Source organism: Ipomoea nil, unplaced genomic scaffold (genome assembly GCF_001879475.1).
Source record: "Ipomoea nil cultivar Tokyo-kokei standard unplaced genomic scaffold, Asagao_1.1 scaffold0322, whole genome shotgun sequence".
Lineage (NCBI taxonomy): Eukaryota > Viridiplantae > Streptophyta > Magnoliopsida > Solanales > Convolvulaceae > Ipomoea > Ipomoea nil.
In genome coordinates this window covers 263,033-334,551 of record NW_017616750.1, presented here as the reverse complement: position 1 = coordinate 334,551, position 71,519 = coordinate 263,033, and the positions used below count along the sequence as shown (strand labels likewise).

At 43.4% G+C, this 71,519-nt stretch overlaps 4 protein-coding genes across 8 annotated transcripts; 1 reads left to right on the top strand and 3 right to left on the bottom strand.

Moving 5' to 3' along the window:
• Positions 1-26,259: 26,259 nt before the first annotated feature.
• On the bottom strand, positions 26,260-28,204 carry LOC109171572. Its single transcript, XM_019320625.1, has 2 exons — positions 27,023-28,204; positions 26,260-26,922 (listed from the first exon to the last, which is right to left on the bottom strand). The coding sequence occupies exons 1-2, from the start codon at positions 28,202-28,204 to the stop codon at positions 26,260-26,262; spliced, it is 1,845 nt and encodes a 614-aa protein (XP_019176170.1).
• A 4,750-nt stretch (positions 28,205-32,954) lies between these two features.
• LOC109171571 lies at positions 32,955-33,983 on the bottom strand. The gene has a single exon (XM_019320624.1). It carries the CDS (start codon positions 33,981-33,983, stop codon positions 32,955-32,957), a length of 1,029 nt encoding a protein of 342 aa, XP_019176169.1.
• A 4,931-nt stretch (positions 33,984-38,914) lies between these two features.
• On the top strand, positions 38,915-49,951 carry LOC109171612 (RAB6A-GEF complex partner protein 1-like). The gene is made up of 23 exons (XM_019320661.1): positions 38,915-39,275; positions 39,372-39,479; positions 40,005-40,153; positions 41,240-41,321; positions 41,522-41,937; positions 42,410-42,842; positions 42,962-43,185; positions 43,462-43,657; positions 43,809-43,951; positions 44,032-44,206; positions 44,304-44,357; positions 45,373-45,552; positions 46,165-46,277; positions 46,670-46,852; positions 47,162-47,219; positions 47,508-47,567; positions 47,791-47,832; positions 47,915-48,045; positions 48,126-48,258; positions 48,345-48,422; positions 48,619-48,735; positions 49,208-49,270; positions 49,343-49,951. Exons 1-23 carry the CDS (start codon positions 39,129-39,131, stop codon positions 49,427-49,429), a joined length of 3,372 nt encoding a protein of 1,123 aa, XP_019176206.1. The 5' UTR covers positions 38,915-39,128; the 3' UTR covers positions 49,430-49,951.
• Positions 49,952-52,560: 2,609 nt separating this feature from the next.
• LOC109171633 (DNA-binding protein RHL1-like) lies at positions 52,561-65,471 on the bottom strand. Of its 5 annotated transcripts, none has more exons than XM_019320691.1 (11): positions 65,044-65,471; positions 63,925-64,035; positions 63,460-63,546; positions 63,124-63,329; positions 62,288-62,400; positions 61,753-61,937; positions 60,601-60,642; positions 60,395-60,443; positions 55,952-55,989; positions 53,958-53,999; positions 52,561-52,847 (listed from the first exon to the last, which is right to left on the bottom strand). In XM_019320691.1, the coding sequence occupies exons 1-11, from the start codon at positions 65,374-65,376 to the stop codon at positions 52,806-52,808; spliced, it is 1,248 nt and encodes a 415-aa protein (XP_019176236.1). In that variant the 5' UTR covers positions 65,377-65,471; the 3' UTR covers positions 52,561-52,805. The 5 variants fall into 5 exon arrangements, with proteins under 5 accessions (XP_019176236.1, XP_019176237.1, XP_019176235.1 ...); XM_019320692.1 differs by having other exon boundaries at positions 52,563-52,847; positions 61,753-61,935; positions 62,328-62,400; positions 63,124-63,335; XM_019320690.1 differs by having other exon boundaries at positions 52,564-52,847; positions 63,124-63,335.
• Positions 65,472-71,519: the final 6,048 nt, after the last annotated feature.

The window sequence follows — 71,519 nt, the reverse complement described above, 5'->3', positions numbered from 1 at the left end:
ACGTGTTCTCGTCGGTTGTCTGTTCTCCCGCTTCAAGTGGGAGTTGAACTGTAAAGTCGTCATCCTCCACATCCGCTAACGTCAATCCCACACACATGTCCTCCACATTCCTCTCAACCATAAGTCGACACTGCTATCGGAAACTGCCAGATGATCGCCGGCACAATCGAGCCAAACTCGCAAACCCTAGAAACCTCGCGAAAGTAGCGAGAGAGAAACGCACAAATAAACACTTCTTTTAAATCTGCATTATGTTCAATTTATTTACCTGACATTCCAACAAAGCTTTCCTGAGACAAGTTTGTCCTTCTTCCACTTCCTCTCCCTCTTCCTCTTCATCTACATGAATTATTTAAATCTGCATTATGTTCAATTTATTTACCGGACATTCCAACAAAGCTTTCCTAAGACAAGTTTGTCCCTCTTCCACTTCCTCTCCCTCTTCCTCTTCCTCTCCCTCTAACAGCAGTCGATGGTCTTCCTCTTCCTCTAACAGTAGAAGAACTGGCAGATTCTACTTGTTGGCTTGTTATGTCCCTTTCCCTTGCATAATTGACATGTCATAATTCTTCCTTTTCTAGACAACTTTCTAACCTCTTCACTCATTTTTTGTTTGTTTTTTTTTTCATTTTCTTCGAGCTTTCTTTTCTTCTTTGGCCTACCAGTCATCTTCCTTGGAACAGGGGCAAGAATTTCATCACCTTCAGTCCTTGGCCAAAAGATTTCCCCATTCAATGGCAGGATTACATGCTCATATGTCTTCAAGTATAGCTCCTTACTATAGCATTCATGTATGTACTCTTCAGGCTGATGTCCTTTGTGAAATATTGCACAAATACCATGAAGACATGGGATACCAGTCAACTGCCAAATCCTACAAGAACAGGCCATCAATTGTAAATTTACATTGCATTGAAATCTGCCTTTTTTAATCTCATACCCCTCAACTCCATTGAATGCCACTTCCCTACCTGCACTCCCAAGTATGCTTTCATTCAGTTTCTTCATGACTAATGACCCATAATTCCCTCTCCAATTTTGAGCCCATGTTTTTTTCTTTGCAACCCTCTTCATTGTTGCTACCTGTATATCCTCAAGCATTGGAATTATGAATTTTGACCTTGCATTCAACAAAGTTTTGTTGAATGCCTTACTCAAGTTGTTATCTACCATGTCACACTTCACATCTTCCTTGAAGTAAGCCTTGCACCAAAATTGCATAGGATATTTGTCCAGAGCAACACGAGCAGCAACATCTATCTTCTCTAAAGCCTTCAAATTTTCAGCAAGTTGTGCTTCATTTGGGGTCTTTGCAATATGCCAGAAATGAGTCTTTAGTACCTTCCCTCGGTGGCTCTTACTCCAATTGGCATGCACATGCCTAGCACAGTTTCTATGTTGAATTCCCGGGAATAGATCTTGAATGACATTGGATAATCCCTACAAAAGATATGCCACAAAACAAAGCAAACTAAATTTAAATACATACAAACAAATTCAGAAAGTACAAAGAAATAGATTGAGAAAATGAAATTAGATTATTTACCTTTTGTTGATCACTCATTAGAGTCCATTCACTAATGTCCGTAATGTCCAAGTCTGTCTTCAGAAGCCCCAAAAACCATCCCCATGAAGAGTTATTTTCAAGGTTGAAAAAATCGCTAGGCGTCCTCTAGGCGCCTGGGGACCGACTAGGGCGCCTAGAGCAATTAATCGGCGCCTAAGCCTGATTTTTGCAACACTGGTTATTTTCAATCTCAACTACAGCCCAAGCAATTAGGTACATTTGATCATTCTCATCCCTACCAACAGCTGTGAGGATTTCACCCTTCAATTTGCCCTTCAAGAAGCATCCATCAAGTCCAATAAACTTCCTACATCCAGCTAAGAATCCCTTCTTCATGGCATTAAAGCATACATAAATCCTCTCAAACACAAAGGGTGAAGTAGGAGTAGTTGTTGTAGTTGTTATCTTCACAGTAGAACCTGGATTTGAATTTAGACACTCTTGAGCATAGTCTCTAAGCCTCTTGAACTGACTCTCATACCCTATATCCAACTTCTTTAGAATCCTCATCATTGCCCTTCTACACATACTCACTGTAATATTGATGTTCAACTCAGCTTTAATGACCTTACTCAACTCTGCATAACCAATAGTAGGATTTTGCCTTACCTTTTCTTCATATTTCCATTCTAACCACTTCTGATTAACAATCCCTAAGGTGAATTGAGAGTTGCATCTATGCTCTAACATAATTGATTTCACTTGAAAACACCTAGTTCTTTCTTCCCAACCCGCACTAACATGAAATGCACATCCCTTTCCAAGACATTCTACCCTAACATACTTTAATCCATTTTTTTTTCCAGAATAAATCCCTCTTTGTGTGTACAGCATAACTTATCATAGCAAGCTTGAATTGCACATTATCATCAAAATACATACCTAATTCAACAATGGGTGGATCACATTTAGCATCATACTTAGGGTACTTATCATTGTACTTAGACTGCACTTCATTCCCTTCATCATTCTGCGCTTCTTCTTCAACTATAGGTGGATCTTCTGAATCATAATACTCAGAATTTTGGGCATCCTCTAAAGGAATATCTGATGCTGACACATATTGAGGTACAGTTTCATCATCTACTCTTGCTGTTCTTTTTCTCTTATCCCTACCTTGATTTGGAGTAGTGTTTTGATCCCTCTCTTGGTCACTATCACTCTTAGTACCCTGCTTACTGTTATGATCACTTTCAGTTTCACTCTCGTCTTCACTCCCAGTTTCAGCATCTACCTCAACTTCACTACCCTCATGCTCACCCCCTAAATCTGACTCAACCACATCCTCAGCTTCAACTTCATCCCCTTCAGGCCCCGGTAAACGTAAACCCACCACTTCAGGCTCATATACTCCATGTTCAACATAAATCTCACACTTTTTATTTTGACGAGCAATCTGAGCTAAGTGTAGACTACTAGTATCATTGTGTAATACTTTTAAAACTTGAAAGGGTTCAAAGGCCAACTTGTAGGTAAGTGAGGTTATTTTCCCATATATTTGGTCTGATATATATTTCAGTAAATGGGGATAACATATAAGGTCTGGGTCCATACGTACTACCTTAGTCTCCCCATCCACATATTGTAGCCTGGGGTTATGCCCAAAATTACCCCCATGGTGAATTATTAATTCCACAGATTCATTCATCCTGATAAAAAGACACATATTCAATGCAAATTTAAAAAATACAAAGCAAGGACCACACTTTCAAAGAATACTAGTAAAACTTAGAAGAAAACATTATATTCGAGTTTTGTATTCATTCTAGACCCTTCCTAATTTTGTATTCATTTTTAATTATTTAAGAAGCGGGAAACCCATATTAAGTCATGTATATATCTCTTTCTTTAGGAGTTTATATCTGGTGCTTATAGCTTTAGTGAATTTACTGCAGATTATTCAACAGTGGTTGGATATTTCACCTTCAGATATCCTTGTAAGTTCCATATTGTGTTCTAAACATAAGTTTTGTATTCTTTTCCACTTTTCTAGCACTATATTCTTATCTTTTCAAATTAAAGAAGCTTAATAGGATCCATTGTATCAAAAGCATACATATATATGAATGCATAACAGTGCATTCCACTTTTCTAGCACTATATTCTTATCTTTTCAAATTAAAGAAGCGTAGTAGGATCCATTATATCAAAAGCATACATATATATGAATGCAGAACAGTGCATCAACGACATGTTATATATATATATATATATATATATATATATATATATATATATATATATATATATATATATATATATATATTATGACACCAAGTCAAAAATTTATACACAAATTCCAATAAAAATATGTAATTTTTTCAAATATAAAATCAATTTATACACATATAGCATGCCCCCACTAAATCCTCTTAATAGTATACAAATATGATACAACATAAGAATATAGAAACTTACATGTTAACAGCATTCATCACCTTCAACCCTCCATCGCCTTCAGCGTAGAAAATACCCACTAAATCCGCTTAGCAAAGAATTCCGTCACGAGTCATCATGGTTTCAATGCTGCGTCTTTGGATGGAGTGTGGTTTCAATTACGACTTGGGGGAATTAGGGTTGGTTCGAAATAAAGAATTTTGGTCTTCGATTATTATTTTTTATTTAAATATGTAAATGCTTACATGGACAACATAAAGTGATAAAGTTAAAAGAAATGCCACATCAGTGGGAAACGGTGTCATGTCAGCAGGAAGACAGGGAAACCTGTTAAAAGTTCTAGGTGATTTTTTTTTTTTTTTGATTTGTGGCTTGATATATACGATATGAAAGTTCAGGGTGCGAGATGAATAATTGAATATAGTTCATGGTGCTAGATGAATAATTGAATATTTTTATTTTTTTTGAAGGGTATCATTTTATTAATTTAATACTTCACATTTGTAAAATTTTAATTTTGCATCAGCTGTTATAACAAAAATATAAGAGAAAATATTTGATACACCGTCGTTGTATAGGTGCTATACAACGGAGGTGAACCAGAACGCGCCACCTTATTAAATTATAAAATTAACTTTGACTGAACCCTTCTATGTAAATTATAATAATCTTAATATAGTATAATTATAATTATTTCCTTTTATGAAAATAATTATTATAATCAATCAATTAAAACTAAATAATAGTAAATTATTTTCATCGACCTTCGATCTAATTGACGGCGACGAATTTTTTGTCGGAGTAGTAGTTGCATGAGATGTCGATATCTCCATGTATGGAAAGTCCTTCTGGAGAAAGTCCAATACATTCTGGACGCCTTTAGAGACCATGTTCATCCCCATTGCATCTCCGGTGGTGCACAAGAATCTCATGTACCGATTCTTGCCGGCAATGGCGCATTTGATGCTCTAGAGCCTGGCGACGTGGCTAGATTTGTTAAAAGCAGCATATAGAGTTCCAAAACTTTTCGGGTCCTGAAAGTAAAGCATCAGTTCCACTGCCCGTTTTGCGGTGCCAAATCTAACAACGGAAACTCTAGTCATGGCGTCTCTAAAAACCACGATAGTGGCTCCGCCGGAGGCGTGGATGACTTTGCAGCCTCTGTTGGTGCTGGTGACCAAGCAACCCTCGGTGGTGGCCATATGCACAGAGTATTCTTTCTTGTCAAGTAAGAAAGGACCCTCAATACCCAAGTGGATTTGAATGTAACCCACTGGCTTCTCGCAACCTTGAAAAGCCACGCTGCTTCTATCTCCTCTTGATGATGATGTTGTTGAGCTCCAAACCTAGCAACTAGAAAGCCTCAAACGACGATGCATAATGGCACCGTTTGGTCAACTAGTCAAAGCCTATTCCTTTTTCATTTTAAATGCAAGTGTTTTCAAGAATGAAGCTATGCATATTATCCAAAAACTTGCGGCTATCAGAACTTAATGTAAGGATGTCCATAATGCTCTGGATGGTACTTTCAGTCCTAGTCTGCAACGAAGGAACTCTGCTCGCTCCCTCCTTTGCTGGTCCAAACCAAAAGAGGGATGGGTCTCCTTAAATGTGGATGGTTGCTGGAATAAACAGAATAGGTTGGTTGGGTGTGGTGGCGTCCTCAGAGACCATAATGGTAACTGGCTCTTTGGATTCCAAGGTAGAATTGGCGACTGCAGCCCGGACATGGTGGAAGCTTGGGCTGTCTTTTACGGCCTCAGCTTTGCTTGGCAAGATGGCTTTCGCCGTGTTTCTTTACAAAGTGACTCCATGAATATTATTAATTGGCTCAATGATTGTTGTTCGAGTTGTGATAGAGGTGGGAATCTCTACAATATTATCAACGAATGCAAGCTTGGGTTAAAGTGCGACTGGGTTGTGGATTGTTGTCATGTGCACCGAGAACAAAATTATGTTGCTGATTGGCTTGCTCATTGTGGCTTCTCGTCTACTGGTGTGGTTTCTCTGTTGCGTTTTCCCCCTTAGGAACTGGAAATGACTCTTCAAAAGGATCTGTTCGGAGGGCCTTGTGTCAGGGGAGAATAAAACCTTGTTTGTTCTATGTGTTTTCTACATGGGGTTTGTTGGAAAAAGTGCTTGTATTCTGTAATACAATTGAGATACAACAAAAATATAGAATATAACAGGGAACAAAAACTAGATCATTTGATATCTTCAGCGTGTAATCATTTTCCTATAAGCTTTAAATCTCCCTCTATAAAAACAACAAGGTTCAAGATTTAATCTTATGGGATACAAGAAGATGAATGAAATTCTCAAGTTGCTTTGTTTGAGAATTTCCTGAAGAACTGTAAGACTATGAAAATCTCAGTTTAATGCAAGTTTTGCATCTGCCTTTCAGATGTTTCTCTAAAGTATTTGTAGATGCAAAATATATCTGTTTGGAGAAGTTACATGGAAGTTGCTGTGATTTAAAACTCAACTTCCATAAGATAAGATATATCCATCACTGGAGAAATTATTAAATTTATTTTGAGAGTAACTGTATGCAAAATTATATATATATATATATATATATATATATATATATATATATATATATATTCCTTATGCATGAAACCATGCAAAGGATAAATATAAATAATATACATATATGTAGTTCAATAATCTCAAGCATGCAGCTACATATACCAAGCATGTTAAGTGTAACTTTGAAGCATATAGCTTCAAAATGCATAAAACCTTACGCATGAAAATATCCAATGCATTAATACTCTCAGGCATATAGTTATATATCTCAAGCATATAGCTATATATCACAAGCATATAGCTATATATCTCAAGCATATAGCTATATAAAATTCAAGCATATAGCTATATATTCCAAGCATATAGCTATATATCACAAGCATTTAGCTATATAAATTTTTCCCAGTATTTTAATTAACTTTCTACCAAACTAAAATAATATTTACAACTCCACAACTCCAAATATTATTTAAGCTTTCATGGTAGTTCATCTGAAACATTAATCTCCATTACTATATAAATTTCCAACATTCCTCCTCCATTTATATAGTAAAATTAATACTTTACCAAGATAAATCCAAAACTCATGCATAAATGAAAGTGTCTTAGAGATTGAACTTTCACATAGTATTATATGCGTTACATTAATTCGGATTGCAGCGATAGACGAACCTTGAATAACGCAGTCTCTTTGAAGAAACGTAGATATAACACACACAAGTTTTACAGTCATTACAACTCATTGTAACTTGACACTATTATGGCCATGTGTCCGTGTCCATTAATGAGCACGTACCAAGTAAAGCCCAAACTTGTTTGAAGCGGCCACACTTCATGCTCACAGAGGCTAATCTTTTATATCATGCACTGCATCTTGCATTTTTTCAAAAGATCAGTTAAGAGTAAAAACTCATCCCTACAACAATGCAGAACCAAGCATCACCTTTTCTTTGGATACAATTTTAATTAAACTTTTGATGCTTGCAATCACAGAATGAAGTACTCATCTACATTGAACTCAAGGTCTAACGTAATAACTTAGACGTGAGTTGAGCTTTCCTTCACTTGCAATTAAATAATTTAGGCTTTCCATATCCCTTCCGATGTCTTTAAAACCATGTCCCCTGCAAAGACTTTTGCAAACGGATCCGTTAAAATAAACCGGGACCGTACAAAGTCCAATGCTACAACACCATAACTTAGGAGCTCCCGCACATAACTATATCTCATGCCTATGTGTCTTAACTTGCCATTATAACTTATTGTTATATGCTTTGGCCAGTGTAGTAGCGCTGTCACAATGTACTAAAACTGGTGACATCGGTTTTGGCCAAACCGGAATATAAATAATCAAATTCCTTAGCCAATCAACTTCTTGCATGTCAAAGTCAATGTAAGAAATTCAGATGCCGTAGTTGAAAAGGCAACTTTGCCTTTAGAAATCCATAAAACAACACCTCCTCCAAGCAGAAATATCCGTCTAATAACTCAATCTGCTGTCCCGGCAACAGAACCGTTTGATAATCCGACACAGTATCGGCGTCTCGCTGGGGCGCTGCAATACTTAACCATCACCCGGCTGGATCTATCCTACGCTGTCAACCGGCTCTGCCAGTTTATGCATGCTCCAACTACTGAACACTGGGGCCTTCTGAAGCGTGTCCTACGCTATGTAAAGGCCAGTCTCTCATACGGTCTGAAGTTGATGCCTTCTCCGACTTGTGATGTACACTCCTACTCAGATTCAGATTGGGCCGGATGTCCGGTTGATCGAAAGTCAACCAGCGGCTATGCAGTCTTTTTGGGTTCAAATCTCATATCCTGGGTCTCTCGGAAGCAGAAAACTGTGGCCCGCTCTTCCACCGAGGCTGAGTACAAGGGGTTGGCCAACATCGCAGCTGAGGTCACTTGGGTTATCTCGCTTTTGAAGGAGCTAGGGTTACATGCTGGAACACCTGCCACACTATGGTGCGACAATCTAGGAGCAACCTACATGTGCGCCAATCCTGTGTTTCACGCCCGCACAAAGCACGTGGAAATTGACTTCCACTTTGTTCGTGACAAGGTCACGGCTGGGGACTTTCTAGTGAATTTTGTATCGACGAAAGATCAGTTAGCCGACATCTTCACCAAACCGCTGCCAGCAGCTCGGTTCACTTCTCTACGGTCCAAGCTCAATGTAGTCTCTCTACCACCTTGAACTTGAGGGGGTGTGTGAGTAATAATGTTATTTGTTATTATTATTTGTAGACAGGAATTAGTCTCCAATTGTTATCCTGATGTATAGGAGTAGTTAGAGTTCTAATCTCCGTTGTAGCTCTGTCTCGTTCAATCAATCTGAAATCCATAATCTCATCCTTAAGAGGAAGAAGACCGAAGGAAAAATCCATTACAAAGAACAGAGAAAGAAGAGATCGTTCGTTTAGAGAGAATATAGAATAACGGTTCAGGAATTTAGAGATATGGTTATTTGGAAAATCTGATTAATATTATTTAGTTTTAATTGATTATAATAATTATTTTCATAAAAGAAAATAATTATAATTATACTATATTAAGATTATTATCATTTGCATAAAAGGATTCAGTCAAAGTTGATTTTATAATTTAATGAGGTGGTGTGTTCTTGTTCATCGCCGTTGTATAGCACCTATATAACAACGGTGTATCAAATATTCTCTCTCTCTCTCTCTCTCTCTCTCTCTCTCTCTCTCTCTATATGTATATATATATATATATATATATATATATATATATATATATATATATATATATATATATATATATATATATATATATATATATATATATATATTGGTAGGGAATACCCCGACCGACATGTCTTCGTCCTTTTGTTCTTATTTTTGCAGGTTACATGTCGGATTTTGTAGAAGAACCCGGTCGGTTCCCGACCGGGTAATACCCAATCGGCGTTGTCGACCACCAATCGGTAACCCTTTGGCGAGAAAGCTAAGAAGAGACACGTGGCAACGCTATGTGCTGACAGGCAGGGCACCCGGGAGGGCGACACGTGGTTGCTACGTGGGCGACATGCCGGACGGCCGGACTTGTGTCTCCGGCTCCGCGGCTATAAATACCCGTGATAGCAACAGTGTGGGGGACTTTTGGACGATCGATAGGTTGTTGTTAGAGAATCCCGACCGCAGTCAGTCGGTACTCAGAGCAACCACTTAGATTGTACTTAGGGCATTCACCTCGATCAATAAAAGACATTTAATTGCTTTATTTGGTCTTGTGTTTATTTAATTACCACATTACGTGGCAATTAGTACTATCATTTTGGCACCGTCTGTGGGGACCCGTGCACGAAAGCTATCGTCTTGACGAGCACCTGTCCTTTCTATCACAATATATCCTTTCGCATACAACCTGTTCGGCGACGACCAAGCGGATGCAGCGAGCTCATCCGATCATCAGTCGACCCAGTATCAAGGTCAGACAGTTGACCTCAACCTCAACCTCTCGCCACCCCATCCAGCATCTCAGTATCCGGCCCCCCAACAGCCGGTTAATTACATCCAGCCCGGTCCGCAGCAACCGGCATACCCAACACCCGGTCAGCAGCCCCAGTTCCCCGGGAAATACCCTTACCCAGTCCCGCCTCCTCTATACGGGTATTGGCCCGCCCAGCCGATGTATTATACACCACCAGTCGGTTACCCCCCATACACGCCTGCGTACACGGCTCCAGCCGCCGCCCCTCCAGTATACCCGACCGCCCAGGCCGAGCCGCAGCATCAGCCCACTTCCCGGGCTCGACGCTCGGCTCGTTCGCGGTTGGGGTCGGGGGGTGCTGATGCGATGGAGGTACCACGGCAGGCCCCAGAAGTACAACCGGAGGTTCCGGCCCAAGCGGAGGACCCCGAGGAGATTAACCGGGCAGCGGCTTTTCAGCGCCTTCGACCGGCGATGCGACAACGCTTGGGGCCCCAAGACCCAAGCTGGCAGTCGGGAGACGTGCAGATGCAGGAGGCCCAGCCAGGAGGCTTCATCCGGGCACAGTGGGTCGAGATCTCACCGTCGACGACGCGCTCGAGAGGCAGCCCAAGCCCAGACGGCCGAGCTCAACGAGACCCGAGGACTGCTTTACAATCTCCAGGCGGAGTTTGCTCAATTCCGGAGCGAGCATGCGGTTAGACCCTCAATCGACCAGTCGTCCTTGTTGAGGACACCCTTTACAGCGGAGATAATGGCCCAGCCATACCCGCTCGATTTGAATGTTTTGGGGGAGAAAAGTTATGATGGTCGTACGGACCCTGAGGTCCATGTTAATGATTACTACGGCAATATGATGATGAAGGGCGTGACAGACGCCGTGATGTGCAGGGCTTTTTACTCCACCCTCACCGGTCGGACGACAGAGTGGTTCCGGACGCTGCAGCCAGGGCCTATAGCCGATTTCAATACCCTGGCGATCAAGTTCGTGAGAAAGTTCATCACCTCCAAGGTGGTGAGAAAGCCCTATATGTATTTGGAGAAGGCCAAGCAGCTCGAAGGGGAGAGCTTGATCGATTTCCTTGTCAAGTGAAAGGCTGCGGTCGGGGAAGTAGAGCCAATGGACGATGCGACCGCCATCCACATGCTCCATATTTCTCTCCGGGCGGGTTATCTCTATCAAGATTTCATCCTCCACCCCCCGGCCACGTATGAAGAGGCCCTTCGAAGGGTCACAGATTATGCCAACGCCGGCGAGGCGAACGCTGTGAAACGTTCACAGGAGGTCGGGTCTTCATCCCGTAAACCGGCTGGCCGGGCGGAGCATCGGTCGGGTGACGACCATCCCTGATCCCGCACCAGGCCTGGTGAGTTTATGGCCCTAAAACGATCTGCGGCGGAGGCCATGCAGTACGCCCAGTCCTGCAATCTCATTAAACTCCCCCATCCCGATCAAGATGGCCCTGACAAGAGTAAGCATTGTGCTTACCATCGATGTGCCGGGCATGACACTGAAGAGTGTACCCACTTGCGCCAACTCTTAGAAGATCTTCTCAACCTTGGAAAGTTGGACAAGTGTGTGGGGAAGAGAGAAGAAACAAAGAGGAATACCGATCGGAGAGATCATCGACGATCCCATCACCGCTATGATCGTGATGGACGTTCCGATCGGTCGGGTCAGGACCATAGAGATGACCGAAGAGATGAGCGTCGAGACGACCGACGAGATTCTGACCCCCCCATCAAGTAGCCGACCGGCAGGCAAGCCGACCATCCACGTGATTTTTGGTGGATTGGACGATGCTTCCCGACCAAGGGAGAACTGCCCGGTCGCCATAGTGGATTCCCGGAACACCGGGAAACGACAAAAAATGGAGCCCATAACCTTCTCCCTCGAAGATCAACCCAGCAGTGGTGACCATGGCATGGAGGCTCTCGTGGTCACCATTGACGTGAATGGGACGGACGTCTAGAGGGTTATGGTAAATACTGGGAGCAGTGTTAACGTCCTTTATTTGGACGTGTTCGAGAAACTTGGACTCGACAAGAGAGAGCTAACTCCGGTCGGTGTACCATTGTCGGGATTTACCAGGGCCCTTATCCACCCCGAAGGAAAAATTACACTCCCAATTGAGATCGGCACCCCACCGAAGTCGATCAAGACCGAGATGGAGTTCGTTGTGGTAAACTTGCATTGCGTCCACAACATCATCTTGGGCCGACCCGCGATCATGAAGATTGGTGGGATTATTTCAATGCCCCACCTGTGCATGAAATTCCCCACTCCTAATGGAGTCGGTGTGGTCCGTGGCGACGTCCAATCCGCCCGGAAGTGTTACACCCGAGCGGTCAATAGGCGTGATTCTGGTACGTCTTCCCGGGTGAACACGATCGCCAAGGAGGCTTCCCACGACCGGAAGGAGCAACCCGAGCCTTCCGAGGAAATAGAAGAAGTTCCCCTGTTCGAGGACCGACCGGACAGGAAGATCAAGATTGGCCGAGCCCTCACCCCCGAGCTCCGAGCAGAAATTCTAGCGACCCTTCGGGAGTTTGCTGACAATTCTGCATGGGGGCCCGAAGACATGCCCGGGATCAACCAAACGGTTATTTGTCACAAGCTAGCCGTCGATCCCACGGCGAAGCCGGTCGTGCAGAAGAACCGGCACCTTTCATCTGATCGCCGCGAGTTCATCAGAGAAGAGGTCAAGGAAATGGCGGCGATCGAGCAAATCCGACCGGTGATCTATCCCGAACGGGTGGCTAACATTGTTCTTGTTCCTAAGCCCCCAGCTTGGAGGATGTGCATTGACTTCACCGACCTCAATAAGGCCTTCCGCTCGACCCGTACCCGCTACCAAGTATCCACCAGATGGTCGACGAGACGGCCGGGGCCGAGTTAATGAGTTTCATGGATGCATTCAAGGGATATCACCAAATAATGATGCACCATGAAGACGAGAGCAAAACAGCCTTCGTGACCCCGGAAGGGCTGTATTGCTACTGAGTGATGCCGTTCGGCCTCCGCAACGCGGGAGCGACCTATCAGAGGATGGTCAATATGCTCTTCGCCGATCTGCTAGGCCGAACGATGGAGGCATATATTGACGATATGCTGGTCAAGAGTCAGGACTGATCTGACCACACTCGGGATCTCCGGGAGTGCTTCCAAATCATGAGGAAGTACCAGTTGAGGCTGAACCCAACCAAGTGCACATTTGCGGTTCAGACCGGGAAGTTCCTCGGCTACATGATGACCAAGAGGGGAATCGAGCCCAACCCGGCCAAGGTCAAGGCGATTCTGGACATGCAACCACCTTCTACCGTTCGGGAGGTCTAGCAATTGACCGGTCGGTTGGCTGCGCTCAGCCGGTTTCTCTCCAAATTAGCCGAGCACGCTTTACCTTTCTTCAAGGTATTGCGTAAAGTAAATGGGTTCGTCTGGGACGAAGAGTGCCGAGCGGCTTTCGACGAGCTAAAGGAGTATCTCATGTCACCAATTGTGCTGTCGAAGCCAGAGCTCGGGGAAGAGCTAGACGTGTACCTCGCCGTGTTCGATCGAGCAGTAAGCGCAGTATTGTGTCGAACTGATCCGGAAGGGGTCCAGCGACCGGTGTACTATGTAAGCCACGCGCTACATGGTCCCGAGCTCCGGTACTCTCGGCTAGAGAAGGTCGTCTATGCCTTATACATCGCCGCAAAGAAGTTAGCTCCCTACTTTCAGGGTCGAGTGATTCGCGATTTGACCGATCAGCCGATCGGGCCAGTCCTCCGAACTGCTTCATCATCCGGTCGCCTAGTCAAGTGGGCGTTAATGCTGACCCAGTATGCAATTGAATACCGACCAAGACCAGCCATTAAAGGTCAAGCCCTTGCAGATTTCTTGGTCGAGTGCACCGCTCAGGATACCCGACCCCCCGAGGTCACAGACCCTGAGGCCGAGTGGTGGTCGTTGGCTACTGATGGGTCGAGCAGCAAGAAAGGGGCAGGAGGAGGAGTGGTAGTCACGAGCCCGGAGGGATTTAAGGTCTACTTCGCCCTTATGTATCAGTTCCATCCGACCAACAATGAAGCCGAGTATGAAGCCTTTGTCAATGGCTTGCAGTGTGCTCGGGACTTGGGGGCTGAACATATTCGGGCTCAAACGGACTCCGCGCTCGTGGTCGGGCAGGTACTCGGTGATTATGAAGTTAATGGAGAACGATTGCAGCTATACGAGACCTTGTAATGGAGAAGCTTGCTTCGTTCCGGGGGTACACCGTCCGGCACGTGCCCCAGTTGGATAACGCCGATGCGGACATCTTGTCTAAATTGGCTCAAGATGCCCCGGAACATATGTCAAAGATCGCTCGAATTTTGGTGATTCCGAGACACAGTATCCACCGATTGCTGGCCAATCCTATCCAACCGGCAGAAGACAATTGGATCACCGATCTGAAAGAGTACCTCGAGCACGGTCGACTCCCAGACAACCCTAAGCGTGCTCGGAAGGCCAAGCTTAGAGCCTCGAGTTTCCAAGTCTTGGATGGTCGTCTCTATAGGCGATCGTACGGAGGCCCTCTCATGCGCTGCTTGACCGCATTCGAGGCCAATCTTGTTATGAAGGAATTGCACTCAGGCATCTGCGCTCATCACATCAAGGAGGCCGATCGTTAGCTCGGCGAATTATGTTGATCCGGTACTATTGGCCGTCCCTCCAGCTGGACAATGAGAAACTCGCTCGGGATTGTGAGACGTGCCAATTGTTTGCCCGGATGCCCGGACGACCGGCCACCTTTTACCAACCGGTCACAACTGCAATTCCCTTCGCAAGGTGGGGGGTGGACATTTTGGGACCGTTCCCTCAGCTTACTGGTCGAAGAAAGTTTGTCATTGTCGCCATTGATTATTTCTCCAAATGGATTGAAGCTGAGCCGTTAGCCACGATCACCTCTCAGCAATGTGCTCGGTTCTTATGGCGCAATGTGATTTCCCGCTTTGGTGTGCCCGTGCATCTCATCAGCGATAACGGCCGCCAATTTGTAAGCCAGTACTTCCAAAATTTCTTGGCCACGATCGGGACGACCCACGTCCGGTCGTCGGTGGCTTACCCGCAAGGAAATGGACAAGTGGAAAACGCCAATCGGACCATTCTCGAAGGTCTGAAAAAGAAGCTGCACTCGGCTGGTCGTAGTTGCGCCGATGAGTTGCTATATGCTTTGTGGACTTATCGGACGACCCCGAGGGAAGCGACTTTGGAGACCCCGTTTGCCCTTGTCTATGGAGCTGAAGCCCGACTCCCGATCGAGGCATGGATCCCGACCGCCCGAGAACGAACTTACAATGCGGTGGAGAATGAACACTCGATGGTCATGGATCTCGATGGAGTCGAGGAAAAGCGAGAGCTAGCCGCTCGGCGGATGGCCGAGTATCAAAAGAGAGTCAAGAGTTCAAAGGATGTTCAGGTCAATCCTCGATATTTTCAGGTGAGAGATTATGTTTTACGTCGACGTGTGGCCAGTCAACCTTTGGACGGCGGGAAGCTAGCTCAGAATTGGGAAGGGCCGTACATTATCAGTGCTATAGTGCGGCCGGGAACGTACCGACTGGAGACAACAACCGGTCGGCTGATCGAGGGGACTTGGAATTCCGAGCACCTCGTTATGTTTAGGCATTAGCCTATTTTCTTGTAATTCTAGACGAAGTGGGGGCTCGACCTGCGAGTCGGTTCCGTTTGTCGTTTGAATGTACATTATTGTTGTAAATATTTGTTTAACCGCCTGCGAGCGGGAATATTTAATGTATATACGATCGGTGATTGCTCAACTGTTTGCACACGGTGACCCGGTCGGTTTTTTTCATTACCTCGCTCGAAACCTACCCGATCGAGGATCAACATCAACATAGAAGAGGGGCTCTACGCCCCACGAACACCTCTCCCTCGGATTTTTATCAATAGGGGTGTACAATCAGGCTCTAATAGCCATCAATATTTCGGCTCTAATAGCTAAACTTAACTCAACCGGGCGAATATATGGACCGGTCAAGTACGCTCCTCTTCAGCGAACACCAGGGTCACGCCGCCGATCGGGGAAGCCAGAGTTACAGCAGATTTTCCCGATCCGTCCAACTTCTTTCCACTATTGCACCCACTCGTGCCTCGAGCGCACAATAGTGTGGGGCTAGGATGAAGGAAGTGCTATAGGTCCGTCGCTTGGGAACACCCCGAGTGAGGAGGCCCAACTATAGGTCCGTTTCTCGGGAACACCCCGAGTGAGGAGGCCCAATAGTGTTCAAAAAATCGACAAGGCCAGAAGGTCGGGTAAACCCCGAGCGGGCAGGACATTGGAACGTCGATGTCTCGGTCGGAGGGTGCACGATTAGGCCATAAGACCGCGAGGTCGGGCATTAAAACGATTGACATACGTAAAGATAAAGTAAAGCATAAATAAATAATCACGAGCAGCACAAGTTTGACAAAAAATGAATAATTTTATTAATTCAAGAGTGCCCGGTACAACTCGGGACCAGGTTCCCGATCAGTTCTGATTTGAAACAAAAAACGAAGAAAGCTTAGTTACTTCTTTACAGCAGCGTCGCTTGGCTTGGCCACATCTTCCTTGGGGTCGAACGGCGGCGGGCCGGGATCAGCAACCTCGTCCGGGAGGATTGACAAGACTAGCTCGAGATCTTCACCCTCAAGGGCTTCCTTCAAAAAGGTCTCGGTCTTCTCGCGCATCTTGCGCTGACCGCACTTGAACCCCCACCGGCCAAACCCCCAGATTAGTTTTTCCCCGACCGGGGTATTCCGAACCTCCCGGAGGAACTTGGTCCCAGAGGCATCGTCTTGGGAGAGGGACTTCGCCAAATCTCCAAGGTTGGCCGGTCAGGCCTTCAACGTCTTACTCTCCCCGGGGGCTTCTTTGGTCGCTTTCTCAGCCACCTCTTGAGCTCCCTTTGCAGCCCGGGCCGCCTTTTCGGCTGTGTCCCGCTCCTCCATGGCCTTTTTCAGCTCGGCCCAGAGCTCGGCGTTCTCTTTTTGCCGCTGATCGGCAACCTTTTTCAAGGCATCAGCCTCGTTGGCTAGCAAAGCTCGCCGTTGAAGAAGCTGGGTCATCCGGTAGATCTGCAAGATAAAGTAGACGCTCGGGGTCAATACCGAGCGGAGGAACTTGCATTAAGTTAAGAAGATAAAATGTTTACCTTAGCCAGGTCTTGGCCAATGCGTTCGGCCACCTGGGTTGGGGAGAGCTTGCTCAAATCCTCCTTGATCGGCGCAGCATTGCCGATCCGCGTGAGAGCGGAGGAATCACTCTGGATAGCCCCGGTTGGTGGGCTCGGGCTCCGCTGTTCCCTCGGCGTTTCAGCGCGCCGGTCTCTTCGGGCACTTTCCCCTTGCCCTTGGCGGCCGTCACCCGGCTGATAAGGACCTCGGAGGCGTCGACCACGTAGCCTTCGAGGGTGGTAACGGTCGTTGATGCGCCGAGCGGCTTGGCGGTCGGGATTGGCTTATCCCCGGCTGGCTTGCCTTTGACCTTCTTCTTCCCAAGTACGATCTTGGGCTTGGGGGCTCGGGGTGCCTCCTCTTCGTCGAATCCTGCCATCTCTGCAAATAAAAAGGAAGCTGGTTAGGATTGGGTCGGGAGGTGACCGGGAAGTCAGGGTCGGGGACGACCGGTTAGTGTTAGACCTTCATTCCCTGTTCCCGCTTGTGTAGCTGCCATCGCTATTGTCACGCCCGGGGTAGGAACATATTTTTCTGCCAAGTCATATCGAGCGGAAGATCTTGTACTCGTAGACTTCGCTCGAAATCTTTGTGGCGGCCTCGATGAGAGCAGAGGTCTCGACTGGCACCACTTGCTTTCTGTAATGGCTGCTCCACGTCCTCTCGACCGGGAGGATCCACGGGTCGTATTCAATCGAGATGAGCCGGTTCTTCCATCCCTTGTTGTTCCCGGGAAGGCTCTCGATCGCGCACATGTCGACCCGGGATTGTATCATCAGGAATCCGCCCCCGTATACGGCCGGCAAGGTTTTCACCTGGTAGATGAAGTTGAAGACTTCCATTGTGCACGCTACCTCATGCCGAGCGCATATTTGCGGAAAGCACGCCAAGATTCTATGTGCATTCAGGCAGATTTGCGCCGGGACCACTTGGTAGTAGCCCAGAAAGGCGGTCAAGAGGGCGGAGAAGGGTATCTAGATCAGGGCCAGGAGCGAGTCGTAATGCATCCCGATCCATTTGCCTTCATGCCTGTCGATGATGTTCCCCAAATCTCGACTGACATCGAACCGGACCCGACCGGTGAGCAAAGCAGTGATCTTTGCAGCTTCCGCTTTTGTCAGCAGGCTGTATTGCTGCTCGACACTCTCCCGGTTTAGGAAGACGAATTCCTCGTTAGTTGGGGCAGGCGGCGTGGCCGGGTTTTCTTCGACCGGCTCTGGTATAGCCTCCCGATCGCTAGCCGGAGCGCCGCCCATCAAGGAGCCTTGACCGCTCGACGTTGTTTCTCCGCTCCTGCTGCTCGAGCTACCCGATTCGCTTGAGCTTGATGTCCCTTCTGAGCTCGATTTCCGTTGCTCGGAAACTTCCTGGGGGCGTTGGGCGACCTCAGGCGAGTAAGACATGATGTCCACCTCCTCGCTGAGCTCTTCGACTGCGTCGTCGTAGTCCGCGACCGATATGTTCTAGCTAACCGTATCCGACATAGTGACTACCTAGAGGGTGGTCGGGATGTTGTTAAGGTCGGGTACGACCCGGTTGTGGTCGGTTAAAGCCTAAAGTTGGCTAGCAGGAAAAGATAAGGCAAGAAATTGAGAAGTTAAAAGAGCAGGAAACTTACCGAGTAATGATACTTTGGCGAATAAAAGCTAGACTTCGATTGCTCGACTGGCTTGCTGGAGTACTCGCTCGGGATGCTCTGGCTATACCGATTGATGTGGATAAAATAACAGTGTATTGATACGTATAGGTTACAGTAGAGTTACAGATAGACCAATCGTATATGATGACCAGGATCCTCTCTAGTCTAGTAAGTAGTCTAATCCAAAAGTCCTTTACTGAAGCATTTAATGTAGTATTTATAAGGGTCATGGGGAACAGCACCCGGTCCTCCGGCATGTCGGACACGTGGTGAGCATGCACCGGGCCTCGAAAGGGGCAGGTGTGCGACTGTACACGTGGCGCGTTCCTTCTGGCAGCAGCGGCCCCCACCTCGATCGAGCACCTCTCCCGGTCACCGATCAGAAGCCCGCAAGGCCTCTGTCGTACTCCACGCCACGGGGGTGACCTGTCAACCGGGCCGGAAGTTGCAGTAGTCGTGACCGGGCGAATAGGCCGGGCCGACCGGACGATCCGTACAACCGGTGTATATTCCCCATCATATAGTCCTCCCAGTCCGGAGCCCGACGACGCCCGGCGGAGGGATGCGGGCTGACTCTCCAGTCCTCCGGTCAGCATCGATCGGACGGATCACACAGGGCAGAGGTGTGGGGACGCGACCTGCCACGTGTCGCCTGCCCACTGGTCTCGGGATCCGGGTCAAGCGTGTTCTCGAAGCTTCCTTCTCCCGCCTTTTTTTCACTCCTATAAAAACGGGCTTAGGGGCCCATTGCAAACTTTTCACTTCTCCAGCAGTCTCCAGAGCTTCCCGGTCATCTCCACCTTTACGCCCAGAATTTCAAACGAGTGCCATTCGCAGACCCCTCGAACGGTGAGTTCTTTCTTCCTTTCTTTTACATTTTAGTACAGTTAGCCCCCACCTAGACATAGGCTACAACCTAAACCGGGCGCCCGTACTGAAACACCACCCCCCTGATTTTCTCTTTAAGGGAGAAGATGTCCAGCTCGGATAGCCAGAACGTATCCGGTCGGGACTACGCGGCCGGGGATGAATCCGGTACGACGACCAGCTCTTCGCAGGACACCACCAGCACGGGCGAGTTCATAGACCGCTATACCGCGCCCCGTTCTCCGCACGCAACCGCCGGCCAGGACCATCCGGGAGGGTCCGAGGAGCGAAGCGGTTTCATAGCCGAGCGTCCCGATGGGGCGACGGAGGTGAATCCAGCGAGGTTCAAGTGCTGAGCCCTCCGAAGGTTGGGCCGTCCCGCATAGGAAAATCGCCCCGTGTGATCTTCAGTGACGCCTCGGGTTCGGGGAAGTCTCCAAGAACGATCGTCGGGGCCCTACGTCCCGATCTATCCCCCTCTTCTCGAGGCCGGCTTGCCGAAAGTCTTAGGGACCCGGCTCCGCCGCCTCCTTCTGCCCCGGTCGCTTCCGCCTCGGGGCGGAAACTGATTTTCTTAAACAACAAGGTCGTCAGGCGACAGAGAAGTACCCTCAGCCGGGCTGAGGCGAAGGAAATCGCTTCTCTTCTCGGCGGGAAAGTTGCCTTCAATACCGACAGGGCACTCGGGAACGTCGTCAATCGGACCACAGGGCAATGGCTGGGGCTCCATTTTGACTCTCTGAGGGCCCCTCTAACCTTCCCGTTCATCCCGTTCCTGCTCACGTTCATGGAGCACTACGGGGTTCTCCCCGGGCAAATCACCCCGAACGCCCATCGTATCATCGCGTGCTTCCCACAAGTCTGCGCTCGGCACGGCCTCGACTGTACGATGGAGCTGTTTGATTTCACATACTCTGTGCGGGCTTTGGCACCCCGGTACGGGTCCGGATTTCTGCAGGCTCAATCACACGGCCATCAGTGCAAGATGCTCCATCTCCCGGACAACAACCGCGGGTGGAAAAAGAGGCTGTTCTCCGTCAAGTATACCTGGGATCTGCCGGTTCCCCGGGAGTGGGCCAGCCATTATCTAGAGCAAGTTACCCCGGACGAAACCCCCGAGCTCGTTGACGCCGTGGCTAAGATCTCGTCCGAGTTCTACGACTACCACACCTATAAGACTCCCGAGGCTTTTGAAGCGGCCCACTTCGAGCCCACGCGGTATGACCTTCCGGAGAAGTACAAGCCTCGGCGAATAGAGATCACCATCGCCCGGGCGCCTCCCCCCCCCCTCAGGTGCGCTCGGAGGTTTTGCGTATAACCGCTAACATCTTCAACGCCCGGTCATAGTCGACCGATCGACTAACCTTTTTCGCGTTCTTTTGCAGGTATGGGTTTCGACAAGGCCTTCATTGCCGCTCCGGCCCCCTCCACCGGGCCCCGGCCCAAGATCACGCTTGGAGGCAAGAAGAGCGACGCCGCCGGTCCCGCTTCGGCGGACTCGGCGGTTCCGAGCGGCCTTCTTCTGGGCGTTACCTCCGCCCGCCCGGTTGACACGGAACCGGATTTGCAGGTCGTCCGCATCGCCACCCGGAAAGGGAAGGAGAAGGAGTCGGACGCCGACGTGGAGGAAGTCCCCCCACTGAAACGGAGCAGACGGGCAAGCCCTTCCGCTGAGACCCCGGTCATCAACGTCCTGCTAAGCGGGGAACATCCCGCGGCAAAGCTCAACCGGCTGATCGACATCAGTCCGGCCGGAGACGATAGCAAGGGACAGACGCTGAACGAGATCGGGGAGCAGGGAGCGTCCGATGTCGTGCAGGTACCCACTTCGCCCTGCTCTTTGTACTTTGGTTTCAACTTTTGGCAAGTCATTTTACCCTTTCGGATGCAGATGACGCGCACCTTGGTGACCCTGTTCCGCCGGGCAAAGGCGACGGAGGATGCCGAGGCCCTCCAAAAGGCCGCCGATCGTCATGAAAAGGAGGCCAAGGAAGCACGCCGCAAGCTACGATCTGCCAACGATCGGTTGGTCAAGGCGGAGACCCGGGCGACCGAAGCCCAGAAGCTGCTGGACAATCCAGAGGAGCTCGCAGCTCGGGTATGCCGCGATCGGGCCGAGGGCGAGGCTTTCTTCCGCCACTTCTTGAAGAACACGGTCGGCGAGGAATTGGCGTGGACCCTGCCCAAGTGGGCTGTAACACCCCAGATTTTCAAGATATTTAAAACTCATAAAATAAAGGTGAAATCTCATTGAATCCCAAAACATAATACAAGAGTACGGGGTGCTATGCCACACCTGAGCTAGAGAACTCAGGTGCACAGGCTAACTAACTAATATCCTCAATAATGTAAACGCATAAACATGGCACGCAGGCCGAAAGGGAAACTATCTACTTCTACGTTCCATGTTTTAGCGTGCTCCAGTGACCTACTCTTCTGTGCCTGAAAGCCAAATATATCTGTTCAGTGAGAGATGCTGGTAACCCACTCCAACGCGTTGAAATACAATACATATATATATATATATATATATATATATATATATATATATATATATATATATATATATATATATATATATATATATATATATATATATATATATATATATATATAGATATACGAAAACCATTTTGAACATGAAGATATATCTTACGAACTCTAACTTTTAAAACAGGGATAGACTCAACAGATAGGGTTAAGCACGGACAGCAGTTATACCAAGCATATACAGTTTACAACAGGCAAGACAGATAAGATAAGCACAATTAATAATCATAACCCACATACTCATCCATACTTCATCACATAGCACACTTTGTTGGCGCCACAGGACCAATCGCATGCCCATACATGAGGGTCAATGCATATAGCTCTGACACGGCCCCGCAGCACCGTGCCCCGTCTCACAGCACGGAGGGGTCGATCGCAACCGACCGATGAGCCGCATATATAATATTTATATACCTGACCGGTCTTTACCAGCCTGGTTAACAGTTGGGATGGTTCTCAACCCATTCAACTGCCCGTATAGTGGACCTTAGTCCTATATAATATTTATATACCTGACCGGTCTCTACCAGCCTAGTTAACAGCCGGTATGGTTCTCAGCCCACCCGACTGCCCGTATAGCCCGATTGATCTCAACCAAATCGGGGTAACATGCACACATAACACATAACAAGCACATGCAACCCACATTAACACATTGGGAAGGGGGAGAAAACGTATAACAAAACCTATGCGTGATCCTTCACATTCTAAGAATAGTCCTAAGGGGTTCATACTTCTTTCACCTAGGTCAACGGGATACCAATTCAACTAGCATGCAATATATAAGACTCATACAACCTACGAACGGTACCCGAAATATCAAACTAGACATAGGCACGATAGACGGAGTCCGTTGGGTCACCACGGGGGTCGGGCGAACATCAAACGGGGAAGCCAAAATCCCAAGGTGGGGTACAAACCAGCGGGTAGCCGGTGGGTGAGGGGTCACCCGCCGGCGGCACTGTTCCGGGCAGCGGGTGCCCGACGGGCAGCTACCCGCCCGCCGGCTGCCCGCTGCCGGAGCTCCTCTTTTGGTCGCGGGTAGGTGGCGGGTCCCCTACCCCCACCTACCCCCCACTGACTCTTTTCGCCAAAAACGCCCCGGGAACCTTTGTGGAACCCGAAACCATGCTTAGACACTTTCAAACGCAATTGATAACACACGTAGACAATTAACGGATCAAAATCAAGAAACAAACGGCACATAACCTATCATGCTTTTCTAAACATAATAAACACCCAATCATGCGAAATCCCACCCAATATACCAAGAATAATACCATACGAATTCCACGATATAACCTAGGGTTCTAATTATTTTTAAATCAACAAGAACACAATTCATCTTCCAAAATTAAGATTCGGTAGGAATATCATTTAACTATCAAGAACCTCATATAATCATTAAGAACATCAAGAACACCATGTAATTATCAAGAACGTCATATAATCATCAAGAACACTATAATTATCAAGAACCTTTCATCATCAAGATCACCCATGGAAATCATCCCACCAATCCTCAATAATAATATCACAAATCATCAATACACAATAATATGGGGAAATCCTAAGAGGGGAATCATAACTAAGAAAATAGGTTTTGTTGAGACATGAGTTACCTCTTAGCCTTAATTAATTCCTTGGCTATGAAGGGTCTTTCTTTACGCTTTCTTGCTTTCTTGATTTCTTCTAAGGGAATTCTTGGAGCTCTTTGGGGTGGTGGGACGTTATTGTGGTGGGGGGTTTCTAGGTGCCTCTTAAGTCCCCTATTTATATATTTAGGAGTCCTAATTAGGAACTAATATTATAGGCTTGCTAATTCTATTCCTTTTGGAACTAAGGGTTGGGTTTAGGGATAAGAGCCCGTGGACTATAGTGGGTCTTTCCTAATTAATTATTGTGATTTAATTCTTTCTTTTGGGTAATTGGCTAAATGATTTAATTGATTTTAGGGATCGTAACACGGGGTGTTACATGGGCTTTCAGCGTCGGCCAACGCCGGGCTCAACGGGAGGACAGGGACGCACTGGCCTCGTCGCTCGACGATGACGACCTAGCCGTGGTCTTGGGGGTTCTGCCCGCGGAGGTGCCTAATCCCGGCCCGGAGCCGTACGATAGTCCCCCGGCCGCTAACCGGCCCTCTTCCAACGAGCCACACTCCCAAGCTCCTCCGGAGGCTTAGAGTCTTAGATCGGGAGCCCGGCCCCGTGCCTGTGCTGGGTCACTCTGTTTTTGCTACTGGCGGTTTGCCTTTCAGGGAGCCCGACCCCTTTGTGTCGGGCAAACAGCATTTTTAAGCTTTTTAATTAATCGTACGTTTGCTCGCTGCCATACTCGATCCCGTATTCCCCGTATTACCACCAACTTTACGAGGTCGGGACGGACCCGGGCTCTGCCTACCCTCGTAGGGCTTCGACCTTGCCGGGCCGGACCTGGGCTTATGGTCACACTTTCGAGTGTACCACCAACCTAACGAGACCGGGACGGACCCGGGCTCTGCCTACCCTCGTAGGGCTTTGACCTTGCCGGGACGGACCCGGGCTCGTGGTCAAACGTCGATGGACACTTTCGAGTGTACCACCAACCTAACGAGACAGGGACGGACCCGGGCTCGTGGTCAAACGTCGATGGACACTTTCGAGTGTACCTCCAACCTAACGAGACCGGGACGGACCCGGGCTCGTGGTCAAACGTCGATGGACACTTTCGAGTGTACCACCAACTGTACTAGACCGGGACGGACCCGGGCTCTACCTACCCTCGTAGGGCTTTGACCTTGCAAGGGACGGACCCGGGCTCGTGGTCAAACGTCGATGGACACTTTCGAGTGTACCACCAACCTAACGAGACCGGGACGGACTCGGGCTCGTGGTCAAACGTCGATGGACACTTTCGAGTGTACCTCCAACCTAACGAGACCGGGACGGACCCGGGCTCGTGGTCAAACGTCGATGGACACTTTCGAGTGTACCACCAACTGTACTAGATCGGGACGGACCCAGGCTTATGGTCAACCGTCGATGGACACTTTCGAGTGTACCACCAACCAAACGAGACCGGGACGGACCCGGGCTTGTGGTCAAACGTTGATGGACACTTTCGAGTGTACCACTAACCTAATCGAGACCGGGACGGACCCGGGCTTTGCCTACCCTCGTAGGGCTTCGTGGCCTAACGACCTTGCCAGGACGGACCCGGGCTTTGCATACCCTCGTAGGGCTTAATGGCCTAACGACCTTGCCGGGACGGACCCGGGCTTTGCCTACCCTCGTAGGGCTTTGTGGCCTAACGACCTTGCCGGGACGGACCCGGGCTTTGCCTACCCTCGTAGGGCTTCGTGGCCTAACGACCTTGCCAGGATGGATCCGGGCTTTGCATACCCTCGTAGGGCTTAATGGCGTAACGACCTTGCCGGGACGGACCCGGGCTTTTCCTACCCTCGTAGGGCTTTGTGGCCTAACGACCTTGCCGGGACGGACCCGGGCTTTGCCTACCCTCGTAGGGCTTCGTGGCCTAACGGCCTTGCCAGGACATACCCGGGCTTTGCCTACCCTCGTAGGGCTTAATGGCCTAACGACCTTGCCGGGACGGACCCGGGCTTTGCCTACCCTGGTAGGGCTTCGTGGCCTAACGACCTTGCCGGGACAGACCCGGGCTTTGCCTACCCTCGTAGGGCCTAATGGCCTAACGACCTTGCCGGGACGGACCCGGGCTTTGCCTACCCTCGTAGGGCTTCGTGGCCTAACGACCTTGCCAGGACGGATCCGGGTTTTGCCTACCCTCGTAGGGCTTCATGGCCTAACGACCTTGCCGGCACGGACCTGGGCTTTGCCTACCCTCGTAGGGCTTCGTGGCCTAACGACCTTGCCGGGACGGACCCGGGCTTTGCTCTACACATGTTTTTCAAGTACAATGAAAACACTTCATTTCACGGAAATGTTAGCCTGCCGGTACAACGGTTATCCGGCTAGGACAAGAGTACATGACTTAAGGGAATTCATTACATAATTTAAGGGAATACATGGGAGGGTCGGGGGAACTTGGCTAATGTTGAAAGAGCGTGAGGTTCTCTGAATTCCACACTCTGTCCACGGTTTTCCCGGTCGTCGTTTGCAGCTTGTAGGTTCCCGGGCGAATGACCGCCGATATCTTGTAAGGGCCTTCCCAGCTCTGGGACAGCTTCCCTCCCTCCAACGGGCGATTGGCTTCTCTCTTCCTTAGGACGAAATCGCCCACTTGAAAGTATCTCGGTCGGACTCGGGCATCATGATACGCCTTTGCTTTCTTCTGGTACTCGATTATCCTCTTCGCGACCTGCTCCCGCCTCTCGTCGACGGTGTCTAGCTCGACTGTCATCATCTCATCATTGTTATCCGGGTCGAACTCTCTCTCTCGGGCGGTCGGTATCCATGCCTCGACCGGTAACCTAGCCTCTGCGCCGTAGACCAGGGCGAAGGGGGTTTCTTTCGTTGCCTCTCGAGGGGTCGTCCTGTAAGCCCAGAGTATGTATGGCAACTCGTCGGCCCAACTTCGTCCCGCCGAGTACAACTTCTTCTTTAGGCCTTCTAGGATAGTCCGGTTAGCGTTCTCGACTTGGCCGTTACCTTGAGGGTAGGCGACGGATGACTTTACTGCCTTTGTTCCAATCGTTGCAAGGAAGTCTGCGAAGTAACTTCCCTCAAACTGCTTTCCGTTGTCCGTGACCAGCTGCATGGGAACCCCAAAACGGGAGATCACGTTGCGCCTGCGACGTGATGGTCGCCAGGGGTTCTGCCTCGACCCATTTCGAGAAGTAGTCGATCGTTACAATGATGAACCTCTTTCTACCGGCCACCCGGGTGAACGGGCCGACTATGTCGACGCCCCACCTAGCGAACGGGATGGCCGTGCTGACGGGCTGGTAAAAGGTGGCCGGTCTACCTAGAACTTTGGCGAAGACTTGGCACGCCTCGCATTCCCGGGCCACCCTCTTACAGTCGAGTTGTATTGATGGCCAGTAGTACCCTATGAGCATTATCCTTCTTGCCAAAGCCTTGCCGTCGTGGTGCGCCGAGCAAATCCCCGAGTGGAGCTCGGTCATTACCAGATCGGCCTCGAATTCGTTCAGGCACCTCATCAGCGGGCCGCCGTATGATCGCCGGTACAGACGGCCATCCATCTCCTGGAAACGGGGCGCTCTCAGCTTAACCTTTCTGGCTCTTTCTGTGTCATCGGGAAGACGGTCGTCGGTTAAGTATTGCATCAGGTCTGTGATCCAATTTTCTTCCGTCGGGGCTACCGCGGCGACTTCCAGGGCGTCAATGGCGGCACGGGTCATTTCTTCAATACGGGCTATTCTGGAAATGTGCTCGGGGGCTTCTTGGGCGAGCTTGGATAGGACGTCCGCGTCTACATTATCCGCCCGGGGGACGTGCTCGACCGTGTGGCCTTCGAACTCCACAAGAATCGCCAACATCTGGTTCCTATACTGCACCAGCCGGTCTCCATTTGCTTCGAAGTTTCCCAGAACTTGCCCGACCACCAAAGCGGAGTCCGTTCTAGCCCGGACGTATTGTGCGCCGAGCTTCCTGACATACCGAAGGCCGGCGATGAACGCTTCGTACTCAGCTTCGTTGTTGGTGGGGGAAAAATAAAAGATCAGGGCGTGGTAAAACTTGAACCCCTCCGGGCTAGTGATGACTACACCTCCGCCCGCTCCTCTTTTGCCGCTTGAGCCGTCGGTTGCCAATTCCCACCACATGTCGTCTGGGCCCGGCTGTGTCGTCGGGTTAGCTTCCCTGGCCGTACATTCCACTACGAAGTCGGCCAGCGCCTGGCCTTTGATCGCCGATCGGGGTTTGTACTCCAGGGCGAACTGTGTTAGCATTAAGGCCCATTTGACTAGTCGGCCGGATGAGCTGGAGCTCCGGAGGACAGACCCGATGGGTTGGTCGGTGAGTACTCGCACTATTCGGCCTTGAAAGTACGGGGTGAGTTTTTTAGCAGCCATGTACAGGGCAAACACGACCTTTTCCAACCTGGAGTACCTCGTTACCACCCCGTTCAGGGCATGACTGACATAATACACTGGTCTCTGGATGTTGTTCTCGTCAGTTCGGCAAAGGACCACGCTGACCGCTCTGTCGGACACTCCAAGTAGACGTCCAGGTCCTCACCGGGCTCCGGTTTTGATAGCACGACCGGGGACATGAGATACTCTTTTAGCTGCTCGAACGCATCCTGGCATTCTTGATCCCACTTGAAGGCGTTTATCTTCCTTAGCGTTTTGAAAAAGGGCAACGCACGCTCAGCGAGTTTAGAGAGGAAACGGCTGAGTGCGGCTAGTCTTCCGGTCAGCTGTTGTACCTCCCGGACCGTAGCGGGGGGTTGCATGTCCAAGATCGCCTTGACCTTGGCCGGGTTCGGTTCGATGCCCCTTTTTGTCATCATGAAGCCTAAAAACTTCCCGGTCTGCACCGCGAACGTGCATTTCGCCGGGTTGAGCCTCATCCGATGGTGATGCAGAATTTCGAAACATGACCGGAGGTCACCGGCGTGGTCTTCCCGGCTGAGACTCTTGACGAGCATGTCATCTATGTAGGCCTCCATGGTCTTGCCGAGCAGGTCTTCGAACAGCATGTTGATCATCCTCTGGTAGGTAGCCCCGGCATTGCGCGGGCCGAAGGGCATCACCTTGTAGCAATACAGGCCGTCCGGTGTGACGAAGGATGTTTTCGCCTCATCTTCTTCTGCCATCATGATCTGGTGGTAACCTTTAAAGGCGTCCATGAAACTCATAAGTTCAGATCCCGCGGTCTCGTCGACCATCTGGTGGATGCTCGGCAGGGGGTAAGGGTCAAGCGGGCACGCCCGGTTAAGGTCTGTGTAATCGATGCACATGCGCCACGCCGGCGGCTTAGGTACCAGAACCACGTTGGCTACCCAGTCCGGGTAGGAGACCCCCCTGATATGCCCGATTGAGCTCAGCGTTTTGACCTCCTGCCGGACGAACTCTCTTCTGTCGACCGATAGATGTCGCTGCTTCTGTTTGACCGGCCGTACGGCGGGGTCCACCATCAAGTGGTGACATATCGTTGACCGGGATATTCCAGGCATGTCTTGTGGTCCCCAGGCAAAAATGTCAGCATACTCCCTCAGGACCTCTACGATTGAACTTCTCAGGTCGGCCGGTAGGGCTGCGCCTATTCGGACGGTCTTCTCGGGAAACCGGTCCGATAATCGGAATTCTTCGACCTCCTCCGCCGGTTCGGGCTGCTCCCTAACCGCGGCCTTGTTCTCGTTCGCTATGGCATTAACCCTGGACGAACTGCCCTCACTCCTTTGGACTGCCATGACGTAGCACTTCCGGGCGGACTGGATGTCACCCCTCAGCACGCCTACCCCGGCTGGCGTTCGGAACTTCATACACAGGTGCGGCATCGAGATGATCGCTCCGATTTGTGCGATTCTCGGTCGGCCCAAGATCACATTGTGGACGCAGGCGAGGTTTACCACGATGAATTCCATATCTGCTTTTGACACCCTGGGGTAGGTTCCTACCTCAACAGGCAATCGGATCATACCTTCCGGTTCGATAGTGGCCCCCGTGAAGCCAGATAACTGGGTGCGGACCGGGGTCAGCTTTTTCTCGTCCAGCTTCAACTTCTTGAAAACGTCTAGGTACAAGACGTTTACGCTACTACCGGTGTCTACCATTACTCTTTGAACGTCCACGCTGCTTATGTCGAGCGTGACAATTAGGGCTTCGGTCCCGTGGTCAGGATTTCGGGGCAGGTCATCGTCAGTGAAGGCTGTAACACCACGTGTTACGACCCCTAAAACCAATTAATCATTTAACCAATTATCCAAAGAAAGAATTAAATTACAATAATTAAATTGGAAAAGGCCCACCATAGTCCGTGGGCCCTCTTCTCCAAACCCAACCCCTAGTCCTAAAAGGAATAGAGTTAGCAAGCCTATAGTATTTGGGCCCTAATTAGGACTCTTAGATATATAAATAGGGGACATAGGAGACACCTAGAACCCCCACCACAATAATCTCTCACCACACAAGAAGTTCCAAGAATTCCCTTAGAAGAAATCAAGAAAGAAGAAAGCTTAAAGAAAGACTCTTCATAGCCAAGGAATTAATTAAGGCTAAGAGGTAACCCATGTCTCAACAAAACCTATTTTCATAGCTATGATTCCCCCCTTAGGATTTCCCCATATTCTTGTGTAATTGATGATTCGTTATATTGTTCTTGACGATTGGTGTTATGATTCCATGGGCGATCTTGATAATCTTGTTGATGAAAAGGGATTCTTGATGATTGTGTGATTCTTGATCGAACCTAGTTTCTTGATGATTATGTGCCATTCTTGATTGTTCTTGATGTTTAAAGAGGAATCATGTTCTTGTTAAATTGGATGTGTCTAGAGCCCTAGGCTGTACCATGAAATTCGTATGGTGTTATTCTTGATGTATTGGGTGGGAATTCGCATGTTCGGGTATTAATTATGTTTAGAAAAGCATGATAGGATATGCGCCGTATGTTCCTGCTTCTGATCCATTAATTGTCTACGTATTGTTATCAATTGCGTTTGAAAGTGTCTAAGCATGATTCTGGGTTCCACTAGGGTTCCCGGGGCGTTTTCGTGATGAAAGAGTCAGTGGGGGGTAGGGGACCTGCCACCTACCCGCGACCAACTTTGAAGTCGCCGGCAGCGGGCAGCCTGCGGGCAGGCGACTGCCCGCCGGGCACCCGCTGCCCGGAACCACGACGCCGGCGGGTGACCCCTCACCCACCGGCTACCCGCTGGATTTTACCCCACTTTGGGATTTCGGCTTCCCCGTTTGATGTTCCCCCGACCCCCGTGGTGTCCCAACGGACTCCGTCTATCGTGCCTATGTCTAGTTTGATGTTCGGGTACCATTCGTAGGTGGAATAAGTCTTATATATTGCATGCTAGTTGAATTGGTATCTCGTTGGCCTAGGTGTAAGAAGTATGAACCCCTTAGGAATATTCTTAGTATGTAGATGATCACGCATAGGTTTCGTTATACGATTTCTCCCCCTTCTCAATGTGTCAATGTGGGTTGCATGTACTTGTTATGTGTTATGTGTGCATGATACCCCAATTCGGTTGCGATAGAATTGGTTATTCCTGAGCTGCGGTCAGATTTACACTCTCGGGCTGCGGTCCACCGTTTGGTTGCGATCAAACGTTTTACATGAGCTGCGGTTTATATTCCTGGCTGCGGTCAGATGACTACTCTTGGGCTGCGGTCCACTGTTTGGTTGCGATCAAACTATGATGAGCTGCGGTTCATCGGTCGGTTGCGATCGACCCCTCCGTGTTGCGATACGGGGCAGGGTGCTGCGGGGCCGTGTCAGAGCTATATGCGTTGACCCTCATGTATGTAGTGCTGTCAATACGGGCTGGCGGGGCGAGGCGGGCCAAAGCCCGGCGGGCCGCGGGCCTAAACGGGGCGGGCTAAAAAAGCCCACTCCTAAACGGTCCTAGGTTTGACAGGCCCGGACCGCCCCGCCAATGGCCCGCGGGCTAGGCAGGCCCCCGCCCAAAACCCTTTTTTTAAAAAAAAAAATTGTTCATCAAACATCAAACTAATTAAAATAAATTGATACATAAGTCATAACTCACATGAAACATAATAATCAAACATAAAGTTCAAAGTTCATAGTTTATCAAACATCAAACTAGTCACAACTACAAAGTCCAAAAATATTACACATAAAAATAATTTTAAAGTGCATATTTTATATAAAAATGTTTTATATAAAATAAAATAAAATAATGGCGGGTAGCCCGCGAGCCCGGCGGGGCGGGCTTGGCGGGCCGCGGGCCTAAGCGGGGCGGGCCAAAAAAGCCCGCTCCTAAACGGTCCTCTATTTTCAAAACCCGCCCCCTACCTAAGTAAGGGCGGGGCGGGCCGACCCGGCGGGCTAAGCCCGTTTTGACGGCTCTACATGTATGGGCATGCAATTGGTCCTGTGGCGCCAACAAAGTGTGCTATGTGATGAGATATGGATGGTTTGATTGTTATGAGAGCGTGACCATAGGATACATGCTAGTAACTGTATATGCTTGATTATGATTACTGGCTGTGCTTATCTCTATCTGTCGTATCTGTTCCCTACACCTGTGAATTGTGCATGCTTGGTTATGACTGTTGGTAGTGCTTATCCCTATCTGTCGAGTCTATTCCCTGTTTTGAAAGCTAGAGTCTCTTAAGATATATCTTCATGCTTCGAAATGGTTTTCATATATCTATGTATATATCTATATGTATTTTTCAACGCGTTGGAGTGGGTTACCAACATCTCTCGCTGAACAGATATATTTGGCTTTCAGGCACAGAAGAGTAGATCACTGGAGCGCGCTAGAGGTTTGGGGCGTAGATTAGATAGTTTTCCCTTTCGGCCTGCGTGCCATGATTTTGTATTGATACTGATGGAGGCTTTTAGAATTTAGCCTGTGCACCTGAGTTCTCTAGCTCGGGTGTGGCATAACACCCCGTATTCTTATAAACGTTTTGGGATTTATGATCATTTACCTTTGTTAAATAGTCTTTAAAGGTTTTTAAAATTTCAGGGTGTTACAAAGGCGATGGGTTCGGCTTTTGACCGCTTTTCCGGTCGAGCTTCATCCACTAATCCGACGTGTAGGCTTTGGCACCTCCTGTGCCTCTCCTCCGTGCTATCGCCACCCTCCGGGCTGCCGAAAATCACGTGTATCACCTACTTGGAGCCACTGGGCCGGGACTTGCCTTCGGGATCCTGGTCCTTGTCCTTCTTGTCCCGGCCGGATCGTTTGAAGAACTTCTTCCATCTCTTCCCCTTGTCCTTCTTCTTGGTGAACTGGGTCAGCTCACCCTCCTTCAGGAGGTCCTCGATCACCTCCTTCAGGACCCGGCACTCGTCCGTAGTGTGCCCTCGGTTGCGGTGGTACGCACAGAACTTGGAGGTGTCCCGGCCGTCACGCCCGGGCTCGGGTAGCTGGATCAGATTACAACTCTGGGCATAATCGAGGACCTCTGTTACCGGGCGGGTGAGCCTGGACAGGTCCCGGGGGGCTTGCTGACGGTCTCCGCGCTTCTGGTCGGGGCGAGTGTCACGTCGGGTGGATCCTGTCTCTTGGCGTTGCTTTGCGGAATTTGCCTCCATTGCGTTCGCGTAGTCTGTGACTCTGCGAATAGCTTCGTCGTACGACTGTGGTGGGTGGACTATGAAGTCCTGATACAGGGTCCCCGTTCGGAGGGAGTAATGTAGGACGTTGATGGCTGTCCTGTCATCCATTGGCTCGACTTCGCCGATGGCATTCTTCCATTTGACCAGGAAATCGATTAACGATTCCCCTTCTAGCTGCTTGGCGGCTTCGAGGTGCGTGAAATGCTTCCGAACGGTCCGAGACATTGCGAAACGTCGGATAAATTTGGTCGATAGGTCGGCGAAGCACGTTATGGACCCCGGTTCGAGGGACTTGAACCACTCGGCCGCTCTTCCCGAGAGCGTTGAGAAAAATGCCCGGCAGATGACAGCGTCGGACACGCCCAACATGATCATGTTTCCGTAGAAGGAGTTGACATGCTCTTCTAGGTCCGTTTTTCCCGAATAATCCTTTGCCCCCGGGACCCGAAAGTCGACCGGGTACTGCTGCTGCATGATTTCACTGGAGAACGGAGTTCGTAATAGCGTGGTGTCGAGACTCGGGACTTGTGCCGTTTGCTCCTGCTTCCAACGGTTGAACTCCTGCCGGACCTGCTCCATGACCTCGCGCGGGACGCCGGCCGCCGTATTCAACTCGGTGTCGCGTCGGTGGTTACTTCGGGAAGAACTCGCTTCGTCCGAGTCCGCACCGCGGCTGGATGCCGACCTGTCGAGGGACGCCCTTCTACCGCCCGGTCGATTCCGCCGGGGGGAACTCGTCGGCTGCAGCCTGTCGAAGGCACTTGTTCGGGGAGCATGTTCTTCTGAACGGTCGATCGAGCCGAGGCGTGTGCGGGCCGGGCGACGCTGGGACTGCGGTGCCTCGGGAGGGGCGTTTGGCGGTCCTCGCGGCGACTGTGCCCTGTCATGCTCGCTCGCCCCCAGGCCGAAGCCAGGGGAAACGATATAGTAGTTGTGGACCGGGCTGTACATTTGCGGAGGGTATACTCTAGGCATCTGCGGCTACGGTATGCCGGGGGGTAGAAACGCGGAGCGTTGGCCCACCACTGGTACACCGGGTCCATGATCCCCGGGAAGACTCTCGGTGCTTGGTACGTAGCTTGCATCGGGATGTCCCTGTAAGCGGCTTCCGCTGGTCCCATGCTGACCGGCTCCGAAGGCTTAAATGTTCCTTCTGGCGGCTGGTTCAGGTCCATCCGGGCATTCAGATGGGCCCGTAGGTCAGGCTGGGTGTCGTCGGCGTCCCCGCCGGCGTTGAGGAAGTCCATGAAGGGATACATGTGAGGAGGATCGGTAGCAATGCATGGATTTTGTACCGGTCCCCACAGACGGCGCCAAATGATGTGGATAAAATAACAGTGTATTGATACGTATAGGTTACAGTAGAGTTACAGATAGACCGATCGTATATGATGACCGGGATCCTCTCTAGTCTAGTAAGTAGCCTAATCCAAAAGTCCTTTACTGAAGCATTTAATGCAGTATTTATAAGGGATATGGGGAATAGCACCCGGTCCTCCGGCATGTCAGACACGTGATGAGCATACACCGGGCCTCGAAAGGGGCAGGTGTGCCACCGTACACGTGGCGCGTTCCTTCTGGCAGCAGCGGCCCCCACCTCGATCGAGCACCTATCCCGGTCACCGATCAGAAGCCCGCAAGGCCTCTGTCGTACTCCACGCCACGGGGGTGACCGGTCAACCGGGCCGGAAGTTGCAGTAGTCGTGACCGGGGAACAGGCCGGGCCGACCGGACGATCCGTACAACCGGTGTATATTCCCCATCACCGATCGACTCAAGAATGTTGGGAAAGGTTCAAATGAGAGCCCCAAAGGCCTATTTATAGGAGAGCATTTGGGCGGGAAACGGCCCAATCACGTGACGCGACCGTTCCGGACTCCAATGTGATTGATGGGGTTGCAGAGGGCGGCAGAACGCGACACGTGGCGTAAAGGGAATGACAGCTGGCCGGTCGGTTTGGCGGCGGACCGTTGGGCTTCTTCACCCCGTCCCGTTTTTTCTCGGACGGTCAAAAAGGCCCGGGCTAGGGGGCTCTTGGTAGGGAATATCCCGACCGACATGCCTTCGTCCTTTTGTTCTTATTTTTGCAGGTTACAGGTTGGATTTCGTAGAAGAACCCGGTCGGTTCCCGACCGGGTTATACCCGACCGGCGTTGTCGACCACCGATCGGTAGCCCTTAGGCGAGAAAGCTAAGAAGAGACACGTGGCAACGCTATGTGCTAACAGGCAGGGCACCTGGGAGGGCGACACGTGGTTGCTACGTGGGCGACATGCCGGACGACCGGACTTGTGTCTCCGGCTCCACGGCTATAAATACCCGCGATAGCAACAGTGTGGGGGGCTTTTGGACGATCGATAGGTTGTTGTTAGAGAATCCCGACCACAGTTAGTTGGTACTCAGAGCAACCACTTAGATTGTACTTAGGGCCTTCACCTCGATCAATAAAAGACATTTAATTACTTTATTTGGTATTGTGTTTATTTAATTACCGCATTACGTGGCAATTAGTACTATCATATATATATATATATATATATATATATATATATATATATATATATATATATATATATATATATATATATATATATGTTGCGATTCCCATGAGGTCACCTAGATAGATGAAATCATGAGATCTCATCACAACCATTAACTCATTACAAATGCATGGTTGAGATTGAAAGAGAATTATAAATTAATTAAGGATATATTTTAAACATAAGGATAAAGAAGTAATTGTAATAGTGTGATTAATTAAGGGTATAATTAAATTGAAATCTTTAAGATAATATTATGGACAATATTAATGGAAATAATTACTTTTAATTTTTTTTTAATGTAGCTGTTCACGGAATAGTGATCGGAAAGAAGTCTGCAAATGGAAAAAGGCTAGAGCTTACGAATGGTTAGTGAAAAAATTGATAGGTGCATCTGTAGTAATTTTTTTGGTGTTTTTGAACGGTGTTGTGTGCGTGTATGTGCGAAGGCGTGTGCAAATATCTTTTTTTTTTTTGCATTTTTCTTTTGTATTTTTTTTTGTTATGCACATTGTTATATGGTGTGTGTGGTGATTTTTGTTTTTGGATTGTTTTTATAGAAAAATGTTGTAAGAGTACTTTGTCGTTGTTTTTTGTGGTCCAAGATTGTAAGTTTATTAGAAATGTCGTGTGCGTGTATGTGCAATGGTTTGTGCAGATGACTGTGTTCTTTTTGCATCACATTCAGAAGTGATGATGGTTTGTGCGTGTGTACTTTGTAGTGTGCAAATTATAAGGACGGGGGCTCCAACATTTATAGTGTCATTTTTTTTTTTGGTTACCAAAATTGTTATATGGTGTGTGCAAGATTCATGTTTTTGGGTATTTTTAGAGAAAAGTGTTGTAAGGGTTTTGTTTTGTTGTTGTCTTTTTTTTTTTTTTTTTTTTTTTTTTTTTTTTTTTTTTTTTTTGTACTCCAGAATTTTAAGTTTATGTTGTTGTGTGCGTAGTTGTGCAACAGCGTGTGCGAGTAAGGGTAAAACGAATTATGGCATGACAATGTTATTGCATTTTTTTTTTGTATCTGTTGTAAAATAATTGATAATTAAGGTGTGCATGAACCCGCCTCGTGTGTTTATGTGTTAACTTATGACAAGAATGCGGACGCTTTGGTCGGGAGAATATGACGGTAGTGTGTGCGTAGTTATTGTTAGACGTGTGCGTTTTTCATGTACGCGGTCAATCCAGATGTTTGTTCGTTTTAAATGTTGACAGAAACCCAAATTAGATGGGTGTCTGCATTGAAGATGTTGTGTTTATTGATTTTAAAAAAAAAAATATTATACAAGTACGTGGTGGTTGGATTATTGGTTTACCGAAAATGATTAATTATGGTCCTATGTGCGTTTGTGTTGTGGGGCATGTGCAAGTTACTCAGACGCGGTTTATAACAAACTAGATGGATGGGAAGTGTAGATTGAAACAAGTATAACAAATAATAGCCCCATGCAGACACTAAACCACTAGAACGCACACTTTGTATCTTTAAGAAATTGTAATATAATGGAACTAAACTTTGACATTTTATTTAAAATCAAGCTGAGCTGCTATGCCATATTTAAAAAATAATATGGCATTTGAGTATGAAAAGTATACTATTAAGACTAATATATCAATTACAAAACCTCATTAAATCCTTCCCGATGGAGGTTTGTTATCCAACATTTTTTGCAAATTCAGCTGCAAACTTGATGTGTCCTAGCCCGATGGACATTTGTATCATACATTAAAATCTCCGCCATGTAGTACACACGTAACGGCTGCAAACCCTGCATGCACATACACACCGACTCAATGCAAACACCAAACAAGTAAAAACAAAAAAATTTACAAGCAGACAAACTACAACATAACTTGCACTTCTATTTGCAGCCAATGAATTCATCTTCTAAAACTATCACAAAAACAAATATTAAATAAAAAGTAAATTAAAAAAGCAAATTTTCAGAATCCATACACAAATAACCAAATAAAAGGAAAAAAAAAAACAGAAGCTCTGGATACAATTTGCATACAGAAGGATATATTTTTTTAAGTCAAAATTTAAAGTCATGGAGATATATATAACCTTGGAAGAAGAACAATTGGATGGACTATTTGTAGAAGAAATGGCCATACGGCGAAGGGAAGCACACCTACCCCTACAACCAGCCCTATCCCACCGGAAAACCATATCAAAAAAATGAAGAAACCCCAACAAACACACCTAACAAGCCGGAAAACAATACCCCACACACACACACAAAAAAAAAAAAAAAAAAATCGAAAAACCTAACGTTATCTAGCCGAAAACGCAAATCAAAACCACCAAAAAATGGGAGGAAAAACTTACCTTGCAAACCATCAGAAGACAGCAGCTTTCGCCTCTTTGACTGCAGGAGGGAGGAACCTGCCATGGAACGACCTTCGACTGGACTGCACACACGGTAGAGAGAGCGACGGCCACTGTGTATTGCGTAAACTAAAGAAAAAAAATAAAAGAATCCCAATCGATTATAGCATCGTGTACACAAGGAAAATACCAAGAATATCACGATATTCAAAGATGGTAATTAATTAATGAGTAGGCAAAGTTACATAACAGCCCCCACCCTATTTTTTTCAGTATTTATCACTTCACAATTCACCCTATTTACCTTTTCAGTATAAACGTCCTTTTTGTGACCCTAACCCGCCCATTGCAGCATGGGTGCATGTCAGTTTGAAAGTTTAGACCCACTTTGGTAGTCCTACAAAATAGTATATGTTTTATACTTTTTTAAACATTTTTTTTTCGTCTAAAGAATCTAAACCCCACCACCAAAATTCGAATCTATAATCATCCATTTAAAATAATCAAAATGTCATCACACTATATTGTAATTGGTGATAGTCAAATTTTAATTGATGGTAACTGTTACCATCCTTATTCCACAGCATTTTCCTTTCTATTTTTGGAGTTAGAATAAGACTCTCTTGTTGTCCCTGAAAAATGAAAATTTGCAGATCCACCCCCAACCACCTGAAAATTTTTGCTTGTGTTTCATCATCACTGCTCTCTCTTCAGCAACAGCAAATTCCGATTCGGATCTCCTGCAAAACCCTAGGTTCCGCTTTCTCTCACTCGATCTCTACTCCTTCTTTCTCTCGCCAGTACTCTACTACTGATTCTTGCCCTCGGAAGCTCATACATCCATCCATCCAAGATGTATATGGCATATGGGTGGCCACAGGTCATTCCTCTGGAGCGTGGTCTCTGCCCTTCTTCTCAGCAAATTGTGTATCTCAAGGTCACCAATCGCTTATTGCTTGTGGTTTCACCAACTCATCTTGAGCTCTGGTCTTCTTCTCAGGTTATTTGGACGGCATTATACTTTGATTGGTTTGTGTAGAAATATTGGAAAATATGTTGCGACTCACGCTGTTTAATTTGCTTTTTTTTCCTTCAGCATAGGGTGAGATTGGGAAAGTACAAGAGAGATTCAGATTCAATTCACAAGGAAGGCGAGAATATTCGGGCTGTTTGGAGTCCTGATACGAAATTGGTTGCTGTTCTTGTAAGTTTAGAGTTTAGAGTTAATGGTCGTAGAATTGGTTAAGGCAACCGGCACCTACACTTCTACTATAATGCAGTTAGTAGTGCATTTTTTTTTTTTTTTTTTTTTGTTGGTAATTTCTGGGGACTGTTTTATATAGACTCAGCAACATCTTTCTTTAGATGTGTAGTTAGCAACTTAGCATCATTTTTCTTTGCCTTGAAGAGAGAGATTGTTCCTTAGAATTTTGTGAATTTTAGGCCTTTCCTTTTGACAGGCAGTGTTATTTTTTCCCTGTTGAAAAAGAGATCATACAATTAGTTATTTTTATTTTTATTTTTGGAGAACCCATCCTTCTGGACCAATGGTGCTTGTAATTTGTTGATATGGAAAAACCAAAAAAAAAAAAAAACAATCATATAAATTGATTACATAGTCTGATTTTTAATCCTATTTCCCATGCTTTGATTTACATTGAAACACAATTTACTGAATTGGGATGTATAAGACTATAAGCTGACTTGCATTTGTTTTGTTCTTTCTCAGACCTCTTCTTTGCATATCCAAATATTTAAGGTTCAACTTACAGAAAAGAAAATACAAATTGGAGGGAAACAACCATCTGGTTTATTTCTAGCAAATATTAGTTTGCTCCTAAACGAGCAGGTGCCATTTGCTCACAAGAATTTGACAGTGTAAGTCACTCTGCTATTCATTTAGGGTTTGAATTCTGATGCTGAAACGGTCCCAACTTTTCCTTATCTGATGTCAAATTGTTTGGATTTTCTTATGTAATGTTATTTATTTATTGAAAAATTAAATCTCTAGAACAGTCAAATAAAATACAAAATTTAGAACTTAAGTTAATTTCTGGAAACCATCGATTTTCTTTTAGAAGCCTGAACAACTGGACTAGACTTCCTAAGTGGATGTTATTTATGGAGTAACTGATAAATTCAATTTATTTTTTTAACCTTATTGTACCATTGCTTGAATAACCTGAAGTTCTCACACTTCCAGACTTCCTAGCCTAGTAATTTATAGTTTTAAGAAAGGTCATGATTGCTATGTTGGATTATTGTATATCTCTAGTAGGCTTGAGAAATTGATTACATTTCTACCCTATGAGGGAGCACAAGTGTTGAGTCAGACATGGACACAAGATTCCCAAAAAAAAAGGGAGGCCATGGCATGTTTTGAGACACAATATTGTTGCTGCTGATGTTATTGTTATTATTATTACTATGACTATTATTATTATTATTGTTGTTGTTGTTATTATTATTATTATTATTATTATTATTATTTATTCTACAATCAAGTGACAAGTTGCACAAAGTAAGACAATTTTTTGGTGTCTGACATGTCTGGGTAGTGAGTTGAGGAGTGTTATTGTTCAACACTTCAACATGAGTACAACATGGATATGAGACCTAAATTTGGTGTCCATGCAGTTGCTATCTATTCTTATCCCATTGTCAGGCCTCTTCAATCCTATCTCTTTCAGGGTTATCATTGTCAGTTGAGTAGGTCCTTTTGCCTTGAAACATGTAAAGGTTACGAAAGTTTGACTTCTTGTCTTTCTTTTATGTTTTGCTTCCTTATTTTGCTACTATTGCTTATAGTGGCCAGGTTAAGAGAGGGAGAACAGTTTGGTGCCTCTGTGAAATTGGCTTACTTTAGATTTACATCTCTTGCTTTAGCTTGGTTGCTGCTAGTCAGTCTCCTTCTGATTATGGCTTTCCTTCTCTTCTGATTTTTTTTTTTTTTTTTTTTGGCAGGAGCAATATTGTCTGTGATAACAAACATATGCTTGTTGGACTCTCTGATGGGTCATTGTATAACATATCCTGGAAGGGTGAGGTAATATAATTACTGTTGATTACTTAGACCTTTCAATCATCTCCATGCTTAAGAGGTGACTTTGCGCTTATCTTTAGAAGCATCTTTAATATGAAAAAAAATAGTGATGAATTGTGATTATTTTTCAATTGAGTCTAGAAAACGTTATAAATATTTTGCTTTCTAATATAGTTCCCCTATTTTGGTTGTTGTCAATACAGTTTTATGGAGCCTTTAATATTGATGCTCAGCTTTGTGATGGTAGTGAGGTTACTAAACTTTCAACTTCTCTGGAAAATGGTCTTGCTTCTAGTAGAGCCGAAAATGATTCTATACCAAGTCATTGCAAGTCAAAACCATCTGCTGTGTCCCACCTGGAATTTTCCCTACCCTTGAGGTTGCTATTTGTGCTATACTCTGATGGGCAACTTGTCTTATGTTCTGTAAGCAAGAAGGGCTTCAGGCAAGCCGAGCCTGTCAAGGCTGAAAAGAGATTGGGATCTGGTGATGCTGTTTGTGCCTCTGTTGCTTCAGAACAACAAATTCTTGCTGTTGGTTACAAAAGAGGTGTTGTCGAGTTGTATGATCTTGCAGAATCGGCTTCACTTATACGTTCTGTTTCTTTGTATGACTGGGGGTAAGCCTCTATGATACACAATATGGAAAAGATATGCAAAAGTGCATGTTAATGAGAGAATATTACACATTTAACTTGTGCAATCTCTGTTCTTACTTCTTAGTTTATTATAGTTTTCCATTTGGATGAAATTCTAACCTTAACAGGAGGCAGTTGTTAAAACATGGATGATTAACATTGAAGCATCTTTATTCTTTAAGAAGTTGTTAGAGAGTGGCAGGGGGAAGGGTTGAGGATGCTTTCATGACCTTACATGCAATCCTACTATATTAGCATTTCCAAATACTGCTTCTGAGAATTTTTAGGTTTAATGTTTGTATATTCTCATTGTAATCACATGATTTTATGGAGGTGATAAAATGGGTATGAAGATGAGATGTAGCTTCTACATCTAGATAGAATGACACCTTATCTGATCTAAAGGAAACTATGAAATGATTTATTTTGGTGTTTTCTCTGGGTTCTTTTGCAGATATTCTGTGGAAGATACTGGTGCTGTGAATTGTATTGCCTGGACAGCTGACAATTCTGCTTTTGCAGTTGGGTGGAAGTTAAGAGGGCTTACAGTTTGGTCTGTTTCTGGTTGTCGATTGATGTGTACAATCCGCCAAATTGGATTAAATTCTCTATCTTCTCCAGTAATTAAGCCTAGCCAGGAACGTAAATATGAACCTATGATGGGTGGCACCTCATTGATGCACTGGGATGAATATGGATATAGGCTTTATGCTGTTGAGGAAGGATCTTCAGATAGAATTATTGCATTCTCCTTTGGGAAATGCTGTCTCAACAGAGGAGTTTCTGGAACAACATATGTCCGACAAGTAATCTATGGTGAAGATAGATTGCTTGTTGTCCAGTCAGAAGATACTGATGAACTTAAAATCTTGCATCTCAACCTTCCAGTATGTGCCAAACATATTGATGAGTTTGAACACTCACACTAGTTTTTATCTTTATCTTTTCTTTTACTGTTTTTTTGCGATTGATATTTTTTTCCTGATGCATTTAGTTTCTGTGTCAGGTTTCATATATCTCCCAAAATTGGCCCATTCTGCATGTGGCTGCTAGCAAAGATGGGATGTACTTGGCAATTGCTGGTCTTCATGGGTTGATATTATATGACATACGACTTAAAAAGTGGCGATTTTTTGGAGATATTAGTCAGGAGCAAAAAATTCAATGCAAAGGCTTGCTATGGATGGGGAAAATTGTTGTTGTTTGCAACTATGATGATTCTTCCAATGGGTAAGCAATATATGTGCTTGTAGCTACTCAAGACTCCTGGCCTCTATGTGTGAATATATGAAATATGAATGCCTGCACTTGATGTCAAGACATATGCATACCACTTGATCAAAACCTCTTTCAGTTATTTTGATCCAGTCCCCTATATCTTCCTAGACTGGCTGGTGTAATCTGAGTCCTTTGTAGTGTTACTTTTCGAAGGATTTAGAAGTTATATAATGTGGTTTTCTGATTTTGTTTAGAGTACTTATTCAACATTTATTATCAAAATCGCAGGTATGAGTTACTTTTTTACCCAAGGTACCACCTTGACCAGAGTTCCCTACTTTGTCGGAAATCTTTGCTTGCAAAACCAATGGTCATGGATGTTTATCAAGATTATTTACTAGTCACTTACCGCCCTTTTGATGTCCATATTTATCATGTGAAACTGCTCGGTGAATTGACTCCCCTGAGTACTCCAGATTTACAGGTAAAAGTTGCTGCTTGTGGATGTTTCTAATGCTATTCAAACTTCTAAAATGGTTTGGCGTTTTAAATCTTTCTATAGCAGGATTCTTTATCCGAGTATTTTACTGCAAAACTATTTTTCATACCTTTTTAAGTGATAAAATGACAAACAGCTTTCTACAGTCCGAGAGCTTTCAATCATGACTGCGAAGTGCCATCCTGCAGCAATGCATTTTATCCCTGATCAGCTTCCTAGGAAAACTTTAACCGAGAATGGTATATCTTCATCTGACATTGTAGTCAGAGAGCCTGCTAGGTATGTAGTTATTATTCAGTCATCAGTTCACAAATATGACTTTCCGATTGCAGTTTGCTAATAACTATTTGTGCTTTTAGATGTTTGATCTTGAGGACAAATGGAGAGCTTTCGCTTCTCGATTTGGATGAGGGGAGGGAAAGAGAGCTCACTGACTCTGTGGAATTGTTTTGGGTTACATGCGGTCAATCAGAGGAGAAAACAACCCTGATTGAGGAAGTTTCATGGTTGGACTATGGCCACCGAGGAATGCAGGTTACAGATTTCTTTAGCATTTAACTTCTCTTGATGAATTCTTATTTTCTGTCTTATGTGTCTCATATATGTACTGGTTGGAAGCTCATTATTACAGGTTTGGTATCCATCTCCAGGAGTCAACACTTTTAAGCAAGAGGATTTCTTGCAGGTATTCAAGTGTTTTCTGACAGTATGTGTGTGTGTGTATAGAGGAATTGGATCGAGTAAAAATAGTTTCTCACTTTCTCCCATGAGAAATGAGAATAAATATTGACAGTCCATTTCAAAAAATTGAATGAATGGGGATCTAGCCTTAGAAGAAAAGGTGGGTGACATTTCTGTAAATAAGTAGAAGTTGGAATGAATAAACCATGCATATGTATCCCAAAATGATGCATGCTTAGGCTTCTTGATTTTTCCAGACATATTTAGGCCAAAATGATGTGCATTTTGACTGAAAAAATATGTGGACTGTGCATATTTAACATAAAATAATGCTTATTTATCCCAAAACAATACATTTTTAGCCTTCCTAATCTATTTATGCGTATTTAGGCCAAAACAATGCTGATTTTCTCTTAAATGATGTGGGAAAAAAACTTTTGCATATTTACAAAAACGTCATTACATCTTTCATTTAAACTTCATGTTTTTTAACAGGTTCTCTGTTGTTTCTCTCCAAATTGATGCTGTTATTCTTCGAAACGATTTTTTCTCTTTAATGATGCAGTGAAAGTCCTGCATATTTACTAAAATGCCACCACATTTTTCATTTAAGTATAAATTTCATCTGTTCACTGTTTTCCGATTGATGGCCGAGAGTCATCCTCATTTCTCACACAAGACTCTATTCTCACTTGATCTCTCCCCTATATATGTAATGCATGTCTTAATTGAATAATTGGTGCTTTAGATATAAAGGTTTTGACTGTATTAACCGTTATTGTATTGCTGTTTGTGCATGGCTGCGCAATGAATTATTTCTGTCCAGCTATGCTGCTACACATTAGAACTTGGAGAATTTGTAGAAATGGTCTTGGTTTCTTTTGGATATTCTTGTAAACATAAATACATGAAACATAGGAAAAACTGAAGTAGTGTCGTCAATCTCTCTTTTCTGCATTGACAGAGCTGCTTAATAAATATTTTTTGTTGTATATGAATGTTTTGATGCCAACTTTTAGTTGGACCCGGAATTGGAGTTTGATCGTGAGGTTTATCCTCTTGGTTTACTACCGAATGCTGGAGTTGTGGTGGGCGTTTCTCAGAGAGTGTCATTTTCTGCAAGCACTGAATTTCCATGTTTTGAGCCATCTCCCCAAGCTCAGACCATATTGCATTGCCTACTTAGGCATCTTCTGCAGGTAGCTTCTAGTCAGTAGTAAATTCTTTTTAGCTTTTATACTGAGGCAAGAGGTGCTTAGAATAATTAATATAAAGCGATGGAAACATCTGATTATGACACAGCAGAAAACAGGAGAAGGGATGAACCTACCTGGAAGATGAATTTTGCGTGGCCACTGGCCACCAAGGCATGTATGCAATCAAATGAATACCAAGCACACATATAAGCTCAGCTAATTCAATTAGGAAACAAAAGATAATTAAAGTAAGCATTAGTAGGAGAGAAATGCTGCAGACCCATTCTATACATCAAAGTATATGTTAGATACTTAGATGGCACATAGTTGTTTGAAATTGTAGCTTTTATTTGAGATCTTTCCAGGTGCCATACTTTTCAAAATCACAGCTATAATTTTGTTTGTTTAGAATTGTAAAAAATGTAGGCATATGTAACCATTATATGGAATAATGTTTAAGAGGCTTTGAGGCATGGGCCACAAGTAGAATAATTTGATTTCTAATAATCAGGTCTTGTTGTTTAGGACCTTTATGATCAAATGACCATACTAAGTCTTGTGGTTTAACAAGCGCCTTTTATTTTACTAGCCAATGCTTTTGGTATTGTTTGACAGAGAGGCAAAGAGCAAGAAGCATTACGATTGGCACAACTATCAGCAGAAAAGCCACATTTTTCCCATTACCTTGAGTGGCTTCTTTTTACAGTTTTTGAGGCTGAAATTTCTGGGTAAGTTAGCAGGAACTTTGTGATCTATAACATTGTTATATTTTTCCTATGTTATGAGAGCTAATGTGGGAAATTAGGAATATAGCACTCTAAATTCCTTCTACTCTGTCTTCATAAGATTTGGGATTCTAATGTTTTGGTAACTTCATATTTATTTGAGTAGAAGTTTAATTTCTGATCAATTTAACTCTTTTTGTTTTGTTTTGTTTTATTTTATTTATTTATTTGGATAAGTCGTTTCATTGTTTGTTTTGTATTGAAATCATATTTCCATGTATTGCATTCTTTACCTTGGGACTTGGACTCATTGCCTTTACCATAAACAAAAATGATTTTTTTTAAACTTATATTTTGACATTCATATTTACAATGTTTGTTATTATCTTTACCAGCCAAAACACGAGGAACAATCAGACTACAATGTCTAATCATGCTACTGTCACTTCACTTCTCAAGAAGTCCTGCGATCTAATCAGAAATTTTCCAGAGTATTGTGATGTGGTTGTTAGTGTTGCAAGAAAAACTGATGGTCGACATTGGGCAGATTTGTTTGCTGCTGCTGGAAGATCAACTGAGTATGTTAATTTACTTCCTTTTTATCCTTTGTTTCTAGGGATCAAAAGTCTTGTCAAAATATCTCAATGATCACACTTGCTCTCTGAAGTCTGATTGTCCACTGTGGTGGGCATGGTGGGCAAAGTGTCCTCATCTGGCCACCCCTGCAATGACAAGGCTTCAAACTCTCCTTGCAGTTTCTATCTCATGATGATTATTGCAGAGGGAAAACAGGAACAAGAAATTGGCTGTCATAAATTTCAAATTTGTCTAAAACTCTCAAGTATTGTATCATGCTCTGTAGTGTTTTGACTTGTATCTGCCCTCAGGTTGTTTGAGGAATGCTTTCAAAGGAGATGGTACCGGACTGCCGCTTGCTATATACTTGTAAGAAGCACATGCATTTTTTCTTAAAGTACCTTGAAATGACTACATATTACTCTATGTTTTACTAGTCTGTATACTTGTGTTTGTTTCTCTCTCTTCTTATTTTATATTTTTTGTGTTGGTTGGGGCTTTTTCTTCACTACTAAAATTTATTTATCCAATTTCATTACGGGGCTTTTTCTTCACTACTAAAATTTATTTATCCAATTTCATTACAGCATTTATTTCTTGAGGAGAATTCTGTGCTCGAATTGTAGGTCTGCTTATAATATTCTGCCATTGCCACAGGTTATTGCGAAGCTTGAAGGTCCTGCTGTGAGTCAGTACTGTGCACTGCGTTTGTTGCAGGTAAACATGTGATACTAGGAGGTTCACAGGCGTCATTAGAGAGCTTTTTCTGCACGTTTATGAGATACTAGTAGGCTCTGTGTTTGTCTCATTGCAACCATTTTAAACGTAGTCTAAGTTTTTGTATAATAATTATGGCTTTTTGACATTATGTTTTGAGGGAAGCAAAAAGTTATATTACATCTCACATATCCCAGTCTGATAAGGTTTCTGCATTTCTCAGGCCACGCTTGATGAATCGCTATATGAGCTTGCTGGGGAACTGGTATGTGGACTTTACGGTACATTATGTTCCCTTGAAAAGATGATTACTCTCTGTAACAGGATAATTTGATATTATTTCTCAGGTGAGGTTTCTTCTCAGATCTGGACGAGAATTTGAACCTGCACCAGTGGATTCGGAGAAGTTATCTCCTCGATTCTTTGGATATTTTCTGTTTCCTTCCAGTTATCAAAGACAATCTTTTGATTCAAAAGGGTAAGTGCATTTATACCGTTTACTAATAATCATATTTCATTAGATTTTCTCATAAGTTTGTTTCATTTTATGTCTAGCAGCTCATTCAAGGAGCAGAATGCCCATGTTGCTTCTGTTAAGAATATTTTAGAAAGTCATGCAAGCTTTTTGATGTCTGGGAAAGAACTTTCAAAGCTTGTTGCATTTGTGAAAGCCACACAGTTTGACCTCATGGTATGATAATTGTGAACTTTGATAATAATTATGATATGTGCTACAACTGAAGGTTCTCTGGGTACGTAATCTATACTGTTATACAGGATTATTTGCGGCGAGAGAGATATGGATCTGCTCGCTTGGAGAATTTTGCCTTAGGGCTTGAACTTATTGGACAGAAGGTACAACCAATCTTTTCTAGAGTACAGTCAACATATTTGGACATTCCTAATAATTTATGATACAACTTTATCATAAAGCATTTGTGTTTTTTACTTGAATTATGGAACTTGAAAATTTACTCTTGCTGGAAGGAATAGTTTGATCTTCAAGATTGAACTTATATGATTGATGCACTGGTAACTTTTCAATCAACAGCTTCAAATGGGAACACTACAAAGTCGATTGGATGCAGAATTCCTTTTGTCTCAGATGTGCTCTGTCAAATTCAAAGAATGGATTGTTGTCCTGGCCACACTATTGAGGCGATCTGAGGTTTAACTTACTTCCTCTAGTAATAACTATTTGTAATATGTGAACTATATTATGCGAATCCCCCTCTTCCAACACAAATAATAAATATATAGAGTAAAACATCTTACCTCCGTAAAAGTGAGAATATGAACATGAAATTTCTGGTTTTTGGAAGATTGAAGCTCAATAATTCTGCTGTAAATAAGTAGAAACCAAATGATTTTTGAGGCAGCATATGACATATGCCAAGGCATATAGGCTCTTTTTGGTAGAGCTTATAGCTTATTTTAAGCTACAAATAAGCTATAAGCTCTGTTTGGTAAAATATAGGGAGCTTAAAATAATAGCTTATTTTAGCATTTCAAAATAAACTAGTAGCGTTTCAAAATAAACTAGTAGCTACTAACTTTTAAGCTTTTAGAAGTTGGCTTTTAAGCTATATATGCTAAACACTCATAATTGACATGGAGTTCCTTTTCTGCAAATTTCTCAGGTTTTATTTGATTTATTTCACCATGATTTTCGTTTATGGGAGGCATATAGCATAACGTTGCAGGTATTTCTTACACAAACTTCTGGTATAGTACAACTCCATTTGTGCGGCTAAGTAAAGTTTCACTATTTGCAGTCACATCCGGCATTTACTGAATACCTTGATTTGCTAGCAACCTTGGAGGAAATGCTTTCTTCTACATCTAACTCAGAGGATAAATGAACTTCTCCATTATTTGGAAACCAAGCATCTTATCATGGACTTCTACGTTGAGCATGTCGCCCTCCGGATAAAACTGTAAAGTAGTTATATAATGTTACACGGGGAAAACGTTAAGCAGCACTTGGAAGGAAATATGACGTGAGGTTAAAGTTCCTGATTTGGCATCCCTAAAACTTATTGCAGAAATCATTTGTAGATATGCATATTGCTGTTTAGTTCAATATTTTCTTCTGTTCCTTTTCTTGTTTGATCACCGGTAGTATTTTGCCTGTTGTCCTTTTTAGAGGATCACACAGGAGCGAGGGAAGGGTGGTGAAGAGGTATGTATTGTATAAATTTAGTGTATACACGTTTAGCCATGTATAAATGCATTATGCCCATGACATAGACGGTCGCTGGTTGAGCCATTCAACATTTTTTCTCCTCTATTCTATTGCTTTAAGGGCAAATTTTACTGGGGACCATAGTCCATGTAGCAGCATGGATAATAAAGCAAAACAATGTCGTATTATTTTAATTAAACTGAAACTGTAGTTTCATTTGATAATATTATTATATTATTTAGTTTCATTTTTAGTTTAATTATACTTTAGTTTCATTATAATAGTTTCATGTACATAAGTTTCATTTTGCACCATGTCAGTCTAGTTAGAACAAATGATGACACAGAACCGCTAAAGGTGTGTGCGTGGCTGTGGAACTACGGCACCACACATTGACTGTAGACGTATTTTGGAACAGTGTGTGGAATGGAGGCAACGCGGGTGGGGGTGCTTGTTTGTGCAAATACGAATCATGGTGTGTGTAGATTACTGTGTTGTAAGAGCATCCAAAACAATTGTAGTTTTTTAGGAGTTTTTATAGGTATGATGATTAGGAACAAATGTTAGAACTGAAAATAAAAAAAGGATTGGGCGCGTGCAGTACATGCGCCTCCCTCTAGGTGCCTTTGTGCGTTGAACACGCATGACCTGCAGATTGCTATTGTTTTACCCTCTCCTCCTGGGGGCAACAAAAAATCATTCCTTCTACAAAAACAATTTCTCCTCTCTCCTCTTTCATCTCTCTTCCAAATCACCATCTTTCTCTTCTAACTCATCAAAAAAATCATGAAAAAACTTTTAGTATGGATGCTCTAATGCACAGGTGATTACGTATGCTTATTGTATTTTTCATTAAAATTGCAGGTAGTAAGTCATCTGGCGGCAGGGCACACAGTTGTGACATGGATTTCTCGCCAGGTTCTACTAAGTACTGGTTTACAAAATGTGACGAGGTGCTCAAACATGAGTATTCATACTAAGAAACAACTCAACCTCTGTCAACACATAATCCGACACTTGCCACTCCGGTTCAGCCTGCGGCGGGCAAATGAATGAGTGACAAAATCGTCATCCGCTGTATCAACTTGTTTCCGGCACTGAGTATACTGACGAGATCGTATCTTGTTGTCTATATGAGCACACGTATGGGTGTCAACGCAAACACTACACACCTAGATCCACAGACACGGATGCACACCACTTTAGTGAATAAATGCACAAATAACATTATCAAAGTAAGCCACAATTCGCACACTAGTGATATAATTGCAAACACTGTGGCCATTTTGCACATAAATATACAGAAATGCACAGACATACAAACAAAATTGCACATATAACAAATATTCGCAATCAAGATTCCAAATAAGTAAATAAATGCACACAGAACACTAACAAAATAAGCCACAGTGCTAACACTAGCGATATAATGACATACAGTGGCTATTTCGCACATAAATATATAGAAATGCATAAGAGTTAATAACCAAAATGGTCCATCAACTATGCCGTAATTATCAATTTGGACTTCGAATATCATTCTTACCCAATTAAGTTCTAAACTATGTAATTTTTACCCAAATTAGTCCTCTGTTAATTTGACGGTAAAAAGTGGGGATAAAATTATAATTTTACAAGCTTTCTCCTTCCTCCCCATTTAGCAGCGCCAAACCATGCATCAATATGCTCCGATCGGCTTCCGACCGTCAAAAAATAGTTGGAAATCAAATTCTTGGGCTCTCTGATGCACGACCACTGCTTCGACACTGAGAGGTTTGGAAGCCGATCGAAGCTTATTGCTGCATGGTTTACTGCTAAATGAGGAGGAAGGAGAAAGCTTGTAAAATTACAAGTTTATCTCCACTTTTGACAGTCAACAAACAGTCAAATTAACAGAAGACTAAATTGGGTAAAAGTTACATAGGTGAGTATTTAATTAGATAAGAATAATAGTCAAGGACCAAATTGATAATTACGGCATAGTCGAAGGACTATTTTGGTTATTAACTCAATGCATAAATACACACAAAATTGCACATATAACGAATATTCGCAAGCAAAATTCCAAATAAATAGTATATAGTATTGGTAGTTTACACACGTGTACCCAATTGTGCACAAAACAAATACACATGAATAGTTGAATGTACGCTACATTGTGTAACGGACATGGCAGGTGGAAGACAATCTGAATGCAAGATGTAGTATATGGGGGTTTGAAATGAGTTGTTGAAACTAAGTTGTTAGAAGTCGAAGGACCAAAACGGTGTCGTTTGCTATTGGGGAAAAAATAAACTAATTACTTACTGATACAGCGTCGTTGGAAGCAGAGGTCGTTGAAGGTCGTTTGAATTGGAAGGAACGACGTCGTTTAGCTACGCAAGGCCTAACGGTCAATTCAGACAAACGGCAAGGAAGATAAGGCAGAAGGTGGCTGAGGAGAGCAAAATCCGGAGTTTGTTAAGATGAATTTTGATGTATTAGCAAATTATGAAGTATTATTTCTGGACAGTTTTTGGGGATTTTTCTTTATGCTTTTGGAATTAATGAAACCCTAGTTCTTTTTCCCCAAATTCTCTATTCTTCTCTATCTCCTTCCAGTTGCTTGTTTCTCCTTCCAATTGAAATATCAATATCTGGTGTTTAAATTAAAATAGTACAGAGACTAACTACTCAAGTTGATACTTCCATCAGATTTATATTCTTATTATGCATTATAAGTTAATAATTCCCAAATAAATGTATAGTAAAGCTCAAAAGCAATAATAATAGTATCATAGTATCAGACAGAACCAACAAAGAGATTTGAGTGAAATGACTATCAAATAGTATCCCATAGCTACAATGTTAGATTTGAATCACAAAATATTCATGAAACTCTTTCGTTCCAAGCATGACAACAATTTCTGTAACTTTCCCCTAATGTCTACAAAGCTTTTGAAAGACAATATTTGCACTATTATCTATTCTCTGAGAAGCCAATAGCTAATTTGTAAACCGCAGTAATATAAGCCAGTGTTTACCATATGATCATAGCAATGGCAGAAAAAATCTCAAACAGTCCAATCTTCATCACTTCCATCCATGTCCATATCCTGTATATAAAAATAATAATAGAATACAATTATTATGGAAAGTGTTGTAACAATCGACCTAAGCGTCCGAATAGGCGCTAGGTGCCCCTAGGCCGAGGCGATTTTAGCCATAGGCAGCTTTTAGTCGGCCGGTCGACTAGGTGCCCTAGGAGCCAAGTTGGGCGCCTAACTCGGCCGAGTAGATTTTTTTGCCTGCTCGGCTACTCCACTTATATATTCCTTCAACCATATACTCAACTAACCATCTAATATATGCAATTGACTAGTTTGGGAGATTATAACAGTCTAACAACTCCCAACCCTGAATGGGAAAAATGGAGATGATATACTCGGATTACTCGGCCGGGTGCCCGACTAGAGCCTTCTGCAGCATTGATTATGGGTAAATATCATAAAATTGAAATTCTTACATCACTTATCATACAACAGTATTGCTCCGCATAAATTTATACCCACAAGACTGTTCACTAGGGCTCTACACAATATTTACTTGTGTCTGGATGAGTGAGAATTGGGGAAAGGAAAATAGGAAGAACATTTTTTGGTTTCTCCAGTTTAGGTAGAAAGAAAATGGGGGAGAAATAATCTCTATCCTACCGAATATCTTTCCTTCCCCAAATGGGAGGAGAATGAAGAGAAATTTAGGCTTCAATCTCCAAACAAAGTATACAAGATAGTTATGTTTCATGATGAGAAAACCGAGAGCAGTAAGGACCTCGGATCTATGGTGGACGTAGAGAATGACAATGACATTAGAAAGTTGCAGAAGATCTGTTGTTTTTTGTGGCCTTTTAAAACAAAGGTATATGGGCATTTAAAGATTACTTCACAACCTTAGAGTTTGCTGTTATTGATGCCAACCCATAGAATCGAATAAAAATAACAAGGGCAGTCCAGGGCACAAAGATCACTTTACCCGCAGGGTAGCCTTTCCTTAGTTTTGGCTAATTCCAATTATGATCTCTAGGTTAGCATCAAGGCTGCCCTTCGTTGCATTACAAGTGATGAAATTAATTTAATTCTCCCTTCATTCCATTCCTTAATCCATTTCATTCCCATGTCACATGCCATTATAATATCAAAATGTAAAACTCGCATTAAGTAGTTAACCTGAGATGTACTGGAGAACTCTTCTATCTCTTCATCTTCAGCCTGCAGAGTACATCAAAAAGAAGCTCAACCCCTTTCATCTAGACTATAAAAGGCTCTCATTCAGATAGAAGTTTGTGCTTCATAGTCGATATACCAAATACAGAACAACTTGCAAAGGAATTACTCCCTCATAATGCAATTGAAATTGATAGAAGAATCTATGTCGGTCTACAAAGCACCACAATTATCATAAATTTCCAGAACTTTGTTAAGACTTTAGGATAGATTCAGACAGCATAGAGCTATATTGTAACTGAAAGAATTAAGAATAATTGTAATTTTAGTGCCCTTTCTTTGTAGTTGGTGAAATGCTTGTAGCAGTTGATAAGACCAAATAAGCGCATCCGAACTGGGCCTAAGCAAATTCTCAAAAACAGCTAACTCCCATTCAAGAATTAACATTGTTGCAATCTTTATGAGTTTATGACCATGAGAACAATAAATGAGGCCATTCAGGTAAGCAACATATTGCCAAGAACTTAACAATTATAGAAGTACTAGTGTTATCCATTAATAATGTCTACTCAGACAAGAATTTATACAGCCATTTGATCAATTTTTAACAGATAAGAAAAGTAAGGTATTCTCAGCCTCTGAACCCATTAAAACACTTAAGTTTCAAATGTTGCTGAAAGGAGGCAAAGTACTCAGACAATACTCAGCTTGAGAAAACAACACAAAAATAAAGTGAAAATTTATATTAGCATCTAAAAGTTAGTAAAAGGAAAAGAAAAAAAAAAAGAAAGAAAAAAAAAAGATATATATCTGTGCAACTAATCAATCAGTAAAATAAAGCGCCCTCTAGATGCCAGGTAAATGCAAATTACAATATACATTTTCAACCCTCAAAGAGAAAACTTTAATATTTGCTTGATGTGAATTTAACACATTTGCAACTGTTTTTTTTTTTTTCTCCTTTTAATGTGCAACCACAGCTAATCTATTTGGTAGAGTTCAGACGTCAGACCTGAAATTGCATTTGCAACTTGGCCACATGATTGGAAATAGACTTGCAGCAATTGATGCTTTCTACAAAATTATAGTCAATTTACACCATAAACCAATTTAGTTAAGCCAGTTAAAGTTCCTGTACTAAATCCTTTAGCGTAGTTAATGCCAGATTGAATTAGCCTCCATAAAACAGGGGATGCACCATCAGGAGTAACAACAACCTCACAATGCCATGACAGAGATGGATTTGCAGAGCCACCAAAATACTAACTTTAGAGGAATCAATATGAACTGATAAATTTTTAACGAGTTGTTGGTTCCTCTCCAATGAAGTTTAAGTTCTATAAAGATGACAAACTTTTGGATATTTGCATAGTGTTCTCATGGTTTAAAATGGGGTTGCTGAGATCCAAGGCAAGAACAAGTCGCACAAGGGCCGGCGCCTAGGTGACGCCTTGATAACCATGGGAAAAACACAATTAAATCTTCACAAGGCCTTGGGCATCCTCTCCCAAAATAGCTACTTTACTAATTCGAGAGGTTGAGCTCTACTTGAGGTCCATTTACAGTTTGGCCCAAATAAGCTCCACCTTAAGTTGTGCCCTAATAGCTTTATTTCCTTAGCTTACATTGTTTAGTTGTGATTCCTCTTCATAGTTTTAGTTTCTTAGATTAGTGTTTTTACAAGTTAATGCTTTTGTATTGTTCCTATGTTTATATATTGGACTAGCAATAAAAGCATATCTTCATTTCCAATTCTAGAATTCACCTAGCTTCTCTATATATTCTGTCACATCAAGCACTCCAAAAGCTATTAGCTCCAATTCCACCTAATGCAAACCATGGAAGGTTTTGAGGCCTTATGGCAAAAAATAAAGAAAAGACACTAAGGCATGTTTTTCCTACACAGACCTAAGAATAAATAAATAAACTACAAAAGTCAGCTTCATATTATAAAAAGAAACCAAAAGAATAAGGAACAAGGATGAAAATAGCAGGACCTCAAGCTGCTTTTTTGTTGTTGTGATCCCTCCTCTCCCTGCAAGAAATAGAAACAAAATATTAACTATAAAAAAGTGAACTTTAAAGGAAAAATGAAAAGTCAAAATCCTATAAGGCTACAACAGGTCTTAGTTACTTGAATTTTAGTGCCATATTGTTGAACAGTGAATTGGTCATGAGAAATTAGAAGGAGAGAATATAACAGGTACAAGACAAAAAATGTAACCTCATAAGCATTCAAGTTCAGAACTTGCTTCTGTTGAAACCCTAGGCCCGTTAGAGTGGGCCCATTAAGTTATAGCTTTTCCTGTATAAATTATTGTAATCTGTACAGCACTATTATGAGAAATAGATGAAACCTTTCACATGGTATCAGAGCATAAACCCTAGAATTCTATCCCTTTTCCGGCGGCACCACTGCCCATCAGAGATCCACCGCCGTTGCCGCCACTGTTCACTATTCCGACGCCTGACTTGTGGCTTTTCACCCAAACCAAGCCTATAGGCCTCATCGGAACAATGTCGCGAGCCTAGGGCTGAAGTCCGGTCGCCGATCGCCGTTCTCCGACCGCCGCCTCAGATCAGTGTGCTGGATTTTTGTTGGTAATCTCTATGGCTTCATCTTTTACCTCTTATCCCACCATTACTATAGACAAGTTGGTTGGGAGTGAAAATTACACTTCGTGGGCCGCATCTATGAAACTTTAGTTCAAAGGCCAAGGTATGTCGAATCATCTAACTAAAAAGGTTGAGGACATTGAAGAATCGAAGAAATCAGATTGGGAAAAGTCAGATGCGTTATTATGCAACTCTATCTCATCTACAAGTCTTATGAGACTTATTATGATGTTTGGAATAAAGCTAAGTCACTGTATACTAATGATATCCAAAGGGTGTATTCCCTAATATCTAATGTGCTTAATTTCCGTGGGACTGCTAATATGAGTACATAGGATTTTTTGGGCCGGATTGAAGCTTTACAACAGGAGTATAATAATTTAATGCCATATCAGGACACAACAGAAAATCATGCGAAGTAGTGTGATAAGTTCTTCATGGTCTTGACCTTGGCTGCCCTTCGGCTTGACCAGGTTCACATTCGTAATCAGATTCTATCTAGTCCTAATGTTCCTACCTTCACTGAAACCGTTGCCAGACTGCTTCGTGTTGCCTCAGCTCCCTCAATTGAGCCTATTGGAGAATCATCGGTTCTAGCTACTCGGCTACGGATAGAGGACCCTCTGGACCATCCAGTGGTGGTGGCGTTCGTCGTGGCAAACATCCTCGGTGTGAATACTGCCACAAAGATGGTCATACCAAAGATCGTTGATCAGGTAACAAGCAGTAATGATAGCATCAGCCCAGAATTGTGAGTGAAACCTGATCAACCAACACCAACGATCTTTGGTATGACCATGCTTGTGGCAGTATTCACACCGAGGACGTCTGCCACAACGAACGCCACCACCACTGGATGGTCCAGAGGGTCCTCTATCCGTAGCCCGAGTAGCTAGAACCGATAATTCTCCAATAGGCTCAATTGAGGGAGCTGAGGCAACACGAAGCAGTTTAGCAGCGGTTTCAGTGAAGGTAGGCACATTAGGACTAAATAGAATATGATCACGAACGTGAACCTGGTCAGGCCGAAGGGCAACCAAGGTCAACACCATGAAGAACTTATCACACTGCTTCGCATGATTTTCTGCTGTCTCCTGATATGGCATTAAATTATTATACTCCTGTTGTAAAGCTTCAATCCGGCCCAAAAAATCCTGTGTACTCATATTAGCAGTCCCACGGAAATTAAGCATATTAGCTATTAGGGAATACAGCCTTTGGATATCATTAGTATACAGTGACTTAGCTTTATTCCAAACATCATAACAAATCTCATAAGACTTTAGATGAGATAGAGTTTAGGGTCAATGGATTGCCACAACATGTTGCATAATAACGCATCTGACTTTTCCCAATCTAATTTCTTCGATTCTTCAATGTCTTCAACCTTTTTGGTTAGAGACATACCTTGGCCTTTGAACCAAAGTTTCAAAGATGCAACCCACGAAGTGTAATTTTCACTCCCAACCAACTTGTCCATAGTAATGGTGGGATAAGAGATGAAAGATGAAGCCATAGAGATTACCAACAAAAATCCAGCACACTAATCTGAGGCGGTGATCGGCGGCAGGGGAAACGAACAACACTGTTTGAAGGGTCTCGTCGAGACGAGTCCAACGGTGGTGACGGTGTCTCGATCGGAGGAGGGAGATCTGGCCGGAAAACGAGGCGGCTGTCCAGCGACGTCGGTGGCGCGTGGCGGCACATGCAGCAGCGATCGACGACCGGACTTCAGCCCTAGGCTCTCGACACTGTTCCAATGAGGCCTGTAGGCTCGGTTTGGGTGAAAAGCCACAAGTCAGCCGTCGGAATAGTGAAGTGGATCTTCGATGGGCAGTGGTGGCGCCGGAAAAGGGATAGAATTTTAGGGTTTAGGCTCTGATAACATGTGAAAGAGTGAAAGGTTTCATCTATTTCTCATAATAGTGTTGTACAGATTACAATAATTTATACAGGAAAAGCTATAACCTAATGGCCCACTCTAACGGGCCTAGTGTTTCAACAGGAATGAAGAGGAGTGCATATGATCACACTGTCTTTTACAAACATACTAACTATGGGTGTGTTTTGTTGATAGTGTATGTAGATGATATTGTAATTACAGGCAGTGATGCAGGTGGAATCGAGGCTCTCAAATCCTGCCTCGGAACTGAGTTTCGTACTAGAGACCTGGGAGTGCTGAAGTACTTTCTGGGAATTGAAGTTGCACGCTCTAAGAAGGGCATATTTCTCTCACAAAGGAAATATGTATTAGACCTGCTCGATGACACGGGGTTACTAGGATCGAAGCCGTGTGACACGCCCATCGAACAAGGTGTGAAGTTGTTGGCAGGTGAGGGAGAGACGTTTGAAGATCCGGAGAGGTACAGGAGGTTAGTAGGAAAGTTGAATTACCTCACGATTACCCGGGTGCATAATATTCTAAAAGAAGTGGGCGTCGAAGTGAAGTTACCGGTAGATTTGTGGTGTGATAATTCTGCTGCCATACACATCGCAAATAATCCAATTTTTCAATAGCGGACGAAGCATATCGAGGTTGACTGTCGTTTTATACGGGAGAAAGTGGAACAAGGGCTAATATCTGTTACGCACGTCAGGAGTGGTGACCAATATTCACAAAAGGGCTTAGTAGGAGTCGGATTCTATATATATGTAACAAGTCGGGCATGTTTGATATCTATGCTCCAACTTGAGGGGGAGTGTTAGAAGATTGTTAGTGGATTGCTCTCAGCTACTCATTTTGAAATTCAAATGAGTGGCTTGAGTCTTACTATTAGATTGTATATATAGGCTTCTCTGTACAGCAGGTTTATTCATTCAGTTTAATAGATAGACACGTCACTACATACGTTCTACACCTTGTGTGTTCAAGCATGTTCAGTCCACTTTAAGTTCACCCGGAGTTGTGGTATTGGTGGTGTTCAAAGCTTTCGTTGGAGAGGGAGTATGAGTATCCAATCTCAAGCTTTTGTTCGGTCCACTTTGTGTTCACCAGTTGTTCGTGGGATTCGTGGCGTTCGATGCTTTCATTTCAGGGGGAGCATCCAATCCCAAGCTTGTTCGGTCACTTTGTGTTCACCCGTTGATAGGTGGCGTTCAAAGCTTTCGTTTCAAAGGAGTGTCCTAAATGGACTTGAGTTATTTGTTATTTAGTTATTTTGGGTTATCACTCATTTGTGTAACAAGTTGGGCATTATTAAAATATATGCTCCAACTTGAGGGGGAGTGTTATGGAATATATATTTGTTATATAGAATCTCTATATATTAGGCAGTTTAGGGTTTTAGATAGGTAGAACATATGGAAACTTGTTTCCTATTCGTAGTCTTCTAGCACCTATTCTTTTCTATATAACAGTTTGAGACAATATACGACAACACATTAGAAACTCTCTCTCTCTTCACTTTCGTAACAAAAACAACAACCATAACAACAATGGCCTCACAGGGTAAAATATATACTACCTTTTCTCGCACAAAAAAAGAACCGCTACAATTTTCATTCTGAAAAATACATTTCCAATTCCATAATCAACTTACCAATCCCATATTGGGCAAGTCATCATACTTAATTGACACTGCAAAAGTAATGTCACTTTTTCTTTATCTTTTTCCATGTTTTCACAAACATTTCAAAAAGGGGTTGACCATAACTATCTGGCCTTCTGAGCCCACTTATACACTGCTATCCACAAATTAGAGACCAGAGAAATAAAAATTGTTATAGAACCAACAATTTTCAGATGCAATCGCATAAATTCCCATAATGCAAAAAATGCTATAACTACTAAAACGAGTGAGCATGTGAGCAAAAATATGGCCTACCAGCTTTAGTTTCTTCACCAACTTTCCCCTTCTTCTTGGATGATGCAACCTGCAAAACATCAACCTCTTATGCATCAGGAACTTAAACGCTCCTAGGAAAAGATCAAATAAGAAATCCACACAGCTGAAACATTTCTCTGACCAGAAAGATTGGTGTCAAAGTAAAAAATATTTAGTCAAACAGTAAAGACTAGAAAATATCTCACTTTCTTATGAACAATCTTCTGTTTTAGATCTGTAAGCTCCTTCTGCAAACAAAAGAAGATGGAAGGATAAGCTCCTGCAAGTCTGCAACAACATCATAGAGCAAATAGATGGATCGATACCTATAGTCTAACATAATACAATAATGCAATGATTAAACATAAAAAGATAAACAGCACTGAGTTATCATAGATTTCTGGAGACATTTATATTGATAAGTTGAAGTTAATCTTTACTTAAGATGTAAAATAAATGGAGAACTGAATTCTTTAAAAGTGGGAACAACTTATCATAATGGCATCACTGCAAGAATACATGTCTGTGGCATGTTCTATACTTCAATCCAATCATGGTGAAGTGAGGGGCTAATTAAATGACTCTAGAAATTAAAGCCTTAGAGATTCTACCATAAGATACTATGAACAGCCTGTGTTGACTTGTGCCAATGACTTGTAGGAGTTGCAACCTATCATCAATATCAGGCAGTGCTTATAAGTTAAAACTTTGCATGAGTTAGGCTAGAAAGCAGTTTCATGGTTGCTGTATTGCACATGCTTAATCAGAAATAGTCCTATCCATATGTCCACTTAGTAGATTTCCTTGAGATCTGGGTGCCCAATCAAATCAGTTATGGTGCTTGTGCTTTGCAAAGGGGATGAATAAGTGAATAACTACAATATCAGAGTATATAGGTGCTATACATACATACATAAATACATACATATATAGGATAGTATTCGATAGCAGAGCATATACTACATGACAACTTCAGTTAAAGTATTAGCATTTAAAAGTTCATGTCTAGGATATCAATCTGGGACATCTATCCAGTTTTATTTAAGCAAAATGGCTTTTGTTTGTCTTCTGTGAGTAGTAGTTTAGCAACCATAGTATGTGCTTGGAGATGGAAAATGTGGATAAATATAGACAATTTAATGATTGTAATTGATGGGAAGTTATATACTCCATAGTGAAAATATAAACTTCAGAAAAGTTCTAACATGCAAGAGTTGTTATCTAATATATCAATCACAGGCATTTATGCAGTTTTAGTTTAGCAACCACGGCATATAGTTGGAGATTAAAAACTGGCTAATCATTCTTTACTACAGAGTAAAAACCCTGCATCTATGGTTGAAGCTGAGAATCAATACCTTCTCCTCCACTTTCTTAAACATAGTAGATATAGTTGCTTGAACAAGAGAACTGTGATTACTGTGAGGAAGCTCCTTGGATGTAGAGGCTACTTTGGCACCAGGTGTACTTTTCTCAGCACATGGATCTAGAATAACTACATCCTTGTCAACATCAAAGACTGCAGCAGGCGATTTTTCTTTCTGTGAGGATATTTAAGGGAACAAACATTCAGCAGTGGCAGATGACATTTTTCTTATTATGTAAAAAACCAGTCACATATCAGGTATGCAGGTGAGTAGAAAGTTTGTGCATATTGCTTTTGCTTTCCTTTGTGTTTCTTTTTTTCATTTCCTTTTTCTTCTTTCTTCATTTAGGCCTTTTAGGGAGTGGGAGCTGACGAGGGGATTTACTAGTTAAAGGGACAGTAAGCAACTGTTTAATAACTCAATGATAAAGGAGCTAGGTACAAAAGGAAAATGGAAGGGTTTAATAAAGGAGCAAGGTAAAGCACAAATAAACTATTTAATAAACTAATAAGTACGAAAAGGATATTCTTAGAAGTAAAGTTCCTGTTTGAATGATTAACACCAACTTTCTGTTCCTCTTCATCTGAAGTTTCAGCATCACTGACAACAAAATCATCGCCAGAAGAAGCATCTGCAAAACTGAGACATTCTCAAGTCAAGCAGCAACAGTAATGAACAGTGAGGGTTTTAATCAATAGAAGAACATGAGGAATCCTCTCATAAACAAGTACATCTAAACTGTTGATAGATAATTTTTCATCTGCTTTAATTTCACAGGACTGGCCACATATGTTCTTATACAAGAAAGGTTCTGTTTAATCAGTAGCAATTTCGGTAATCAGGAAACATATTCCACATTTAATTTTAAAATCTCAACTAAAGAATCGATGTTGAGAGTTGCTTACAGCAGCTGTTTGTCAACTTTACTTTTCTTTGGGCCTTCTAATTTTGGGTCCTTAACTATAATATCAAGAGTAATGACAGCAATATGTCAGTCTTTCATGAACATGTAAGATTTTTTTTTTTTCTGAAATCAGAACTGGCAATCTGGCATGTTCTTTCTTATCTTTCCTTACCAGTAAATGAATATGGCTAAAGCAGCTATCATTTTTAACATATTATTTACTTATATTGATTTATGTGGTCTTCATGCATTCTATAAAATCCATGCACTGTATTAATTAATATAAATAGACAAATTACAGTTACATTGCAGTCATGCCCTGTTGCCCTATAATTCTGTTCACTTTCATATCATTTGAAAAAAGCCACAATGGATTGCTGGCATTAAAAGTTACAAGCAACATCATTATACAGATCAATACTAGAAATAGTAAACGAGGAAATAAGTTAAGAAAATACTTGAATGTTTTTTTAGCTGTCCTCGCTGAATGCCGAATTGGAGTTATATCAAAGAATTCTCTGACATTACTTTGATCTTCTGTAGAATCATCTTCTTGTTCATGTTTAGGAGATTCTTGTTCTGCAAAATTTATCCCTGTTCTGTTAATCCCCTCTTTTCCATTACATGCTGCACCAGCACCACCCTTGAAATCATACTCCGCATTCTGGTGCTGGAGTGAACAAATACCATCAAGAATTTCTATAGTACAAGGCAACAGCAGGCATAGTAAACCCAAAAAAAAAATTTGTCATGCAAAACAAAATGGAATTAAAGAAACTTAACAGGGGACTAACCACATTCAACTCCTTTGGGAACTCAAGACGCACTTCATTTGGATTCTCATCTTTCCTCCCTATCCACCATGCATCAGAAAACACAATCTAAAAAACAAAGAAGATAACAGATAAGTCAACAAAATGATAGGAATAGAATAGAAGGAAAAACTAATTAGTATTAAAACAAATCCTTTCATCAGTTGAATTGCATCAAAGAAATAGCCATTAGCTGCAGGCAATTTCTTTTCATTTTCTCAAACATGAGATAGATATGTGCAAAAAAAAAAAAAAAAGCACGATAATTGTGAAAATCCTCTAAGTTCATGGCCATACAAGCAGGAAAATATGCATGCCTACAACTATTTGGTAAACTTCAAGATGGAAATAGGAAAAAATGCAAACATCAATTTCCTATAATTCTAATAAATATGTAAAGTGGGGCAGGGAATTACAGAGACTTCCAGAAAGAGTGAAACATCCTACCATGTTGTCAAAGTAATCATCACACACTACATTCTTCCCACCTCTGGAGAACTGCAGACTCAAATACCTGTTTTTTGGATAAACAATTGTCCCAAATAACTTCATTTGGCCCTGCACATGAAAAATTAACCACCACAACTATGAACTTGTCTCCCCATTAAACAAATTGGAGCTAGAAATGCAACAAAGAAAAGGGAAATTTCAGCCTGCACATTCCCTTCTTTCTTTATTTTCATTTTCAATGTTATCTGCAACGCATTTAACTTAAAACCACATGGGTGAATCAAAAACTTTCAGCCACAAAGCACAAACTTTCTGACTAGTCAACCTGACAGTAAGTAACACATTATTTAACTGCAAGTAGAGATCATCTTCATCAGAAAAATGACTTAGTATACATGGTTAACATTACATGCACCTTTCTTCCCCAAGTCTTTACACTAGGTCCAACCTTATTTTGTTACTTTATCATGCACAAGAATTTTTCCTTCAAGGGAGTATTTTATGAATTAAATTCTACGAAAACCTCTTCTAATTTATAACCTTCCTATTGAATGTTATAGCATAAATCATTTCATCTTCAAACAAAATGGAAAATTTAAGATTTAATATGCTTAAGTTTCTATCAACCAAAATCATATTCTAGATTGTAACAAGCTTGATAACTAAAAAACCCAAAGTCTTTAATTACATTGTTCTATGAAAAGATCTGACTGTAACTAAAATGCTGACCACAAGATAAAAGACCTTAAGCCCTTTCCCTTCTAAAATAATTTAAACAAACAATTTGAATTTTGTTTGTTAGTATCCGCTTTGAAGTACTCTACTTTCACCTACTAGTATCCCACACACCAATGAAACTGAATTCAGTAAGAAATTTCGGTACTATTCCTTTTCTTAACTTGCAAACACAAATGCGCTAATAACCAAATGTAAATAAATAAACCATTAATTAAAGTGAATACAAAAAAAAAAAAAAAAAAAAAAAAAAAAAAAGCCTCATAATTATATTTGAGATTCAACGAAGAAAATGCAAATATTAGCTAACTGAGTAATTTTAATTGCTTAATTTGCACTCTGGCAAGTATGATATTTTCGAAATACATGTACGTGACTTACCTGAGGGAAATCGAGGTACAGAATAGGGTTTTTGCTACCAAGATCTTTGAGCTCGCCGATTTTGCCACCGGAAACGGGGGCAAGAAGCCCAGGGAACGAGAAGAGGAAACGGCTCTTGCTGCGCTGAGACTTGCGAATTAGGTCTTTGCCGTGATGTTTGATCACTGTCTTGGATGGTTGCAGAGCATTCCCAGCCGCCGTCGCCGCCTTCACAGGTGTCTCTGAAAGCATCCTCTTCGAGAATGCAAGTTTCTTCAGCCTCTTCCGCTCCTCCACCTCCGGGTTTTCCGGTAGCGGAGCGTTCTCTTCCTTCTTCCCACCACGCCGTACCATCTCTCAGTCAGCTTGCGGAACAGTAAAGGCGGGAACCAGCTCTACCAGAACTCACAAGGAAATTTGAGGAGAGTGCACAAATTCCACTAATTGCCTATGTGAAAAAATAAATTAAAAGAGTTAATTACCAATATGGTCTCTTACTTATAGCAAAATTATCAATTTGGTTCTTGACTATTTTTTTTGACTAATTAAGCCCCTTAACTTTAAAAATTTTAATCAATTTGGTCCTCCGTATGTTTGATTGTTAGTCAATCGTTACTTTGGGACCAAATTGGTAATTTAGCTATAGTCAACGGTATTCGATAATTAACACAAATTAAAATATCAAGTGACTTAGTAAGAGGTTTTTCCACTTTTGGTTCTATGAGTCTACTTCAATTTAGGTTAACAATTTTCATTCTTGACATAAGTAGTACAATAGTACTTGATTTTGGTTTTTTTTTTTCACTTTTAATCCTTCTAGTCATCTGAGCGACTACTTTTAATCAGAATCAATAAATTACCTTTTATATTTACAATTATATTCTTCTTCGCGTATCTTCTCCCTCCCTTACCATAAGCACACTTGGACAAAATCTCTACAAACCCTAACTCAAATCAAGCAAAATATTCTTCTCAATCAGCATTGACCGGACAAATTCAATGAAGAAACAAGTATAACTGTATAATATTGGCAAATTAGTTTCCGCGCTCCACCTCCCCTCCGTTTTTGCTTATTAGTCCGAAGGATTTTTGGAGAGGGGGGGGGGGGGGGGTGTACTCTGCTGCCCCTCCTTCCTTGTGATTAGGCTTTGTGTGCTTGAAAATTTGGGACTTTTTATGTTTGAAATAAATGACACTTTTGTTTTGAAAACTTGTGGGTTTTAGTTGCATGTATTTGTGGAACGCAGTTGTTATATTTCTCTGCACATTTGATGTTTGGTTACCAGCTAATATGGGCTTACTGCTTTACTAGGGCAAAAAAAAAAAAGCAATGCTACCCAATACGCCAATATTATACTTGTTCTTCGTTGAGTTCGTCCAGGCGTTGCTGATTGAAAAGAATATTTTGTAGAGGTTTCGTCCATGTGTGCTTACAGTAAGAGAGGGAGAAGATACGAGAAGAAGAAGATAATTAGATAGCTTTAGTTTTTTTCTTTTTCTTTTATTTATTGTTTAAGTGATGGTGAAAGACTTATTTACCCCTCTTAAATCTAAATATAAAAGGCAATTTATTGATTCTGATTAAAAGTAGTCCCTCAGATGGCCGGAAGGTCTAAAAGTGGAAAAAAAAAAATCAAAGTCAAGCACTACTTATATCAGGAATGAAAGTTGTGAACCTAAGTTGACGGAGACACTAAAGTCATAGGACCAAGAGTGGAAAAAACTCGACTTAGTAAAAACGCTTTTTTCTTTTGCTAAAAGCACCGTCAATTATTCATGAATGTGTACTAATCCTTCTACTATAATAAAGCTAGACATTTTTGGTAAATAAAATTGGCAATACTTTTCCCATCCAAGGGAAACACGGTCATTTTTGGGCTCTTTTTTTTTTTTTTTTTTTTGAATTTGAGATTTAAATGTATTGAATTCATATAGCCCTAGCTTAGAAGAACATTGGGGTCACCTCAGAGCATTGTTAGAACTTATGAAGGAACACAAGCTCCTAGCTAAACTTAGTAAGTGATCCTTTGCACAGGAGGAGATGGAATATCTTGGACATATAATTTCTGGATCTGGATTACATACTGACTCCTCTAAGCTACAGGCTGTGGCTGAATGGCCTAAACCAGTATCCATCTACTATGGAAGGCATGGGCAAAGTGGTTCTTAGAATGACCTCTGAAAAAGAGCTGACTCTGAACAACGTTTTGTATATACCGGAGCTACGGAAGAACTTAGTTTCTGGCTCATTGTTGAACAAGAATGGCTTCCGATTAGTGTCTGAGTCAGGCGAAGTTGTTTTGTCGAAATCAGGAATGTACGTAGGCAAGAGTTATGTGCTAGATGAGCTTTTTAAGTTCGATGCAATAACCGTGATTAATAAAAGCGTTATTAATTCAACCTACTTACTTGAGTCTTCGTGTTTGTGGCACGGTAGACTGGGTCATAACAAACGAAAATTTCATTTAAATTAACTTGGACCATATTCCTGAATTCCAAGTTGATAAGCACAAATGTGAGATTTGTGTTGAGGCAAAACAAACGAAAATTCCATTTAAATCGGTTGAAAGGAAAACGGAACCACTTGAGTTGGTTCATAGTGATGTATGTGATTTTAGATCAATACAGTCGCGCGGTGGCAATAAATATTTTATCATGTTTATCGAAGATGGCACACGATACTGCTATGTGTATTTGCTTAAGAGCAAAGACAAAGCCGTCGGAAAATTCATTCTTTATAAGAATGAAGTGGAAAACCAACTTAATCGAAGGATTAAGAAGGTTAGAAGCAATCGAGGTGGTGAGTACGAAGCACCTATTGGTGACTTCTGTGCAAGTGTAGGTATTATACACGAGCGTACGGCACCTTACGCACCTCAATCGAACGGTGTTGCCGAACAGAAAAATTGCACATTGAAAGAGATGATGAATGCGATGTTGATAAGTTCGGGCCTACCTCGAAGTATGTGGGGTGAGGCAGTTTTGTCAAGTAACTAGCTTTTATATAAGGTTCCCTGCAAGAAGCTCAATAAGACTCCTTATGAGCTGTGGAACGGTAGGTGCCAACACCTAAGAAAATAAAGATAGTTCCTAAAACGGTGGACTGTATCTTTATTGGCTATGCACATAACAGTAGTGCGTATCGGTTCTTAGTACACGAGTCCCATAATCCGGACGTACGTAAGAACATGATAATTGAATCAAGGAATGCATCGTTTTTTGAAGATGTATTTCCGCGTAGGTCTGTTGAGGGACCTAGTATGTCGAAACGAACATTCGACGAGGCTGTGGATAATGGCAGTGGAGGGTCTGAAAAAGAACTCGAGCTCGAAGCTAGACGTAGCAAGCGAGTTAGGATTGAAAAATCCTTTGGTCTAGATTTTATGATGTACATGTTAGAATGTGACACGTATATTCTAACTTGTTTACTAGAAAATGAACCGGATTTTCTGACATATTTGTTAGAAAATGAGCCTCGAACGTATGTAGAAGCTGTGACTTCTATGGTAGGACCAATGTGGAAAGAGGCTATAAAAAGTGAAGTGGATTCTATCCTACAGAATCACACTTGGGAACTGGTTGATCTTCCTCCGAATAGTAAGCCCTTGGGATCCAAGTGGGTCTTTAGACGGAAGTTGAAACCTGATGGTTCCATTGAGAAGTATAAGGCTAGGCTTGTAATTAAGGGTTACAGGCAACGCGAGGGTCTTGATTACTTCGACACGTATTCTCCCGTAACGAGAATAAATTCCATAAGGATGATACTTGCCATAGCCGCACTGCGGAATTTGGAAGTTCATCACATGGATGTGAAAACAGCTTTCTTGAATGGCGAGTTAGCTGAAGAAATCTATATGGAACAACATGAGGGTTTTGCGGTTCCGGGCCAAGAAAAGAAAGTCTGTAAATTGGTTAAATCGTTATATGGTTTAAAACAAGCGTCTAAGCAGTGGCACGAGAAGTTTGACTATGCGATGTTAATCAATGGGTTTAATATAAACGAAAGTGACAAGTGTGTTTACGTTAAAGAAACAATAGACAGTTATGTCATTCTTTGTTTATATGTGGATGATATACTCATCGTGGGTAGTAATGATCGAATGATCAAATCTACCAAGGACATGTTAAATTCAAGATTTGACATGAAGGATATGGGTTTGACGGATTTAATCATCGGGATTAGAATCGTGAGAAGACTTGATGGTCTCGTGTTAAGCCAATCTCATTATGTTGATAAAATCCTTGCAAAGTTTAACAAGGATGATTATCAAGTGGCTAGGATGCCGTTAGATACTGATGGATAATACACTAGGCCTGGGCCACATGGACTGGCCCAAGAAAGCAACTGGATTAAGGAAGCCCAAGAAGGATACCCAGTACGGAACAACTCGAGAGTTCGCTAAGTATTGATCTTATTATTTCCAATATAATCAGAATTGGACTCATTATTTCTTATATATTAGAATTAGGTTTTATTATTCCTAATGTAACTAAGACTCCCAATATGAGGCAGTCTAGAATTCTTATTCCTTGTAGGGCTCAAGGCCCAAAATATGTATAAATAGACCTCTCACATAGAGGGGAAGGGGACAGCTTTCTCTATTCACGAGCAATACTCTTCAATACAAAGTTCCTATATTTTCTCCATATATTTCTCCTATATTTTTCCTATATTTTCGTTATTCTAACGGTAGTGTTGGCCTGCCGTTGACTGCCCAAAAGTCATAAAACCAACATTGGCGCCGTCTGTGGGGACCGATACGAAAAGTTTACGTTCGTCCCTCAAACCTAAAACACACGATCGAAACCCTAATCATGGGGAGCACTCGTTGTAACACTTACACTGGCCGGTCCGTTCAAGATCTGCGAGAAACCCCCAATCGACCTAACTCTCGCATGTTGTCCGGTCAGTCAATGCCCCCAAATGGAGGTGTCAACCTGGAAAATCCTCGAGAAGATGAGACAATTCATCCGAGCTCACGCTCACTGGTTGCTAGCGTCTCACAGACCCAACCAGTCGAACTTCCTCCCACTGTAGTGGAGGCCGCTGAGCACTTCCTGGGAGTCTTGCAGCGTGACTACATACTGAGAGGCGAGTCCCCACTGGACCCCCCTCGTCAATATCATTCATACAGAACTAACAACAGGGACAGATCACTTGAGAGAACGCAGGGATCTGACCCATCCAGAGAACATCGCCTCACGGTTTCAATCCTTGACCGTCTAGGACTTTCAAGCCAACGACCCCCCACCCCACGACTGGGACAGGACAACCCAACAGTTAAACGATCGCGACGGAAAACGAGGCTCAACCCTCAACGACGAGCGAGAGCCGCTCAAATGGCATTCCTCTGCGCGCAAGAATCACAAGGGGAGGAGCGTAATAGAGAAGGTTCTCTAGATAGTCTGCTAGAAAGTTGTGGTGAGACCCCCGACCTCCAGATGGAGACTAAGGGTAGAAAGGACCGGCCGGGCACTCGGTCTTCGCTGTCCACCAACCCGTTCACTATAGAAAATCAAGAATATCGCGCACCAACAGACTTTGAATGCCCTCTGATGCCCACGTTCGACGGGACGAGCGACCCCGATGACCACTTGATTGACTTTCGAACAGGGATGAGGATGATAGGAGCGGATGGTCCTATGTACTGCCATGCCTTCTTCTCAACACTAAGTGGGGTAGCGCAGCAATGGTTCACGTCACTACCACCCCATTCTATCAATTGTTTCGAGACCCTGGCGAAGCAATTTTTAACGCACTTCGCTGGAAACATAAGAGAAAAAAAATACTCTATGGCCTTAACTTCAGTACAACAAGAAGAGTCAGAGACATTGAAAAATTTTCTAAAGCGATGGCAAGAACAAATGCAGATAGCAAAGGACTTGGACGATCGAACAGCGCTAACATTGTTCATGGAAGCATTAAGGTCCGGGGATTTACTCACTAGCCTGCGAAGAAGAAACCCCGAGACCTATGCCCAAGCCATCTAGTGGGCCCATAAATACGCAGATGCAGAGGAAGCCTTGCGACAGAAAAGGAAGAGGAAAAAAGAACGACCTTGCGAAGATATAAGAACACATTTGGGTGATCGACCGTCAGAAAAGAAAAATAAATCAGGTGTCCACAAGGAACCCATTAACCACTATTACAGAGCGGTCCCCAAACTAGGGTCCCGACCAGCGTACAATGCAAAATTACCTCGCCATACATCGGCCACGAGCCGACCACTACCACCCCTCTCACAACCAATCAACCGGTCGTTGTATATGAAACCTGCCGCTAGAGGACCTAAATATTGTCGCTACCACCGGAAGGCAGGTCACACCACCGAAGAATGCACCACTCTACAAAAGGAGATCGGAAACCTCATCCATAAAGGAAGACAGGCCACTCGCCCTAACCAGTGGTCACGACAACCGACGGAACCAGCCGAGGATCCCGTCCATAGAGAAAGACAGGCCACTCGCCACAACCAGTGGTCACGACAACTGACGAA

Coding starts and splice junctions, on each gene's coding strand:
- LOC109171612 (XM_019320661.1), top strand. CDS start 39,129: ATGTATATGGCATATGGGTGGCCACAGGTCATTCCTCTGGAGCGTGGT. Junction 40,154..41,239: donor GCTCACAAGAATTTGACAGT/GTAAGTCACTCT, acceptor TTTTTTTGGCAG/GAGCAATATTGTCTGTGATA. Junction 44,207..44,303: donor ATGGCCACCGAGGAATGCAG/GTTACAGATTTC, acceptor TCATTATTACAG/GTTTGGTATCCATCTCCAGG.
- LOC109171571 (XM_019320624.1), bottom strand. CDS start 33,983: ATGGAGCAGGTCCGGCAGGAGTTCAACCGTTGGAAGCAGGAGCAAACG.
- LOC109171572 (XM_019320625.1), bottom strand. CDS start 28,204: ATGGCTGCTAAAAAACTCACCCCGTACTTTCAAGGCCGAATAGTGCGA. Junction 26,923..27,022: donor GTAGAAAGAGGTTCATCATT/GTAACGATCGAC, acceptor GTTCCCATGCAG/CTGGTCACGGACAACGGAAA.
- LOC109171633 (XM_019320690.1), bottom strand. CDS start 65,376: ATGGTACGGCGTGGTGGGAAGAAGGAAGAGAACGCTCCGCTACCGGAA. Junction 62,401..63,123: donor ACAGCTAAAAAAACATTCAA/GTATTTTCTTAA, acceptor AGAATGTCTCAG/TTTTGCAGATGCTTCTTCTG. Junction 60,444..60,600: donor AGAAGATTGTTCATAAGAAA/GTGAGATATTTT, acceptor GATGTTTTGCAG/GTTGCATCATCCAAGAAGAA.